We start from the raw sequence: 69,796 nt of genomic DNA on the forward strand, positions 1-69,796 counted from the left end.
TTTCATTACATGTAATAAAATCATTTGATCTTTTAATTCTATTTCATAGAATCACAGAATGGTTTGGATTGGAAGGGACCTTCAAAGCCCACCCAGTCCAACCTCCCTGCAAGGAGCAGGGACATCTCCAACCAGATCAGGTTGCTCAGAGCCCCAGCCAACCTGGCCTTGAATGTTTCCAGGGATGGGGCATCCACCACCTCTCTGCGCAACCTAGGACAGTGTTCCACCACCCTCAGTGTAAAAATTTTTTTCCTAATATCCAATCTAAATCTGCCTCTCTCTATTTTAAAACCATTACCCCTCGTCCTGTCACACCAGGCCCTACTGAACAGCCTCTCCTCATCTTTCTTGTAGGTACTGGAAGACCGCTATAAGGTATCCCTGGAGCCTCCTCTTCCCCAGGCTGAACAGCCCCAACTCTCAACCTGTCTGCATAGGAGAGGTGCTCCAGCCTTCTGATCATCTTTGTGGCCTCCTCTGGACTCTCTCCAACTGGTCCATGTCCTTCTGATGTTGGGGTCTCTTCTCCTCAGGGCTGGTCTCGATCCATTCTCCACCCAGCCTGGATTTCTACCTGGGATTGCCCTGACCCATGTGCAGGACCTTGCCCTTGGCCTGGTTGAACTTCATGATGTTCTCACAGGCCCACCTCTCCAGCCGGTCAAGGTCCCTCTGGATGGCATCCCTCCCCTCCAGCGTGTCGATGGCACCACACAGCTTGGTGTCGTCAGCAAACTTGCTGAGGGTGCACTCTCTCCCACTGTCCATGTCGCTGACAAAGATGTTGAACAGGGCCGGGCCCAACACAGACCCCTGAGGAACGCCACTCGTGACCGGTCTCCCCATGGACATTGAGCCGTTAACCACCACTCTCTGAGTGCGGCCATCCAGCCAACTCCTTATCCACCAAGTGGTCCGTCCATCAAACCCATGTCTCTCCAGTTTAGAGAGAAGGATGTTGTGTGGGACAGTGTGAAATGCTTTGCACAAGTCCAGGTAGATGATATCCGTTGCTTGTCCCTTGTCCACCGATGCTGTTACCCCGTCGTAGAAGGCCACCAAATTGGTCAGGCACGATCTGCCCTTGGTGAAGCCATGTTGGCTGTCACCAACCACCTCCTTGCTCTCCATGTGCCTTAGCATGGTTTCCAGGAGAATCTGCTCCATGACCTTGCCAGGCACAGAGGTAAGGCTGAGCGGCCTGTAGTTGCCCAGGTCCTCCTCATTCCCCTTTTTAAAAATGGGGGTTGTGTTCCCTCTCTTCCAGTCATCAGGGACCTCACCACATTGCCACGACTTCTCAAATACAATGGCCAGTGGCTTGGCAACTTCATCTGCCAGTTCCCTCAGGACCCACAGATGGATCTCATCAGGTCCCATGGACTTGCGCACCTTCAGGTTCCTCAGATGTTCCTGAACCTGCTCTTCTAGTATTTATATTTTAAGGTTGCCTTGTATGAGACATGACAAAGAGGATACTATTTTAAGACATCTTACAGGAGAAATAGCCTGTGCTCTCAACTGAGATATATCTATGTCCACAAAAGGGAACTAATATCAAGAGGTTAATCTTCCAGCACTGATTAGAATCAAGATATTTTTTTCTTTAGATAGGAACACTTAGTAAAACACTAAGCTATTCCTCTTTGGGTCTTTAACTTTGAAATAAAATTTTCAGTTGGCATGAACATACATTGCTCCAGGGAAATCAGTGGCACATAATAAAGTTTTGGTCCAGAGTAACTAAGTAAGTTTGTTATCCTATATGTATTTCTGTAGGTGGATGTTTTTTCTTCATAAGCCCACATACAAAAGGAAGGGTTATTATGCCCCTGTGCACTGCATGCTCATATTTTATAAAAACTGGAAGCCATGAGACTTGCACTGTGGAGAGCTGAAGCAACAGCTCCGCATAATTTTGCACAGCAATCATTTTCAATTGCACGTCAGTCCTGCTACACAAGGGGCCGTAGGCTGACTTGCAGATGTCAGCTTCAGCAGCCCAGCACTGGCCATTGAGGAGCTGTGTTTCAGTACTAGTCACTTCTGAAGCAGCTCAAACTCCTTCATACGCTGCCAATATTTCTTTTTCAGGTGAAGTGTAGCGGGCCTCGGATCCTCTATATCCCCAGCTCCAAAACCCGAGGGGTCAACCTCGAGCCTCCCTTGGTGTTCTCTGCCAAAGACTCCAGGTAGGGCCATTCTCCCCAGCTGCAGTGTACAGCCCATTTTTAACATCTTGTCCTGTTTGGACTGGCCCAGGGGCTACTGCACGAACAATCTCCTGTTTCATTTGTTCAAAGGCTTGTCGTTGTTCAGGGCCCCATTTAATATCATTGCTCTTTCAGGTCACTTTATACAGAGCGCTTACAATCATACTAGCATTTAGGAGATGCATCCTCCAGAAACACAGAATGCCCAGGAAAGCTTGTGTCTCCTTTTCGTCAGTTGGTGGGGACGTGTCGGTTATTTCTTCAGCCATATCCATTGGAATCTGCTTACATTCATCTTGCCATTTTACTCCTAAAATCAGGATTTCTTGTGCAGGTCCTTTGACCTTACTTAATTTTACGGCAAACTCAGCTTTCAGGAGGATTTTAATTATTTTCCCCCCTTTTTCAAAGGCTTCTGATACAGTATTGCCCCACAGAATTATACCATTAATATACTGCAAACGCTCTAGAGCTCCACCCTTTTCCAGTGCAGTCTGGATCAGCCCATGGCAGATGGTGGGGCTGTGTTTCCATCCCTGGGGCAGTTGATTCCCAGTGTACTGGACCCACCTCCAAGTGAAAGCAAACTGTGGCCTGCATTCTGCTGCCAGAGGGATTGAGAAGGACACACAAGTGATGTCTATGGTGGCACATCACTTGGAGTCCAAGGCAGCCATTTCATACTGAAATTCTAGCATGCCTGGCACAGCAGCACTCAGTTGTGGTGTAACCTCATTTGGGCCATGACAGTCCACCATTAACCTCCACTTGATTTTCTCACTGGCCATATGGGACTGTTAAAAGGTGAGCGGGACTTGCTGATCGTTCCCTGGGTCTCCAGTTGACGAATCAGCTTATGGATGGGGATCAGGGCATCTCAGTTGGTGGGATATTGTCATTGGTGCACAGTTGTGGTAGCGATCAGCATCTGTTGTTTTTCGACCCTCAGCAACCCCACAATAGAAGGATCCTCCGAGAGACCAGGCAAGGTGGACAACTGTATAATTTCCTCCATCTCCAAAGCACCTACACCAAAAGCCCACCAGTACCCTTTTGGGTCCTTGAAATACCCCCTTCTGAGGTTATCTATACCAAGAATACATGGAGCATCTGGGCCAGTCACTATGGGGTGCTTTTGCCACTCATTCCTTGTCAGGCTCACTTCAGCCTCCGATACAGTCGGCTGTTGGGATCCTCCTGTCACTCCAGAAACACAAATGGGTTCTGCCCCGTTGTAGCTTGATGGTATTAGGGTACACTGTGCACCAGTGTCTACTAGAGCCTTCTACTCTCGTGGGTCTGACGTTCCAGGCCATTGAATCCATACAGTCCAGTAAACTCTGTTATCCCTCTCCTCCACCTGGCTGGAGGCAGGGCCTCTCTAATCCTGGCCACGGTATTCCTTGTTCATTTCTTTTAAATATGCATCAGAAATCGCTTTGAGAGGGTCAGAAGTAAGACTATTCCTTCTACTCTGCCTATTAGAGACTGGAGCAGCAATTTTCTGGGGAGAACCTCCATTTGCAATTGTTTTTCCCCGTAACTCACATACCCATGTCTCCAAGGCTGAGGTAGGTTTCCCATCCCACTTCCTCATGTCCTCTCCTTGGTCACGCAAGGTAAGCCACAGGGTACCTCACTGCATGTACTATCTCTATTGAGTGGGGTAACATTTACTCCTAGTAGCTGAAATGTTGGCCTGTATCGGTGGGGAATAGGACATAACCTCTTTGCATTTCTGGAACTCCCAGGACAGTTTCTCCACAGCCGAGACACAGGCCCGTAGGGAGGAAAACAGACTGTCCTCATACTGCCGGAGTCGGCCAGCCAGTTCATCCACTCTTTGTTCCTCTCCATCTTTCCAGGTTATAACTGCCAATGAGCTGGCATATGATGGTGGTGCACTTCAAATAAACTGCCACATTGGTCATGTGCACCTGACTTCATCTGGATCCTTAGATAACTGCTCATTGGCCACGTCATCATAAATAATCTCCAGCACAGCCAGTTCCCTCAGGTACTGGATGCCCCTCTCCATGGTGGCCCATTTGCCTGGGTGACATATTACATCCTCCTTGAAAGGACATCTCTCCTTCACACCTGACAGGAGTCCCCTCCAGAGGCTGAGGTCTGGTGTCCCTTTTCCAACTGCTTTGTCAATGCCCCCTTTTCTAGAAATGGATCCCAGCTGCCTGGCTTCTCTGCCCTCTAATTCCAGGCTCCTGGCCCCATTATCCCAGCACTTGAGCAGCCAGCTGACAATGTCCTCACCTGGATGACAGCTGAAATCTTTTCACATGTCTCACAGCTCTCTAGGGATAGAGATCAGGTGGTTACTGTCTCATTTAGGAGTTCTTCCTCTGAGGAAGAGGCAGAGCCCACCTGCTGAGTTCTTCCTTGGCACAAAGCAAGTAATTCTTCCTCCTCCTGTCTTCGTGATGGCCCTGCTTCAGAGTAGTCTGCCTCCTTGCTGACAGGGCAATATGCTGCTTCTTCCTGCTCCCTCTTGTTTAGTAAGGGACGAGAAGCTTCTTCGTCCCTTACTAAACAAGCTGACTTGCACTTCCAAGTTTTCTTCTTGCGTACAGGGGCAACTGATACCAGCACAGGTTCATTCTCTGATTCAGCTGCAGTGCCTGTTGCTGGGGTTTGAGTAGCCACAGTGCAGGTCAGTTTGTTTTCCCTTCGGTTCTCTTGAGGGTGCTACATAACATTGAGCAGTGTTTGGTAGATACTGACCAGGGCCCAGCACAGTGCAGTAAGCTGTGCTTCTTCAGAGCAGCCATAACATTTTTTCAAGTGTTCTGTCATGCTATCAGTGTACTTTAGTTGTTCAGGACTAAAATTCCAAACCATGGGAGGTGAAAAGTTTTCTAGATACCTGCCCATGTTCTATCACATACCATGCCATGCATGACTATCTCACCTCAGGGCAGATCTCTGGAGGATATTCCTAAAAAGTGGCTATGTAACCCTGAACAAGACTTGGCACACATTCAAGAGACACAGCAATAACATCACAGTGGCTTGAATATCCCCCAGATATTCAAAGTTCTCAAAAAGTTTTGTAACTGCTCTGGAGGTGAAAGAGTTGAGGAAGTGATCCATACACAGATACCAACTTATCTTTGAGGCCATTGACGTTACCATATCATAAATTGATAGAGTACAACAAAGTGGTAATTCTCATTGTTTTCCCTGAAGTGATCCCAGCACCACATAGTACATACAAGAGTGTAGGTAACACAACAACATGAACAACCACTGTAACATCATGACCAGCGACTAATAACTGATACAGTAAGTTTCTATAACAAATTTTGTTTCAAACCACTCAAGTCAGATCTGTTGTTATCTCAACTCTTCGAGCCCCATGTAGGATGCCAAAATAACTGTTGTAGCTTAGCCCTGATGGGGACCAGACTACACAGTTTCTTTCTCACTCCCCCCACCCTCCAGTGGGACAGAGAGGAGAACTAGGAAAGAAAAGAAGCCAAAACTTGGGAGTTGAGATTAAAAAAAAAAGTTTAAGAGAATAACAGAAGAAAAATAAGATGGAAAACAAACACACAAACCCCAATAACAGAAAATACTGAAGCACATAACTTACAGTACAATAGCTTACAACAGATCCTGATGCCTGACATCCTGTAGAGCAACAGGAGCCTCTTCACTCACACACCAAGCATGGTGCCACAGGGGATGGAATAACCCTTTGGCCAATTTGGGTAAACTATCCCAGCTGTTGGCTAATTAGTAACCTATCCCAGCTGTGTGCCCAGCCACAGGGGCCACCAGCTCCAGTTCCTCTCCCAGCTCAGGTGAAAATTAACTCTCTCCTGGCCAGAACCAGGACACCATGTCATGTTTTTCAGTGAAGGTCTACTTCAGATTTCAAAAGTCAGAGTTCTGCATGCTAGCACTCCTCACTGTTTTAATATTTCAAGGGGAAGGCAGCTGAGCAAATATATTTGGGCTTAAGATAAGGTTAGGGGCTTTAGAAGCATCTAGGTGGCTGAAATGCAGACACCTCATTGACAGGAGCAATAGCAATGAGATTTCATTCAAAAGTATGAGAGCTGAGTATGGAGTGAGGGCAACCACTTTCTCTTCCTCCTTTCAAACTCAGGAGCATTAATGTTCCATGTAAATTCTTGCCGGGCCTCTGCACTTCACACAGACCTGGTCTTACTCAAGAAAAAAATAAGCTTGGAGAAAAGGGAAAAGAAGGGCAACTGGTGAGATGAGGGCAATGGAGAGGCTGCTGTGCAGAAGGATAGAGGGATTGTAACTTATCAAAAGAGGTTCAGGAAATCACTAATTCATGCTCAAGAATAAATTGTGTGGATAAAGATTGTTGAGAGAAAAAGAACTTATTCAGCTCAAGAATATAACTGATGGTCTGCATTGTGCATGCACATTCAAGCTGAAAAGTGGAAAGTTTACAATAATAAGAGGATTGAGTTTCTATCTTCAGTATGAGGGGAGAGAAACCAACTGCGGTGGAGTTTTTTGAACAAAATGGAGCTTGATCAGTCCATGACTGAGATCCCTGCAGCAGCAATCCCTGCCTGGATTATGTTTCTTTGAAGTAAAACAGCTCTGTTGCAAGGATTGGGGGTAACTAACTGGACATTGTGGAAGTCTCTTATAGCAGAATGCCTTCTGCCCTATGCTGAAAACGGAACAGATAGAGGAAAATGGATTGTCCTGTTGGCAATGTTGTGCCAATGTTTCACCCAGTGTGAAAGAACTGACCTTCCCATTGTGAGCCCATTGTGAGCCCACTGTGAGCCCTGATGAATCCTGAATTTGTTGTATCTATTTGGAGAAAAAATAATCTAAACATTTAAATAATATGGGAACGTACATACCCATAACTTTACGACATAGTTATGTCGTTACTATGGTTATACAGTTACTCTATGTATAAAGTTAAACATACAGGCAAGACTATGGGCCTAAGTTATATACATAAATATGTAATAGTGGAGATTTAACAGCAGATATCTAAAATACATAACGGAATGAGGTTTTTTGCTTGTTCGTCACTTGCCACCCCTTTTCTTTCCTTTTGTATCCAGCTCATGCTTTTTATTGAGTCCTTTCTTTAGCTCTTGTGTTCAGGAAAAAAAAAGCCTGTTCATGTGCTCCTATAGTCGCAAAAACATGTTCTGATTTTTTCAGAGACTCGCTCCTGCTTCTCATGTGTCTTCCAGGCTATCTTTGGCATTCTGCTTTTTTTCCCTTTCATTTGGCCTTCCCCAGTTTATTTCTTCTGTTGTGTTTGTTATTTCTGTCCTTTCATGCAGATAGTCTCTTTTCATTCTAGCTGTTGAAAAAGTACAAGACAAGGAACATCCCACCAGAGTAACTTAGACCTAAGTGCTGAAAGGTGACCTTCTTCATCTTGGTGGAATATTCATTTTCTTTCCAAATATTCTCTTCCTTCCCATTCCTATTGTGAAAGTTCTCATTGCTGTTCCTCTGTTATCTTTCCTCTCTGTTAAACTATTTCTTACTTTTCTTTTTTCTCTTTTTGACTATTATTGTACTCCTCCTAACACAGTGTACAGCCTGAACACAATTTTGTTGGTTTGTGTTGCTAAGGTTGGATTCAAACCCCTTATTCATTCAGGGATGTTTCCTTCATACCGGAGACATTCTTCTGTGTGAATATAACAAATGTGTGTTGCCAACTGCAGGATCATAACAAAGAATTTCTGTGAATAATTGTGTCACTTTACTCTTAAAATATGGGGGATCCCATTTCAAATATAATACCATTTTCTATGGTATCACAGGTTTAGTAGATACAAACTCCCAGTTCTTAATTACTTAAAACTTACCAATTTACAGACACTTCATTTACAAACACATTCCGCTATGAAGGCTGACCTTCCCCCAAAAATAAGCTTTTGGGGGAAGATTTAGATGTTTTAGTGTAACTTTGTAGCTAATTATGATATGCATGCCCAGTATCATGGTTAAATTCTGATAACATATTGCAGAAAAGTACTGGGGACTAAGGTACTCTCTTTTCTCCTGGGATTATGATGGGCCAGGGATGATTTTGGTGGGCCTACAGCAACTCAGGCTCACGCGATGTCGGGATGAAGAGGGCTGCTGGTTTGGATGTCTGAACTGCCATAGGCATTGTACTGCTACTGCAAAAGCAATTAATACTTGGAAAGTAGACATGAAGAAAGACTAACCTGGCAGCTGTTTATCATGTTGTTAGACATCAAAGACAGCCCCTCGCAGACATTTATGCTTTGAAGCAATTGTTTTTTCAGAAACCGTTTAAAAATAGCCATTGTTTGGAGGAGGAATGAATGCTTCTGGATTTTAAATTTCCACTGAGTACCGTTACACTTGTTAAAGGTGTTGATAGGCCTGAAGAAGTCGTTCAGGCAGTTACGGGGGGGGGGGCTTGTTTTCTTCAGCCGGACCCAGTCTGTCGGTTTGGTTGTACTGGCAGGAGGGTTTAAACGTTCTTTTCCGTTTTCGGCCTCTCCGGCTGCCACCCTGCTCCAGAGGAAGCGCAGCCAGCCTTGCAGAAAACGGGGCAGTACCGGTCACCGTCAGCCCCACCGCGGGCTGTGACGGGTACAGCCCGCGGGGCGGGGCGGGGCGGGGCGGGGCCCCACTACCAGGCCGGCCGGCAGGTACGCGCTCGCGATCACTGCCGCTCTGCCCGCCTTCCCGCCGCAGCCGAACACGCCAATCAGGGCTGCCGCTGCCGGTGACGTAGCCGAGGATGCCCGGGGAAGTTTCAAATTTCGGCGGGCGGAATGGCCGAACTGGGGCCGCTACCGCCGGGGGGAGCCTGGGACCCGCCGCCGGCCGTCAGCAGCGCTGGCCCACCGCAGCGCGCCGAGGAGGCGAGGCCAGGTAGGGCCTTCCAGGCCCGGGTGGGCGGACGCGACCCAGCTCTGCCGCCGCTGGGAAGGGGAGAGGCGAGCCGCGGGGGGAGCCACTCCAGCGGGCAGAGATGGCACGGCCTCCCGGGCAGCCCCTGTCGCTGCTGGGCCGCCCATCCCGGGGCGATGGCCCGGGTACCCACCCCACGGGGGCTGCGGCTCCGGGCAGCGGCTCGGCACTCCCCGGCTTGCCGGGCTGCAGGGAACGTGGAATGGCTTTGGAAACAATAGATTGTCCAAGCAACTCGTAATTGTTTCATAGGCTGTTTCTGATTTTTGTTTTATTGGTTGAGTTTGGCCCCCAGATGTGTAAGCACTTTAGGAAATTTAAGGTCAAAACTGCTAGTTTTCATAACATATCCTGAAATGCAAGGAATATATTAGAAACTGTGATTTTTTTTTTCTCCTCCTGTTTTTAGGTATATAGTAAAGGTCAGACTGTAGTCTAATGAAAATGCAGAGGCCTATGGACTGTTAAATAATCAAGTTATGGACAATGAGGGTGTCTTGAGCTGTTACATTATCAAAAAGGGGAAAAAAAAACCCAAAACAACCTGAATCATCGTCAGCCTTGGTTTACTGTAGTCATCTCTCTAGTATTTTCTAAACTTACAGATGACCAGGCCTGAGAGATACTGTAAGACCTACAGTGACTGAATTCATAGTGAAAACACAGATGGGGACACTCCTTTGGAGGCTTCTGAAGGGGTGTTGTCATTGCATCGAGCCTTTCAGAGTAAAGATTCAGCCAATGTCTGTCTAAGTGGGCTAAAAATTACATTGCTGTGTCTCTTCTGTCTAAATAAGTTGTCTGGAATTTCCACGGAGGCTTCAGGTCTTCTATGGAGACTTTATTAGTTTATTAAAATACAAAAAGAATGCTTGACTGAAGAAAAGCAGAAGACTGAAGAGAAGGAAAGAGCAACTGTGAAAACACATCTTTAGCTGAGACTAGTATCTGCAGTTTTATCTTGCATCTTACTTACATTTTGTTCTTCGCTCACAGTAATCCTGTGCATTATTTTGGATCAGTTGTGTGTGTGACTACCTGGTTTTATACATGATCCCGAATAATTTGGATTATTGCTTGATACCATGTCTCAGGGATGCAGGCAGTGTACTAATGAGGCATAATATATAAGTGAATGGTAATGTATTATCTAAAGGATTTTAGATCTTACATATGGAACAAAGTAAATGAGCATGTAACTGCAGCTCAGGGCAAGTGGCAACAAATAGTGAGATCTTCTCTTGAGACAGGGTAACTATTCTAAAGAAGAGAGCAAGTAACCAAGTAAGATAGTCTCTTCACCAAGGATAGTTTAAGATGTGTTGCAGGAAGCAGGTTCATGATTGATCTTGGACTGAACAGCAGTTCTTTGGGAATGTGAGTGAGTGATGATGGCATTGAACTGACAGTTTGTGGGGTTTGCTTTGTTCCCACTCATCTCCCCAGATCTGCTCCAGGAAGGAAATGATTCTTGTAGTGATTACAGCAATCGTGACAAACCAGGGACTGCTTTAGGAAAGACTGTGCCAGATGGGAATGTGCTTTTTCCAGATATTTTTCACACCGATCATCTTTTGTTTTATGAGAGATTTAAAGCTTACCAGGATTACATCTTGGGTAAGTAATTTCTTAATAGAAAAATATCGTGTAGTCAGATTTCTTGTGGTGACTGTTTAAATGATGTAGTTTAAATTGAGTTGATTCTGTATTAAACTGTAGATGTTCTTAATAACAGGGACTAGAAAAAAATGTAGTGTACTGCCATCACTTATGCTGTAACCTCAAGCAGCTCTAGCTGGTGGACCAGGAGGCAATGGTTTTAATATAAGTAAATAAAATCTGAATGATTGAAAGGAAAAGATGCTAATACTGGATTCAGTGCCTTGTTTTAACCGATCTTACTGGAACGTAGTAAGACGATTTAAGATAAGGTACAGGTTAGCTGTTGAACTCCACTGGCACTGAAACTTTCCTTACCTGGAAGTTTGAGTACTGAATCTCTTGTTCCAGAGAAGCTTGCAACAGATGATTCTCCAGCTCTCAATACTGCGAGAGACAGTAAAAATACTGATGGTTATCATGAGCAAAACAGAATGAAGTCCAGCTTTAGATGTAGTGGAGGAACATTTCGACTGTGTTGACTGTCATTTCCCAATGATCTGGAGGACTTTTCTTTCCTTGCATAAATGTACTGTCTTCAATTTCTTTTTAGCTGACTGCAAAGCTTCTGAGGTGAAAGAATTCACAGCTGAGTACCTGGAGAAGGTCATTGAACCATCTGGATGGCAGGCAGTCTGGCGCACTAATGTATTTGAGGTTCTTGTTGAGGTAAATGGAATGCAGTTGCTCAGGCATTTGTCTCCAATTAACACCATTTGCCTCTGTAACAGATGGATCATTTATCTATGAAGCTGGTAGAAAATAGTAATGTTTTCATATCTAATTGCCAGTGATAGCTGGAGCAATAGGAATTTTTTCAAAGGGCTCCTTGCTTGAAACTGGAAGGGGGAACACCAAGTCAGTGTGAGTGAGCCATGAGGTAAGACTCTGTGGGCACAGAGGGGATAAGTACTTAGTCCAGAGCTGGCTTTTGTAATGTAGTCCTTTCAAATATAAGACTCGGATAATCTGTCAGTAAAATTCTTCCTTTTAACCCACCTTGGTACTGACAGTAGCTTTCCCACATTACATACTCCTGTCATAGACCCACTGAGGACTGCTTGTTTGGGATGCTCCTTTTTCTAGGTCTCTCAATGTCCAAGTCTTTGCACCTTTGTGCAAACCTAGGATGTTCAAACTTGCAGTTCCATTACAAGTTTGAAGAGGGGAAAAACTTTGTGCCCCCTCAGCTTTTCAGCCCAGTTAGTGACAAAATGGCTTTCACTGGTCCAGACTGTTTGGATTGTTTGTGTCGTGTGGGCACTTTGAAAAATGAGCCCCAAAGGAGTCCTTAAGAAGTGTAAGGTATTGATTGAATGTGGAAAAGACTCTAGATGTGTGGTTCTGAGCAGCTTAATTCTGAGATTCAGCTGAATAGATTGCCTTCACTGTACTATGCAATGTGCATTGGTTTGTGTGGGTCAGCTGGCACTTGCAGTATGGCCTGCTGACTTACATATGTCAGTCATATTAGCCTTCCTCAGCTGTATCTAAGGTTCTGAGAAATCTTAAGAACTATTTGTTCCAACAGGTTGTTGATGTGGAGTACTCAGCTCTGAAAGCAGTTGTGCAACTCAGTGAGCCTTTCCTGTGCGAGTTACGGGATAGCACTTTTACCTTGGAGTGCATGCAGGAGCTCTTGGAGCTGAAGGAGCATCAGATACCACTGCAGGAGCTATGGGTTGTGTATGATGAGTCAGGAGAGTTTGACCAGACAGCGCTAGCTGTAGAGCATGTCAGGTAGGAAAATGCTCAAGGTTTAATTTTTGTCTTGAACAATTACACTCTGGTAGTATCCGATGGGTGGTGCCCTGAGTTCTTGTGGGTGTGCTGGCAGCACCATAAGCCAAGCTTCCCAAAGTAAACCTAATGATTGGTACTATGAGGAGACTGCTCACAAAGAAAAGCTGTGGTGTCTTCTGCAGCTACAGGTAATCACACAGTCACAAAGTGCAGCTTACTGTCTGTCCGCTTTCTGTGTCAAAAGGGGAATGAAAAATTTTGTGTTGCTTTCCCTCCCTTCCCCAGCCCAGATTTCCTTAGGCTATATCACCTTGCTGGTTCTAGTATTCCTTTCTCTTCTGTAATGTTTTGGTGGACTTTTTTCCTTTTTTTTGTCCCATTCTTCTTTTTTTCTGCATTTTATCTCCTCCCCTAAATTTGCTCTTTGTTCTTCAGGTGTTTGTTCACATCTTACTACTTCTATTTTCTTTTCCTTTCTTTATGATCTCTATCTCTTTTCCATCTCCCTTGTTTTCATGTACTACATGCTGTTTGAAAGCTGTCTACAAATAGGCAGTAGAGCTGGATGAAAAAGCTAAAATAGGAGGAATGACCTTCCTGTCTAGAAAATGAGCCATTTCAAAGTGATGGGTGTGGGAGGAAAAGGAGAAAAGACACATTCTGTTGAGAATTACTCACTAGTAATTACTCTAAGCTTGAACGGTGGAGGTGACAAACACATTGTCAAAAAGAAAACTTAGCTGAAGGATGCCTGGCCAAAACCAAACAGCCAAAAAGCCTCAGGATCTTAAGAGTGTAAGGCTTGTTTTCAAATCTAGCTTTTAGCTATTGTCCTGGTTTTGGCTAGGATAGAGGTAACTTTCACCTGAGCTGGGAGGAGAACTGGAGCTGGTGGCCCCTATGGCTGGGGCACCCAGCTGGGATAGTTAACTAATGAGCTAACAGCTGGGGTTAATTTACCCAACTGAGCCCAAGGGCTGTTCCATCCCATCTGACATCATGCTCAGTGTATCAGTGAGGAGGGTGCTGAGGGGAGCCTCCCGCTACGCGGGAAGAAACTGAGTGTGGAGATTTGTTGTAAGCCATTATACTGTATTTGTATTCCATCACTGTTTTGTTTTCTTCTGTTTTTGCTGTTAAATTTATTTTTTGTTTCATCTCAACCCAGGTGTTTTTGCTGCCTTTTGTTTACAAATTCTCCCTTCTGTCCTGCTGGAGGGTGGGGGGGAGTGAAAGAGAGACTGTGTAGTCTGGTCCCCATCAGGGCTAAATGGCAACAGCTGTTCACACTCTTTTGATGAAAGTAGAACTTGGGCTATTATGAATTTTGAACGTCAATACACAAAATAAAACTCTTTATGCACGTGAACAACAGACAAGAAAGATAACTTCTGTGTATACTAAACAGTTTACAGGACAGTAACATGGAATTGTAGAGAGGTGATGCTTTGAGATGAATTCTTGAATTGGTTACACATGCGTTTCCAGTGCTGTTGTCTCTGCTGAGGTAAAGGTGACCTCCTTTGTGTGATTAAATGCTTACCTTGCTTCAAAAGGTTCTTCTACCAGTGCATCTGGAGGACCTGGGATGAGGAGGAGGAAGATGATTTTGATTACTTTGTGCAATGTGTTGAACCTCGACTGAGACTGTAAGTGCAAGACTTTTGATATTATTAGAGTAGAGCCACAGGAAAGGGTGATGTGGGAGCAGTGACCCACAACTAGATTTAAACCTCTCCCCCTGATCACTAGTAGAATCATCGAATCATAGAAAAATTAGGGTTGGAAGGGACCTTAAAAGGCCATCCAGTCCAACCCCCCTGCAAGGAGCAGGGACATCTCCAACCAGAGCAGGTTGCTCAGAGTCCCAACCAGCCTGACCTTGAATGTTTCCAGGGATGGAGCATCCACCATCTCTCTGGGCAACCTGGAACAGTGCTCCACCACCCTCAGCGTAAAAGAATTCTTCCTTATGTCCAATCTGAATCTACCTCCCTTTGTTTTAAAACCATCACCCCTCGTCCTGTCACAACAGGCCCTACTGAAGAGTTTCTCCCAGTCTTTCCTGTAGGCCCCTTTGGGCACTGGGAGGCCGCTCTAACGTCTCCCCGGAGCCTCCTCTTCTCCAGGCTGAACAGCCCCAATTCTCTCAGCCTGGCCTCACAGGAGAGCTGCTCCAGCCCTCTCATCATCTTCATGGCCTCCTCTGGACTCTCCAACTGGTCCATGTCCTTCTTGTGTTGGGGGCTCCAGAACTGGACACAGTTCTCCAGGTGGGGTCTCACCAGGGCAGAGTAGAGGGGCAGAATCCCCTCCCTCGACCTGCTGGCCACGCTCCTCTTGATGCAGCCCAGGATGCGGTTGGCCTTCTGGGCCGCAAGGGCGCATTGCCTGCTCATGCTGAGCTTCTCGTCCACCAGCACTCCCAAGTCCCTCTCCTCAGGGCTGGTCTCGATCCATTCTCCACCCAGCCTGTATTTGTGCCTGGGATTGCCCTGACCCAGGTGCAGGACCTTGCACTTGGCCTGGTTGAACTTCATGAGGTTGGCACAGGCCCACCTCTCCAGCCTGTCAAGGTCCCTCTGGATGGCATCCCTCCCCTCCAGCATGTCGATGGCAGCACACAACTTGGTGTCATCGGCAAAACTTGCTGAGGGTGCACTCTCTCCCACTGTCCATGTCACCAACAAAGATGTTGAACAGGGCCGGGCCAAACACAGACCCCTGAGGGACGCCACTCATGACCGGTCTCCCCATGGACATTGAGCCGTTGACCACCACTCTCTGAGTGCGGCCATCCAGCCAACTCCTTATCCACCGAGTGGTCCATCCATCAAACCCATGTCTCTAGTTTAGAGAGAAGGATGTCGTGTGGGACAGTGTCAAGTGCCTTGCACAAGTCCAGGTAGATGACATCAGTTGCTCGTCCCTTGTCCACCGATGCTGTAACCCCGTCATAGAAGGCCACCAAATTGGTCAGGCACGATCTGCCCTTGGTGAAGCCATGTTGGCTGTCACCAACCACCTCCTTGCTCTCCATATGTAGTAAATCAAAGCAAGTTTGTTCTAACAGCTTCCTCTGTCTGATGGTCAAAATTTTTACAGAAAGAGGATGCAACTGAGGTTGCCACTTCATTGCAGTACCCTCAGTTTTTCCCTGTAATCCTCCACCTTCCATCCGATGGCACTCCAAACCCAGCTATAGCCTCCTGCAAGTTGCAGGCTTATGAATTGTCATGAGTTAAAGCTACCATGGATGCTCTGATATGTCTAGGCATAGGATAAGAACCAGAATCGAACTTTACTTTAAGTAAACAAAAACTTGTAAATTGGTCATGATGAAGGAGGAATGTGTGTACGTCTTTCCCTAGTGGGATTAGTCAGCATTAGGTTTTCTAAAGGTGGGGTTTTAATGCAGTCCTGCCACGTGGAACTAAAGCAGTGCACAAGGACACAATCTGGTTATTTTGAGGGTGCTAAATAACCAAAGCACACCACAAAACATACCTGGAACCAATAATTGAAAAGTGATTTTTACTGTAGGTTTTCCCCGTGATATTTGGTGCACTATTTTTCATGAGAGTTATTTTTCAGTTCCTTTTCTTTGCTTATTATAACTTACCATCATGAGTATCCGGAAGTTTGTGTGTCATTCAGATCCACATTTGATACTGCTTGTAATGCTGGGGAATTACATCAGTGAATATTTATAACCTGCCCTGAAATACTATTTAGAATATGGCATTACATGTGCTAGAACGTAGCATACAACATGTGCTTTACAAAGAAAATTAGTATAATTACCCACACTATAAAGATGGCTGCAGGATACAATGTGACATTTGAGGACTCTGATATGCCTGTGTTTTTCTGAGATCATACAAATTAGGAAGAAGTGTTATATATGGAAATTGTACATGTTTTTGAAGTGTTTATACTTGTGTGCTCCAGCAAATAGCTATTTTGTTGAGTCTTTGGAGCCTTATGGAGACTTTGCATGGAATTAAAGCAGAATGCAATGAATGGGATAAAGTTTTTATTATTTTTTTAACATTGTGCATGGCCTTACAGACATTTTAGCAAGCATCCAAAATGTTTAAACAATGTTTCTTCAAGCGGAAAAGTAAATGTTACCCTTTCTTATTCTCCCATACCGTGCTTGATACAAAGCCTGTCCTCCAAGCTACACTGGTGTTGGTGCTATCCTGTGTTATGATCTAAGCAATGATGTGTCAGCTCAGAAATAACATTAATCTTCAGTGCTTGGAAACATATGATGCTTTAAACTTTTCAGGTCTATGCTGTGCACTGTTTTAATGAGAACAGACCGTGTCTTTACACTGCACATTAGGGTGTACTGTGTTTGATTGATTCCCTATAAAAATATGTGAGATAATGAAATCTGCTTTTATTTGTATCATTATTTGCTGTCCAACTTTTTTGTAGTGATCGTGATTGGTCCTACGTGACTGGCCCTGGAGTTCTTGGCACAGTCTAGCTGGCAGATGTCCTTATCTTTCTGACTTTGACAATGCAACTTTGGGCTGGCATTTTCTGACCTGCAATTTCATTTGTAGAGGATACTCTTGGGATGGTGCAAAATTTATTATGCAGTGCCTTCACATCTTCATCTGGTGCTGATAATGTCTTTCTTACTAATTCGGTGTTTTTGACCAGGTAGTTGTTTAGATTGTTGCTAACAGAGACTTCACATTATAGGATTTTTCTTCCATTTCAGACATGATTTGCTCAGTTTTTCTAATAAATACTTTAAAATAGACTAACTTTTATATCTAATTACTGTCTAAATTCTTATTATATTTTCATAGCTACCACCTTAGCCCCCCCTCACTAAACAAAACCAGAACATTGTGCTTATGCCTTTGCTTTAGAGTGAGTTTCTGAGAATTGTGTATAATCTTTCAAGGTGGATGTGCAACTATTAGGAAGTAATCTTTGTAATGTTTGTGTCTGTTCAGATTTTTGGTTTTGCTGCTTTCAAAAAAAGTTGAGCAGTGTTGATATATCGACTGCAGAGAACCTTGACGAATGTACTGATGCAGAACTCCTCAGATTCTCTCTGGGTTTGTATTTGATCTCTCAGAATTGTAAATGCAAAATATACTGACCCTTTGCTCTGAATTGCAGGCATTATGACATCCTTGAACACCGTGTGCCTTCTGGGCTTGTAGCTGATTACCAGAACTTGTTGTCTCAATGTGAAGAGCTTTACAGGAAGTTTTTAAATGTGAGGAACAGCATAGCAAACAGTGATTCAGACTCAGAAGTAGAAAACGTCTCCATGGTGGAAGGACTAAAATTGTATGAAAAAATAGAGCACTTAAAACAAAAGCTAAAACTAATTGAGAATCCTCTGCTGAGGTACTTGGTGGGCTTGTGCAAGGAGGAGGGCCGTATGGGAAACGATGCATGGATGTTCTTTACTGAAGAAAAAACTGATGGCTTTGTTGCTCTTGTTCTAGGTATGTGTTTGGTTACCAAAAATACAGTGGTCTCCAGGCTAAAGGATTGAGACCAACAGGTACAAAGATCACGCATGTCGTATCCTCAACCATGATGGCAAGTCTGCTGCAGTCACTGATAAGGGACAAACTTTGCCCTGAATCTTGTGGTGAAGAACTGGAAATACAGGTACAGTAACAGGAATTATTTGTCTGCTAATTGTTTTTTCCTACTCAAGAAACAATGTGGAAGAATAAGTTAAAGTATCATGTGCAAGATACTGCATCTGCACAGTGTTATTTTTTGTTAGTTAAAAAAAAAGTGTAATTTAAACAATAAATGCTAAGATTGGATGATACAAATGATTTCTTTTAATTAATTTGTGTCTGCTGAGTACTTATATTTTGTTTTTAAATACCTGTGTCTTTTGATGCTACTGATAATGATCTAGAGTTTGAAGAAAGAAATGTAATTCCTTTGCTTTAGTTCTGTGTAGGAGATACATTTATTTTAAAGCAGTTATGTTTAGTTTTAATGACTTTGACACTGTCCCACACGACATCCTTCTCTCTAAGCTGGAGAGACATGGGTTTGATGGACGGACCACTCGGTGGATAAGGAGTTGGCTGGATGCCGCACTCAGAGAGTGGTGGTCAGTGGCTCAATGTCCATGTGGAGACCGGTCACCAGTGGCATCCCTCAGGGGTCTGTGTTTGGCCCGGCCCTGTTCAACATCTCTGTCGGTGACATGGACAGTGGGAGAGAGTGCACCCTCAGCAAGTTTTGCCGATGACACCAAGTTGTGTGCTGCCATTGACACGCTTGATGGGAGGGATGCCATCCAGAGGGACCTTGACAGGCTGGAGAGGTGGGCCTGTGAGAACATCATGAAGTTCAACCAGGCCAAGTGCAAGGTCCTGCACCTGGGTCAGGGCAATCCCAGGCACAAATACAGGCTGGGTGGGGAATGGATCGAGACCAGCCCTGAGGAGAAGGACTTGGGAGTGCTGGTGGATGAGAAGCTCAACATGAGCCGGCAGCGCGCCCTTGCGGCCCAGAAGGCCAACCGCATCCTGGGCTGCATCAAAAGAAGGGTGGCCAGCAGGTCGAGGGAGGGGATTCTGCTCCTCTACTCTGCCCTGATGAGACCCCACCTGGAGTACTGTGTCCAGTTCTGGAGCCCCCAACATCAGAAGGACAGGGACCAGTTGGAGAGGGTCCAGAGGAGGCCACGAAGATGATAAGAGGGCTGGAGCACCTCTCTTATGAGGCCAGGCTGAGAGAGTTGGGGCTGTTCAGCCTGGAGAAGAGGAGGCTCCAGGGCGACCTTATAGCAGCCTTCCAGTACCTAATGGGGGCTACAGGAAAGACAGAGAGAGAGTCTTCAGCAGGGCCTGGTGTGACAGGACAAGGGGTAACGGTTTCAAAATAGAGAGAGGTAGATTTAGATTTGATATTAGGAAAAAATTTTTATACACTGAAGGTGGTAGAACAGTGGCCCAGGTTGCCCAGAGAGGTGGTGGATGCCCCATCCCTGGAAACATTCCAGGCCAGGTTGGCCGGGGCTCTGAGCAACCTGCTCTGGTTGGAGATGTCCCTGCTCCTTGCAGAGATGACCTCTGAAGGTCCCTTCCAATCCAAACCATTCTATGATTCTATGAATTCAGACGGGACTTACCACTTTAGCAGTTAAGAATGCTCTGGATTCCTTGGGCCAAAATGAAATTCCTTGCTGCGTTCTGATCAAGTTGATGAATTACAGATGGCCAAAATGGAGCCACAGGAAAGGTTCTGGATTAACTTTTGGGCTATAAATCAGATTTTCTGACTTGGTAATTGAAAAATACTCTCACTTTGCTTACCCTGGAATTTGTTGGGAAGCAGTAAATGCAATTTTTCTGTACTATTTGTTATACTTCAGTACAGAATCCCCCAGTAATATTTGTGAAGGATATCAGCCTTCCATTTTTGGGCAAGAAAAAGGACCATGCGGACCCCATATTTACCTCTGTAATATCTGAACTCTATTTTGGGGGTGACTTGCACCAGGAGAGAAGGGTTAAGTCAGTGTTCAGACCAGCTGAAATCTAGTTGCTGAGTTGTTTGTGTTTTTTTATTTTCTTCACCATCTATCATCTATTTCTTCAGTAATTCATGGCGAGTCACTTGAAGCTCAGTTCAAATGTTGGCCTGGAACCAAGGCCACCTTGAGGTTTGCTTTCTGGTGCATATGCTCTTCAATCTGTGTCTCTGCCCCAGTTTTCTCATGGGGGAACGGACATGACAGAAACATCAAAGGAATGTTGTAAGGCTGTTTTTGTCCAGAGTGTGCGATGATTCTTGACTTCAAAGTAGAAATTGTGTATTATTGGTGCCACTAAAAAGGGTTTCTTTTAAGCAAAAGCAGCAACATTTAATTGAAAAGCAAGCTTTAAGGGCATAAATGCATCCATTTTTATAGCATTAATTCAGGAGCTGATTATATTGTTTGTCTTTTACAGTTTCACAATGATCCACTGGCAGCTATAAATGCCTGTTATGAAGGAGACACAGTCATCATCTGTCCTGGTCATTATGTTGTAGATGGCGTGTTCTGCATTGCTGATTCAGTTGAACTAGAAGGTAGAAAGTTTGCTACCACAAAGGTCCTTGAAACAAAGTAAACTGAATGTCTTAAACTAGCTCTTCATAAGGACTTACTCTTTTTGCAGGGTTTGGTGGGAGTATTTGCTTTTTTCTTCAAAGCGTTCCTATTTCTGCTTGTAGAGCCATGCCCAATGCAGGATGGAGTAAGCTGTTTTGTTAGCCATAGTTACTTCTGGTTACTGCATCTTCCTGCTTTGTTGTAACTTTTGGGAGTGAGAACTTTGGCTTTGGCAAATGTGAGCTCAGCTACCCTTTTGTTCAACTGTCTAAAATAACTTTGCATTTATTGTGCATCGTTCAAGTAAAGTAACTTCTGAGTTTGGTTTTGAGTGCCTGTACCTTGGTAAGGTGTAGCCTGGCCGCTGGGTGGAAAATCCTATTGTCCTGGTTTTGGTGTTAACTTTCCTTCAGTAGCTGATGTGTTTTGGATTTCCTATGTGAAGAATGTTGATAAACACCCTGATGATAGGAGTTGTTGCTTAAGAGAACAAGGATGCTGTCCAGCTTTCCAGGTCTCGCTAATGTGCAGGAAGCTGGGAGGGATATAGCTAGAGTAGTTGACCCAAACTGGACAAAGTGTATTCTATGCCATAAACATCACGCTCAGTTTAAGTGGGGGTTGCCTGGCGAGGGGGCACGTCTTTGGCATCCCTTGCTCTCTCTTTCATTTGCTTGCTGCTTTGTTTTGTTTCTGTGATCGCTGCTCGGGACGGGCTGTATCAGTCATTGGGACATCGGGTGGTGAGAAATCATGCATTGTTCATCTTGTATATTTTAGTGTCCCTATATTCTGTTATTATTGTGATTTTTCCTTTGCTATTCTGGTAAACTGTCTTCATCTCAACATATGAGTTTTTCTTTCTTCCCAATTTTCTCCCCCATCCCACTGGGGAGGGGGAGGGAGAGTGAGCAACTGTGTGGTGACCAGGGCTAAACCACTACACCTATTCAAGATGTTAGACTTCAACTTTTAAACCTTCATATTTAATTTAAATGTCTGTCATGTACTGGGCACCTGACTATTACCAGTTATTCATCAAACTTGCATCTTTTACCTCTGCTTTAAGGCTATGGCCTGCCAGATGATATTGTGATAGAAAAACGCGGGAAAGGAGACAACTTTGTTGACTGTACAGGAGCCAATATAAGGATCTCCAGTTTGAAGTTAGTGCAACATGATGCTGTGGAAGGCATTTTAAGTAAGTATAAAAGCATCTTGACCTTTTTACAAATGTTTCATAGTTTACTGTTAGAATTAAAGCTGGGACCCAGTGTTAGAGTTTGGAAGCTTTAACAAAATGTTGTAGAGAGGTGCCCTAGAGGTATACATATGGAGGCTTCCCCCATTATTTATTTATTTTTTTTAAACTTACTTATGATGTGGACATTGGAATAAATTCTGCTCTTTGTACTTTCAAGCTATTGTGGCTCTTGCATTTTATTCTTACACTTGGATAAGATCATTTGACTTGATGATTTTTTCGCTGTTAAGGCAACCTGACTCTGCTGCACAGCCTATGTCAGGCTATCTGGAAAAGAATATAATTCCACTTTCCACAGAACAACCCCCATGGCAATATTAAGCTGTAGTTGAACCCTGACAGTCCTCCATTGAGGAACGGCATGGGCTGTAGAAGTAGCGTAGGACTTTGCTGTCAGCACATTCAAACTCAGGCTCAAGTAATCCTAAGTTGTATCCAGTGAGTTTATTGGCCATGGCCTTCTGTTTTTGCAGAAGATGCTAATTAATACTTTGCCTCAAGAGACATTTGGTTTTAAATATCTTAAATGTTTATTAACACCTGTATACGTGTATTTAATATTAATTCAAAAGTCTCTTAGGAGTGTAATTAAAAGAATAGTTGCTCTATCACTCAAAAAAAAAAAATAAAAAAAGAAAAGCCAAAAAAACTCTGAGAATTGACTAGTGCTTCTTTGCAGCAGTGTTCCTGCTTATACTAGAGAAATAGCATGAGCTCAAACCATGCACAAGCCAATCAGTAAAATTATCCTGAGGTGGATAAAATTAAAATAGTAATTTTATCACTCTGCAAAAATGCTCTAAGTCCATCTTGTAGGAAGGGTTTGTCTTTGCATGACTGGTTCATTTAACAGTATTTGTTTTCTGTGCATGTAGATGTCCATCGTGGGAAAACCACCCTGGAGAATTGTGTATTACAATGTGAAACTACAGGCATAACAATACGAACATCAGCTGAGCTAATAATGAAAAACTCAGATCTGTATGGTGCCAAGGTACAAACAAATTCTTAACTCTGGCTTATTTCCTAAATGAAAAGAGAAGTTTCTGCTTGGAAATAATACAGTCGGTAACGAGGTGACTTCTATCGCTCTTGAGAGAACCTTTACAAATTCATTTTGGACAGCTACATGTTATTGAGTTTGAGATTGGTCCCAGGGGTCTTGTGGCCTCCAATAGTATCCAGTGAAGTGTCTCATGCCGATTTGTGTGTGATGATATGAAAATGATGTAGTAACAGGGAACATCTATGAAATAACTGTTGCTGCATTGCTGGACTGATTAAATACTTTAAAAGTGGTGATGAGGCTTTGAGTGTTGGGGTGGATGACTAAAGAACAAGAAAGTAATGCAAGGCTGTGCAGTTACTCTTTACCAGAGCCTTTATGGACTGGTGGGCATATTATCCATGGGGCCTCAACCTTGGCTATTGCTGCTTAAGTTGGTTAACAAAGCCGTGAATCTGGAGTGGTCATACAATTTTGCATTGTGCAAACTGGTAGACGAACACAAAGATCCACAATGGAGTTGTCAAGTTACATTGGAAAATGTGAACTGCCATCGATTTTATCTTGTAGGGTGCTGGTGTGGAAGTATATCCAGGTAGTACATGCACCCTGTTAGATAACGGCATACACCACTGCAAGGAGGGAATCCTCATAAAGGTCAGTTCAAGGCAGAATGTGCTTTGTTTCCTAAAGCTTATAGCTGCTGGAGTTAATGCAAATCATTTGCATTTATGTTGGCTTATAACCTTGCTGCGTTATGGTTATAGAACTCTTACATGTCACATATGATGATGATGATGATGATGATGGTACTTGTTTGCCCAAAGCAGTATACTGGTTTCATTTCTTATCTGCCAGAAAGAAAATGCCTTTTCCAATGTCACTTGCATAGGCAAATAATAAAATTCTAGCCAATATATAGAACTGGTTCTACCTAAAACTGGAATTCTTTGTATCCCTTTAGCTGGACATAACATGTTGCATTTCCATTTATTTGCTGTAGAACTTTTTAGATGAAGATTATGACATCCCCAAGGTAACCATGGTCAATAATATGATCCATAATAACGAAGGATATGGTGTGGTCCTGGTTAGACCAGCAATACCGTCTGATATAAAGGATGCTTCAGCAGAGAGAACAAAAGGTATTTTTCTCTTCCTAGAAGAAACTCCTAGAACTAGTAAATCTAGTATACTCAGGCTTTGAATTGCATAATTCATAATCAAGTCTCTCAAATTTTCTAATAATGTCTAGATTGATTTAGCTGAAATAAATCTTTTTTTAACTCTCAGAACACTGCAATTTCCTGAAGGATGAACTTGCTGCAGAGAAATACTGTGAATGTCTGTGCTGCATGGTGTGTGTGCACTTTCATTGTAAACTCCGTATGTACCTGGTCTGTGCTCCCTTCTAAGCAGAACCTGTATGACTAATGTGCTCCTTGGGTCATACAAAAAAAAGTGCAACCGGCAAGAAAGCAGATATGATTTCTCTTACAGCTCTTCTGGTTCATGATAATTCTCTACTCTTTTTTTTCTTTTGTGCATTACAGCTGAGATGTGCTCCAAGCACAGAATACTTTCTCTGCAGTAATTAAAATGTGACAACTGTATTTCTCATATTATGTCTTATTCAATAAGAACTGTCACCAAGTGCAACGTGTAAACCCACTGTAACTTTCTCTAATATCACTTGGCAACTTGAAGCTGTCTCAAGGAGAAACCTTTACCTTAAGCATTTTACACTGTATTTGGAATATGTGGCTGTCACAAACAGTGAGTGGGATGAGGTTAAAATGTTAAGCCTGAAGAAAATTTAGTTCCAGGAGTTTTAAATGATTTGTCTGTTTTGTGTGGGTTTTGATGACATCCTTACTGTTTCCTGACTTAGGGAATACACAGCCTACTCAGTCAGGTGATGGGACAGCCTGTATGGAGGGTTTCAGGCAAGAAGAACTACCTGAATGTGTGACTGATGAGTTGGAGCTTTATGAGCAAGCTGCGATTTCTGAGCAAACTGAAGGCAATTATGAAATTGCAAATCAACTTGGGGCTGCTTCGGCAAAGAAGAGCCAGATGCACAAGAAAAGACTGAGTGAGCTGGGAATCACAGAAGCTGATGACAATTTAATGTCACAGGAAATGTTTGTTTCTATTGTGGGCAATCAGTTCAAATGGAATGGGAAAGGAAGTTTTGGTACCTTTCTTTTCTGACTGTCCTGGCTCCTAATGGCATTGCAGTAAGAGATTTGCACAAGCGATTATTTTCACTGCTGCTTTCCAAGGAGTTAACCTGTTCCATTAGCCTTCCATAATGATACTAAAATGTGTCAAGTACTTATTAATAGTATATATATTGGATGTGGAAACTTTGCTTCCTTGCTGCAAGTATGGATAACGTGGTAGAAAACAACTTCAGCGTGGAGACTGCGTGCATTCTGGTAATCTACGTGCTGCTGCTTTGCTAGCTCTCTGATGAATTTTTTTAGTGTGTTTATTTAACTTCTCATTATGAAAAGAAATCTTCAAAGAAAAAATATAGATAGGGTTCATCATGAAAGAGTGGACAACAAATGTGAAGCAATTAGTGGTACCTCTTCCTCCATATTTGTTTTAGGTGACATTAGTCTGCAGCTGACTCCTATAAGAGATCGACATACTTCTTGATTTTTCACATTGAACAGAAGGCAGTGAAATGGTCTTCCTTAGGAATGTAGTGGTTGGCTGCCATGTTTTGTACTTGAAGGATTTGCTAGAAAACTTAGCATTTGGAAGGGTAACGTCATTCAGTCTTCTGTGTCTTTCTGTGCCCAGCTACCAGTGCCTGTGCACCTTTTACTTGGGGAGGACAGCATCTAATGAAACTACATTAATCTGAGTAAAAAGAAATCAAAATAGATGTGTCTGTCTATAAGTAGTATTCATACTGTACCTTTCAGCGCATTATTCTTAAATATGCCACTTGTAGCAGCTGAGGTTTTGGAAATGAATGGAAAATTTTAAAAATTACTTTCCACAGCTGTGGAACATTCAGTAAAACAAAGGCACCCGAGTGGCTCACTGCACATTATTAATTTTTGCTTGAGGGAAAAATTGGAAGGACTGCCTGATTGAGGACTCTTTCTTCTCAGTGCCTCTGAAATTTTTAATTGCAAATCCAGGTGCCTTCTTCAAACTTCTGTACTCTCTTCAAAAGTTGTGGGTCAATCTTTGAACTGGTGTGTGAAATGTATATAGGAAAATAGTAACTGCTAAGTGTTCAGGACGTCCTATGAAACAGAACCAAGTATGGTTCCAAGAAGGGAAAAGCACGTTGCCAGCAAATTGCCTTTGGAATAATTTCGGAAAGTCGCTTAGCAGGTATATGCCTTTAGTAGAAATTAACACTTTGCCTAGAAGTGGATGTGAATAGTCTGCTCCAGATTTTTCCCTCTAGCCATTCTTAGATTGAGACGGCAATCACCTTCAGTAGGTGATTTGTTGTAGTGTGAGCAGCTGATAGAAAGGTGTACTTTACAAGCATTTTTTTCCCATTGTGTGAAACAGAGAATTAATTGCAGCTTTCCTAGCCCACTACTTCTGTTTTGTTCTGCTCAGGACACTCGACTTCAGGACTAACCTTTGTGTTTTGATGAACATAAATGCCATTTCAGTATCTCAACATGCACAAACCATGAATGATTGCCACTTAGTGACTATAAAAAAATACTTGAGTCTAGTGAAAGCCTAATGCTAAGGCTGCCAGTAGTTTAGTATCTTAAGCTATTCACCAGGTCACATGGCATGTTTTGTGCTTTGATGTTATGCTCTCATTTCTGAAGTGTAATCCTTATTAAAAGACTGGAGCTAAAAACTAATTTTGTTGTTCTTTCCTTTCATCTTTTCAAAACTGTAATTGAGTGAGCTGCCTTCATGGTGTACAGGTAGCATTTCTTTCTCTTGGACTTCATTTTAAAGCTGGCTTATCTCTGGACAGACTCTTATTTAAAATAAGACTCTTATTTAAAATAACTTTTTTAAAATTCAGCTTTACATTTATGAAGATACCAATAAAAATGTAACTCTTTTGCACTAAATACCAGCATGTTTTTGCCTATTCCTGTGCCACATGCCAACAGTGATTCTATTGTACAGATTGTCAGTAGATCAAGGAGCAAAACGTGAAAAGATGAGGCTGCTAGTATAACTTCCAGCCATTTCCTTTGCGCAGGAATTGTATTAGAAAATTGTGGTTAAATTCCTGATGACACTTGAGCCTTAAGGGACTAAGCTTTAAATAGAGCCTTCTCATCTCAGAGTTTTGTGCTTCCTTATGTCACTCATAAATGTATGTTTCTTTATTTTCCAGCTTTAATTCTCCTTTGAAGTGCAAAAGGAGAAATGTTTAAATATAAAGGGAAAGAACTGTTGACTAACACAAGGTTTGTACACTCAGCTCAGAGCTATACATTTTGTTAGCAGATTATATATTTTAAATTAAATATTCAGTTTTTCCTCTGTAAATAGCTTCTTAAATTTTAATTTTTTCTTACATTTTGAAATTTTATTAAATGTCTTAATTTTTTGTTTAAGTTAATTGAAGATACAGCAATGACTTATGATCTACTCTCCTCTTGTGGTTTAGCCCAGCAGTTTAGAGTCCTTCTGTAATATCACAATCCTATCCACTGTACTCTGCGGTTGGAACCAATGATTTTTTTGCCCATTCTCATCCCTGAAGAGATGGGCGCGTGTGATAATTTTCGAAAAGGTCATCCAATTTATCTAAATCCCCATTCAGTACTTTCGTGGGCATCTCATCATGGACAGTTAAAGATTTGCAGGCACTCATCTCACCAAAGAGGGGTTATTTTGTCCTGAGGGGGCCACACCTTAAATTTTCTACCACAATTCCCCCCCCACACACTCTCAGGAGGCCACACCTTTCAAATTTCTCACCAAAGAGGGGTTATTTTGTCCTGAGAGGGCCTTACCTTAAATTTTCTACCACGATTCCCCCCACACACTCTCAGGAGGACACACCTTTCAAATTTCACCAAAGAGACTCATCTTTTGCCCAATTCTATCGCTTCATCCTTCTCCGGCTGTTTTCCCTGCGGACAAACAGAACTGCGGATCCAGACTCTGCACTCGCTCACACTCACACACACAAGTCTCTAATAAAGCAACTGGACACTTTCTGTTTCTCCGAGAATCCTGCTGACTACGCCAATTAAATAATGTCACGCTCCAATTTCGGATGAGAGGAAGGCCCCATTGCGTTCTAGCTGACCTCAGACGAGTCTGGGAGGGTAGGGGCGGCTGGACCAACCTCTCACACACTGGAGTGAGGTTTTGCTTGTATTCTCGGGAACAGAATTAAGACTCAAAGCAGTAAAGTGCCAGGTAATTTTATTTACCCAACAACAAGTTTGCAAATGCAAGAGAAAGAGAGGAAGAAAGGAAAGAGGGGAAAAGAGTTTCAGTTGCAATAGCTGCCACCAAGGAGCTGCGGCATCCCGACAGTCCAGTTCACTCAGTGGGAGAACGATCTGTCTGATGTTGATTCCGATGTTGGTTCCCTTCCATACAATAATATGTATAAGGGCCCTTTGTTATGGTGAAATTCACAATTTCTCTTCCCAACCTAATTCCAGAAATAGCTGATGTGGAAAGTATTCTCAGAATCCACCTTGTATTATGCTTCATGTGATGTCTGGATTCTTCTTAGAATTAGTCCATTATAGGTTGGATAGCCAGCGTAATTTAAACTGTATCCTTTAACAAAGAAATGTACTTTCTTACTTTTGCAAATGTAGTAATGCTATTTCTACAGAACTTCATATAAAATTGCTAATTCTATTTTTCTCTATGTGTTTGCTATTGGTCATTATCAGAAACAGCAGTCTGGCTTTACTTTATCATTTTCCTTTTTAATAATGTGATTGCTTTATAGTTAAGTGCCTGAACTATTTAGGCGCACAGGTTTCAGATAAAGCCAGTAAAGTATTTCAGAAGTCACATCTGCAGTATAGAATGAAAGATTATTTTATGTTTATAGCAACTTTACAAATAGCTTAACAGGGAAAAAACCTCATTCAGTGACATAAAGAAAAAGATAAAAACCTCAGATTTTAAATTAGAAATTAGCAAAGAGGCAGAAGGGAACAAATTTAAAAACTGAAATGTCACTGCAGCCAAGGCTGCCCTTGAGTTCCACATCCCCCACCAGTCTCTCCCTGTTGTGAGCACAAGGTCGAGCATGGCACCCCTCCTTGTCGGCTCCTCTAGCGCCTGCAGGAGGAAGTTGTCGTCCACACATTCCAGGAACCTCCTGGACTGCCTGTGCCCTGCCGTGTTGCCTCTCCAACAGATGTCAGGGTGGTTGAAGTCCCCCATGAGGACAAGGGCTTGTGACTGCGAGGCTGCTCCTGCCTGCCTGTACAGGGCCTCGTCCGCTCGGTCTTCCTGGCCAGGTAGCAGACCCCCACGATAATCATAGAATCATAGAATGGTTAGGGTGGGAAGGGACCTTCAAAGGTCACCTAGTCCAACCCCCCTGCAAGGAGCAGGGACATCCCTGACTAGGTCAGGTTGCTCAGAGCTTCATCCAGCCTGGCCTTGAATGTTTCCAGAGATGGGGCATCCACCACCTTTCTGGGCAACCTGTTCCAGTGTTCTATAACTCGCATCGTAAAAAATTTTTTCCTAATTTCTAATCTAAATCTACCCCCCTCTATTTTAAAACCATTACCTCTCGTCCTATCGCAACAGGCCCTACTAAACAGCCTTTCCCCATCTTTCTTGTAGGCCCCCTTGAGATACTGGAAGACCGCTATCAGGTCTCCCCAGAGCCTCCTCTTCTGCAGGCTGAACAGCCCCAACTCTCTCAGCCTGGCCTCATAAGAGAGGTGCTCCAGCCCTTTTATCATCTTTGTGGCCCTCCTCTGGACTCTCTCCAACTGGTCCATGTCCTTCTTGTGCTGGGGGCTCCAGAACTGGACACAGTACTCCAGGTGGGGTCTCACCAGGGCAGAGTAGAGGGGGAGAATCACCTCCCTCGACCTGCTGGCCATGCTCCTCTTGATGCAGCCCAGGATGCGGTTGGCCTTCTGGGCCGCAAGGGCGCATTGCCTGCTCATGTTAAGCTTCTCATCCACCAGCACTCCAAGTCCTTCTCCTCAGGGCTGCTCTCAATCCATTCCCCGCCCAGCCTGTATTTGTGCCTGGGATTGCCCTGACCCAGGTGCAGGACCTTGCACTTGGCCTGGTTGAACTTCATGAGGTTGGCACGGGCCCACCTCTCCAGCCTGTCAAGGTCCCTCTGGATGGCATTCCTCCCTTCCAGTGTGTCGATGGCACCACACAGCTTGGTGTCATCGGCGAACTTGCTGAGGGTGCACTCTGTCCCACTGTCCATGTCACCGACAAAGATGTTGAACAGGGCCGGGCCCAGCACGGACCCCTGAGGGACGCTACTCGTGACCAGTCTCCACATGGACATCGAGCCGTTGACCACCACTCTCTGAGTGCGGCCATCCAGCCAACTCCTTATCCACCGAGTGGTCCGTCCATCAAACCCATGTCTCTAGTTTAGAGACAAGGATGTCGTGCGGGACAGTGTGAATTCAGTGCTGTCTGATGTGCTTGACTGACAGCCCTAAAGACAGAATGCTCTGTTTCATGTCCCAGAACAGATGCGTCAGAGTAATTATGTGCCATAACTGGTAAATCCATAGTGAAAATTCAAGCTCTTGCTTTATTCATCTTAGAGTAATGTATCGCATCTGTTCTGCTAATGCAGCCAGTAAAGCACACACCTTTCCTGTGATAGTGACTTCTTTTTAACAAGGCAGAGATCGGTCTGCATATAAAATATTATTATGTAAACAATTAATATAGCCCATGCCTGAAATGTCTGCAAAGCACTTCCTGCAGCTGGGTACTATAGCAACGAGCAATGAGCTGGTTGAAATTTGTTAGTTCACTATGAGAGAGGCTTTCTGTTTTGTTGCATTTTGCTTCAGATGGGAAACATGCTGGTGTAACATCTTTACACAAACAATTTAAACCTCTCGTGAACCAGCCCGCTGGGAGGTACAGCGTAATTCATTGCGATGACTTATCTGCACACAATGCAATGCAAAGTTATGTAATGAAAAGCTACATTTACTGCATGTAAAGCTCTCTGTCAGCTTCTCCTCCATCCCCAGGCGGAGCTCCACACACTCCAGCTGGTTGCTGACATAGAGAGCGACACCCCCTCCTCGTCTCCCCCGTACCCCTCCATGTTGTACTCCAGTTGTATGTGTCATCCCACCATGCCTCCGTGATGCCGACAAGGTGGTAGCCCTGCTCGTGTGCACGCATCTCCAGCTCTTCCTGTTTATTCCCCACGCTGCGTGCGTTGGTATAGAGACACCTCAGCTGGGCCCCCGACAAAGCTGACTTGCTGGCTGGAGCGACAGAGGTTCTGTTGGACCGCAGTTTAGGTTCATTTGCACGTACCTGTGATCCTTCCTCAGCTTCCGGACCCTCGGTGCTGGCACTGCTGACAGCAGTGGGCTGGACTGTGCTCCTCCTCCCCCAGCAACACCAGTTTAAGGGCTGGAGTAAAAAGAAATGGTGTGGCAGCTCAAAGGGTTCTAGATGATTTGTCTCCAAAGTGGGGTGCACAGCAAGATCGATGGAGGGAGGCCACAGCCTCTTCCCGCCCTACTCAGCCCTGGGGAGCCCCTGTGTGACATCAGAGCCGTCACTGTGAGGTCAGAGCTGGCTGCCCACACAGCCCTGCGGCACACAGGGAGGGAGTCCACAGTTGCCAGGTGGCTGTTGCGCTGGGCAGGTGCGCTGCTGCTGGGAGGTGGCGTGGGCTTTGCCAGCAAGCTGGTTTTGCCTGGGCAGGCCACAGCGCTGGGACTGAGAGGGAAGAGCTGAGCGGGGAGCCTTCCTCAGCCCAGAGATGGCAAGGAGAAAGGCACCCAAGAGCCAACGCCAAGAAGCCTCAGATGGCTCCGGGGAGAACAAGGCCAACCAACAGCTGGCAGAGGATGCAGCGGGGACAAGCCGCTGCCAGAGCAGGTACGAAGTGGGCTGCTCCTGCCTGTGGCGTCAGGATGCGGTGCTAACTGGGCCACAGGCTCACAAGGCCAGTGGAGCACGGAGCAGGGTGGGGAAGCTGCCAGAGGCTTCTGAGGAAGGGCCTTGTGGCTTGCAAAGGCCCCCTTTTCCGGGGACGGGTGTCAGCTGCAAGTCTGGCTCCCTGTCCAGCCAAAAGCCAGCGTACGTGCAGCAGGGGCTTTTGGGGAGGTGGTAGGCTCGTGCTGCAAGGTTGGAGCCCAGCCCTGCTGCACAGGGACGTAGCACTGCACAGGGATGCCAAGCCCCTGGGACCTGAGAACAGCCCCTTCCGGATGCTGAGGAGCTGTTCTGGCTGGCCGAGGGGCGCACGGAGAGGTGCCTGCCGAGGGGCAGGTTGGTGCCGGGGCCAGGGAGCAGGGAGGGACAGGAGGAGAATCAGGCTGTGCTGGCGGGGGACTGCTGCCGCCAGCTTGCTTCCTCTTCTGCCAGCGCAGGCCTGCAAAGCAAAGGGTGGGGAAAGGAGAGGTGGGAGCCCCGGCAGCAGCCCAGCTGTGCTGTCCTCTGGCTGCAGCTGCCACATTCCCCGGGAGGCTTCTTAAGGCTGACCTCTGGCCTGGGCCTGGGCTCACACAGCGTGGGGACGCTGGGCAACCGGCATCTCTCTTGTTCCTCCCACAGGACCCTCTTGGCAAAGGTGCAGCTGGAGATGCAGCTTTTGCCATCAACTGCCAGCTCAGCCACTCAAGGGCCTGCAAAGGCCACAGGAACTGCCGGTAAGCTCAGCACTGCTGCTTGCTCTGGAGTCCTCGTCGCTGAACTCAGAGAGCTGCGCTGTGCCACTGCTGTGGCCAAACGTCACCAGTGGCAGGAGAAGTGCAGGCTGCCCTGCTCTTTTCCCCGGAAAGGGAGTGCATAGCAGAAAGGGAGTGCCCACGTCCCTGCAGGGAGCCGAAACACATGTGTCTGGGCATTCTAGAGAAGAGACCCCAAGGGACAAGGCTATCTTTTCTCTGTTTTCTTTGCCCAGGGATGGTCTTCAGCCTTGCTGGCCAGCTGACAGGTGCCCTTGTCTCCCTCTGGAAATCCCTGCTGAGCACGTGCATCTTCGCCATGTACGTCCCACCTGTTTCTGCTGTGGCTGTGGGGTGAAAGGGAATGTCTGAGGGCCAGTGCAGGAAAAGGGGAGAGAGCAAGAGATGCTCCCCAGCCAGCTGCCCAGCGCTCCCACTCGAGCGCCGAAGCTTGGGCCCTGCTCGTGCTGTGGCCATTCCCAGGGAGAACCAAGAGCAAAGCCCCTCAGCAGTCTCACTCCCACGCATCTGCCTGAGGCCCAAAATCTGGTCATGGTAGGACAATCAGCTTCGTAGCCAGGCGCTCGGGTGCAGAGCCAAGTTCTTCCCCGGCTCTGGCAAGAGACCGCACAGGTCTGGGACGTACATCCCTGGGAGGAAAGCCAGACAGGGCTCCTGCACTTCCCAGTCATGTGGAAAAACACTGCGGGGAGAGATCTAAGTGATCACATGTGAGGAGATGCCTGCTTCTCCAGGCAAAGAGAGAGCAAGGTCCACACTAGAAAGACTGCTGAAAAGCAGTCTTCGTTTTCTTGAGTGCTTTACATCCTGGGATTGTTTTCATTCCCTTTCGCAAGCTGCTCCTGGAGCCCTTCCTTTGGGGAAGAGCTGCCAGCAGTGTTGAACCACAGGTGTGAACAGAAACCCTCTTCCTCCTGAGCACTGCTCTGTCAGCTCTCTCTCAGCAGCAGGCTTTCAAAAGAGTGGCCTTTGGCCCTGAAAACGGAATCCACATGTGAAGGGTTTTGCTCAAGACACGGCTTCTTGACAGCCAGAGGACTCCCTCTTTTCCAGATACAAGATGCCCCTGCAGAAGAAGATGATCTTGAAAGGCCTCTTCTTGTGGCTCCCAGTGGCTCTTGGTGAGTTTGCAGGAACAAACACCTGAGCGTGACAGCCTGGCTGTGCTGGATGCCAGCTTTCAGCTGGCCAGCTTTCCTTTTTGGCTGGTATGTGTGGGAACTGCCGTGGCGCAAGTGCTTCCTGAGCATGTGCTTGACTGGGACTGGCTTTTGGAGGGCCAGTAAGACTGGTAGCCTGCCAGCCATGCTGCTACTCTGGCCACTGCACCAAACAGCTTGCTTAGCGTGCAAGTCTGCAAGAGGACGTATACATTTCCGAGCCCGAACTGGGTATTGCCAGAGGGGCCGTGCAGGGGGAGCGATGGAGAGGTACCTCGCCCAGCCCACGCAGCCTGCTCCTAGTGCTCGCAGAAGCAGTGAGGGGAAGCAGGGAATAGCTCTGTGGCACCGAGCGCACCTCAAGATCACAGCTGCGCTGGCCCCTCAATCATGGAGTGATGGCTCCGCACCGGAGACGTGTCCTCTCTCTGCACCCCACCTTCTCCACCTCCTCAGCTCACCTGCTGCACCACCCCGCTGCCAAGGCACCAGGGAGGAGACAAGGCGACTGCAGGGGTGCCTAGCAACCCTAGTCAAATAACTCTCTCTTGGTGATGTGAATTGCAGCTACTCTTTACTGCGGGATCTCGCTGTCAGCATGGACAACAGGGGCAAAGGGACCAATAGAGGTGGGTCACTCTTGTGGGCCAGCCACCTCCTGCAAGGGAGCCTTGCTGACAGTGGGTGGAGAAATCATGGGCTCTTCTGCTTCCACGCAGGACGACCCATAGAAGCAGCAGCTTTTGACATGTCTTCTCAGGAAAGCTTCTCCTGGGAAGCCCTGGCAGCTCTGCTGGTGGATTCTCTAATGGAGCGTTTTTCCCTTTCAGGACCTGACATCTGAGTTTGAAAGAGTCAGGCAAGCACAAGCTTTATGGAGGGAGCAAGCTGAAAAGATGCAGGTTCTGCTGGAGAACGTGGCTCAGTGGATGGAGGCGATCAGCAGTGCGATAAAGGTGACCCTGCATTTTGGTGCAGGAGACTTGTTTGGGTGGAACCCCTGAGAAAGCACTCCTTGGGACTAGTGGTGGGCTCAGAGCACTGAGTGCAGCAAGGCAGCCTTTGCCAGGGGCTTGCTGGGTGAGCCTCTGTGCTGCATGGGCCCACTTTCACCGGGCCTCTATGGCAGTGACGGATTCCCCACAATCTCCCCTTGGCACACCGGCTCCTCTGTCCGCTCCAGTCGGGGCCCTGATGCAGTGGTGAGACCCAGGCACACTGACTGGGCCAGCCATCACTGGCAGGGCCTGAGCTTATCTCCTGGCTGACCTGAAAAGCATGGAGGGTGGGGACCAGCATGTGAAGATGCTCATCAACCCACCTTGGGTCCGTGGTCGTGGCCGTGGCCGTGGCCACAGATACTGTTCTTCCACCTTTGTGGCTCATGGCAGCAGTGGAGGGTCTGTCAGCTTTGTGGACAAGGCTTGCCTTGCACTTCTGACCCTGGCCCTGTGCTTCTCCGGGGGCTAGCAGCCATGGTGAACTGCCTGCTAATGCGGTTCTTTCCTGTGTTTGTTCATGCTTTCCCAGGAATGGCCTGAGACGGCTCCAGAAGTCTACGCCAAGATGTCTGACTGGGCCCTGAAAAGCTCCGGTATGAACTCCAGCAGCTCTGTCTCCTTGCCCACCGCTTGTCTGGAGCACTCCTCAAGGTGGGGCTGTGCTCCAGGCGCTGCTCTCCAAAGGAGCCGTGGGCAAGTACTTCATGGGGGCCAAGAGCGAAGGCTGTGGCAGGCTGGCTCTCTCAGACTCCCTCCCAGCCCTGCCCTCGGCCTCTGCAGCGGGTGCCTCTGGCGCTGCCGCCGCGCACGTTCCTGTGCTGCTGGAGGGGCTCCCTTCCTCTCCACTGCATTTGAAAAGGGAATGGCTGGGTCATCCTTTGCTGCCCATGCAGCAGGCCCGCAGCTTCGGTCTGCTGTCATTCACGTGCGTGCCTGCTGTCTCCCAGCACCCTCAGACCTACCTTCTCCTTGTGCCGCTGCGAGAGAAGCAGTCACCAGGCACATGGATGCCATCGCTGCCCTGCGCAGCTGGGATGCCCCACCAGCGTGGTGACCAGGACGGGACTGACAGACATAGAGCTGGCCGGTCACGTCAGAAATAGAGTCTGACCACCAGGACCGCCTAGGCTGCAGCCTCTTGCAGTCACCCGCTCTCCCTTCCTTACAGGTGCCATCATTGACCTGCAGAGAACTTCCAAGACCAACGACTGCAAAGAGCTTTGGTTCTGCAGGGCCTTACGGTTTTTTCGGCAATTCAACCCTCCCGATAATATTTTGCAGGTATGGTAGCAGAACTCCTGAGTGCAGGTTTCCTGCCTTCCTGTGAACTTGGGAACCCACCGCCGGGGCTCTCCTCTGAGCCCAGTGGTGCTGCCCAAGCCCACAGTGTTGATCAGGTTCCTGCAAGCAAAGCTGGAACACAGGGTTGGGCTTGCTAGCAAGCACTGGTTGCCCTCAGGAGGGGAAGAGAGTGGAACTGCTGCATCTTGCCCACAGTCCTCTGTCACAGCTGGGTGAAAGACTTTCTTCCTGGTGACTCCGTTTCCACACTCATCTCTACTACCAGGGCCTTTTTGGGGGTGGGCAGCGGGAGCTGGGGGGCGTCCTGCCGAGCCACTGTCCAGAAAAGTCTCTCTGTAAGGCCCTGACTAAGACGGTTTCCTAACTGGTATTCTCCTTCTTTCCATAATACTGAGAACCCCCTTTCTCAGGCAAGGAAGGCGGCCTCCTGCTCCTGCCCGTTTCCTCACACGCGCCTCCTCATGTTTGAGCTGAAGTAGACCTCACAGACACACGGGGGCCTATGCTTCAAGCTCCATGAGCAGCTGCGCTGGCCCCCAATACTCTCTCACACTTCATGGCTCTCGTCTTCTGGTTGCAGCTGGATGTTTTCCCAGGAAACTGCTGGCCTTTAGAAGGGCATCAGGGCCAGGTGGTCATCAGGTTGCCAGCACGCGTCCATCTGACGGGCATCACTGTGCAGCACATCTACAGAGAAGTCTCTCCACCTGGGACCGTCATCAGCGCCCCCAAAGACATGGCTGTCTTTGTAAGTCTCTGCTGGGCATCTGGCCCTGGGGGAAAGCCACAGCAGGGACGTGCGTGCTCTTGTGCATCCTCTGAGGCTTCTGTCCTGCTCTCTGCGGAGCACTGCAGCGCCCTAGCCAGATACTGCAAGGACTCTAGAGGTTTCATCCCTCTCAAGACTTATTCCGGGCAAAGCAGCTCAGGGTTCTTGGCCAAAACGCAGGGCGGAGGCTGAGCTCCACCCTAACCAGTGCTAGACGACTGCTAGAGCTCCAGGAGAGGCTGGGTAGATAACGGGGCTGAAGCAGCACCTACGTGCCCTCTTTGTCTGAGCTGCTCTCCTTGTGCTTTGTTCCTGAGGGAGTGGATGCAGATGGAGAAGAGGAAACTCTCCTTGGGACATTCATGTACGATGTGGAGAGAGAGGCCCGTCAGACCTTCCCCCTGAAGGTACGGTCCACACACATGGGGCAAGACGCCAGGGAGCAAAAGAGCTTGGCCTGCAAGTCCATGGCAGGAAGAGCGTGAATGTTTTCTCCCTGGGCGCAGGGGCCTGGACCAGTGCCGAGACAGACCTGGTGGGCTTGGGAGGGCTGAGCAGCATGCCGTGGTGGGTAAAAGGTGGTAGCAAGGACAGGGTGACGCCTGCAGGAGCATGAGTCCTGAGAGATCCCTGGCTGCAGCCACTGCCTTCAGCAGAGCCAGCTGCAGCAGCGGCCGACTCTACCCAAGGACCATCTTTGTGCCGCAGAGAAACAGGGAGGTGTGATGGCGAAAGCCGTCGGGTAGCACCATTGCTCTATCCTGTGGCCTGCCGGCAGGCTGGACAGTGTCCTCTCCTGCCAGCACAGCACGCCCCTTCTCTCCCAATGCTCTCACGCCTGCCAGGAGGAAGGCAGGCAGAGCGGGCAGCGGGAGCTTGGTGGGGTTGCACACTGGCTGCCCCGTGCACAGGAGCACCTCCCTGACCTCTCTGTTAGCACAGAGCAAGCAGCAGAGGGAAAGGGGCAGAGGGAAGGGAGAGGCAGCCCCAGCCGGGCTGGCGTGCAGAGGATGCCCGGTGCCTTCCCCTGTTCCCGTGTCCCCGGCCTCCCCAGGCAGTACCGCTCCTAGCACTGAGCCGAGATGCCCACAGCAGCTCCCACTCGCTTTTGGCAGCTTCTTCCTGAGCAGGAGCAGGGCTAGCGGGGGCGGTACGTTGATTGCACTGTCGCTCTTCACACCTCCCTTTCCTTTTCCCTCTTTTCTTCACAGAACACGCCACTTCCCGGAGCCTTTTCCTCCATCAAACTTCTTGTGAAGAGCAACTGGGGAAACCCAGCCTACATCTGCATTTATCGAGTGCAGGTGCACGGGAAGATGGCTAAACCAGAAAGCCTTCACTGACAGCAGAGAAGAAAAAGGAGGACAAAAATTAAAAGGAAGAAAAGGGCTGGAATAAAAAGAAAGGTTCTGGAGAACGTGGCTCAGCGGATTGTTGACGCGGAAGTAATGGACACTGCTGACGACCAATATGATCAAGCAAATGCCAATTTATTGTTGATACATCCCGGTTAATATAGACATTCTAATTCCGTATCATGTGCAAGCTCTCTACTAATTGGTTAACTGTATCATGCACGCGCTCCTAGCTAAAATATGATTCGTTAAGTCTCTATGTTCACGCGCACGGCTCTCTCCACCTGCACCCTGTATCACGTTCAGCCCCCAGTCACGTATGCCAGCTGTTTTCCTTCTTCTCAAGGTTGCTTCGTTTACTTTCTCACAGAGAGCTTCATTACTTTCTCACAGGCGGCCTCATTATTTTCTCACAGGTGGCTTCAGTATTTTTCTTACAGGCAGCTTCAGTACTTTCTCACAAGCGGCCTTATCGATGTCCTTGAGGCCTGCTACTCAAAAACAAAACAATTCCATTCGGTCTGGATTGTTCACTAAGTGCCCCTGGCTCTCCAGGTATCCAACAAATCCCCTTTTTTGTTTTTGAACAATCCAGACCCCAGTCATAATACGTTCCATAACTTTCACAAAACATTTTAAAATACACCCCAATATCATTAGTGCCAACAGCAAAGCCACTAATATTACCAGCCCATGTACTATCAAATCTTTTAGCCAACCTGTGACCCCCAATGATTTCAGCCAGTCTGAAACTCCATTTTCCACTTGTATTGCATGCATGTTCTGGCGTAACTCTGCCACCTGATAGTGTATTGATTTAGAGTGATAGAAATATTCATGCAACACATACCTTCAAAATCTTCACATCCATGTCCATGCGCTAATAACAAAAAATCAACGGCTGCCCGATTCTGCAAAATAGCATGACGCATACTATCCATGTCTTCTAACAATCCCGATAACATGCTAGAGGTTAAATTCATTTGCTTTTGTGCCCAACAAGCTAATCTATTTAAGCTAGCTAAAGCTTTTGCAGATGCCGCCCAAGGAACAAATATAGATAATGCTCAGCTGTACCCAATAGGGTTAAATTGCCGTCACAGTTGGGAGCTAATACTTTTAGTGATCTGCTTGCTCGAGTACGATTTCGCAATACTTTCATAGGCTATGAAAGATCGTAGAAGGCACGATTGTTGCCGCACGAGAAGTGCCTGCTCCGGAGGCTTCTTGCGAGCAGCGCTAAAAGCACACGAACATCGCATCTCTGTGCTTTCCTGAACAGCTTGCGCTGGGACAGTTACAGCCGTGTTTTCCAAGCTGTCCGGGGTGCTGAGGCACTAAAAGTGCGGATGTGTGGCGACTGTCCAACACGAGAACCAGCTGCTCTGAAAGCCCTTCCTGCTCTTCACGTACGCTTTCTAGCAGCTCTACGGACACACACACGTCGAGCCTCTTCACTATCCTACACAGCTAGCACGCTGGCAGTTACCGTCAACTTGGAACCAGCCGCGCAGAAGGAAGTCGCCCTCCAACCGATGAACAGCGGATCATCACCGCCACACGCGAGCTGGCCGCACTCGGAGCTTTCGCGGCTCTTCTCTCGCTCTTTCCCGCAGAGCTCCGGGGGATGCACAACTCGAACCGCGAAAGCCGCAATGAGCTTTGTGCAAGCTGCGCAGAAGAAACAAGGCACTAAACCGGCAAATGTCCAGCTAATCTCCCACGTGAAAAGGGTCAGCAAGGAAAGCTCTTGCTGCTCTTCACTCGCTCTTGGTAACGGCCCAGAAGCATTGCGACTCTTCGCTTCTCTGGATGATTTGCCCACCAACACTTCACATCAGCTAAAGCCGGCTGCCCGGAGGAAAAGAGGCTAGGAAAGATCGTAGAAGGCACGGTTGTTGCCGCACGAGAAGTGCCTGCTCCGGAGGCTTCTTGCGAGCAGCGCTAAAGGCACACGAACATCGCGTCTCTGTGCTTTCCTGAACAGCTTGCGCTGGGACAGTTACAGCCGTGTTTTCCAAGCTGTCCGGGGTGCTGAGGCACTAAAAGTGCGGATGTGTGGCGACTGTCCAAGACGAGAACCGGCTGCTCTGAAAGCCCTTACTGCTCTTCACGTGCGCTTTCTAGCAGCTCTACGGACACACACACGTCGAGCCTCTTCACTGTCCTACACAGCTAGCACGCTGGCAGTTACCGTCAACTTGGAACCAGCCGCGCAGAAGGAAGTCAGACAATTACTCCAACACCGGAAGTGCCTGCTCTAAAAGTTCTTGCTGCTCCTCACCGACTCTTCCCACCACATCTACAGGCTCAGAAACATTGAGTCTGTGGGCTTTCCTCCACCAGCAGGACTCTGACACTTACCATCACCTAGAGCTGCTGCACAGTGAGAAATAAATCTTAAAAATCACGAACGTCAGACGATTGCTCCAACACCAAAAGTGCCACCTCTGAAAGTTTACTGGTGTACATGGTGGCAAAAGTCAGAGTCCTGATTGTCTAGGAAAGAACGGAGCCCCAGTGTTGCTGGGCTTGTAGATGCGGTGGCAAGAGCCACTGAGGGGTTTTCAGAGCTGGCACTTCTGGTGTGGGATCTATCGTCCAACGTTCATGATATATAAGAGTGTTTTCACTGGGCGGCCATAAGTGCACGGTGGTAAATGTTGGAGTGCTGGTGTTCTAGGAAATCTCACAGTCCCAATATTTGTGAGCCTGTAGATGCGGTGGCAAGAGCCGGGCAGGAGTAGCAAGAGCTTTCAGAAATGTCACTTCTGGTGTGGGAGCAGTCTTCTGACGTTTGTGATTTTTAAGATTTTTTTCAAAAGGGACTGCTGAGTTGAGGTGATGGTAGACGTCGGAGTCCTGGTGTCCCAGGAAATGCCGGATCCCCAATGTTTGTGAGCCTGTAGATGTGGTGCCTAGAGCTGGTGAGAAGCAGCAAGAACTTCCAGAGCTGACACTTCTGGTGTGGGAGCAGCTGTCCGACATTCATCATTTTTAAGCTGTGGTTTAACACTAGGCGGACAGCTCGAGCTGGTGTTAAACGTCGGAGTCCTGGTGGTCTAGGAAATCCCGGAGCCCCAATGTTTCCTGGCCTATAGATTTTTTTTACACCTGTAGATCTTTACCACCCTGTCCTGGTGGTCTAGGAAAGCCCGGAGCCCCAGAGTTTGGAGCCTGTATGTGTGGTAGCAAGAGCCGGTGAGGAGCAGCAAGGGTATTCAGAGCTGGTCACCATGTAACAAAAGGTTCAGGATTTTTAAGATTTTTTCCCACTGAGCAGTAGGGACTGTTTCTCACTCCTTACAAATGAGTCCTTCGTCAGGAAAAGAAAAAAAAAACAGACTTCCTCTTCCATTAATTGTTTCTCTAAGCTATATGGGTACGTGACTATGTTTTATAACTGTATTCTTGTCCTGGTTCTGGCTAGGATAGAGTTAATATTTACCTGAGCTGGGTGGAGTACTGAAGCTGGTAGCCCCTATGGCTGGGATAGTTAACTAATTAGCTAACTGCTGGGGCTCAGTGTATAAGTGAGGAGGGTGGTGAAGGGAGCCTCCTGCTACTTCGAAGAACCTAGGTGTGGAGATTTGTTGTAAGCCATTATACTATATTTGTATTGCATCACTGTTTTGTTTTCTTCTGTCATTACTGTTAAATTTACTTTTTGTTCAATCTCAACCCACGGGTTTGGTTTTTTTCCTGGTTTTCTTTTGTTTACCAAATCTCCCCCTGTTCTCTTGGAGGGTGGGGGGAGGAGTGAGAGAGAGACTGCACAGTCTGGTCCCGATCGGGGCTGAACTACAACAATTCTTTAAGTGCATACATATATAGTTCTGATTAACTTATTGTCCCCTATATCAATCCCCCCTTTTTATCACACTAAGTAAATTCTTTTACTTAAACAGTTTCCCTGAATGATATGAAGCATCATACATGGTTTTGTTTAGTGACGGGGGGGGGGCCTAAGGTGGTAGCTTCTGTGGGAAACTGCTAGAAGTCGCTCCCCTTTGTCCAGTGGACTCGGCCGGGCCTAGAGCGGACCCGCTGCTGGCCAAGGCCGAGCCAATTGGTAGCAGAATGTCCTGTGATAACGCCTCTGTGATAACGTATTTAAATAGGGGAAAACAGAAAAAAAAAAAAGGGAGAGATGTGAAGCAGCTGAGCGGGGGGCAGAGGCACAGAGGGGGAGGCGCAGGCCTTATGGGCCTTGCAGGCCTCACCCTCTGGCCTCTCGCCAAGCGGCTGACTGGGCCCGAATTGGTCCGGCCCGGCTGCAGGAAGTGGAGAGGAGAGGAGAAGTGAATAAGATGTAAAAAGGATCCTGAGAGACATCTGCCAGCCTGTTGTGAGGAACGGCTGCAGACGCCAAGGTCAGTGAAGAAGGAGGGGGAGGAGTAATGTGGCTCCTGGCCAAGATTCCCCTGCAGCCTGTGGTGACGACCATGGTGGAGCAGGTTGTCCCCCTGCAGCCCATGGAGGTCCACGGAGGAGCAGAGATACACTTGGAGCCCATGAAGGATCCCGTACTGGGGGAGGTGGATGCCTGAAGGCAGCTGTGGCCCATGGAGGGCCCGCTGGGACAGCCGTTCTGGAGAGACTGCACCCCGTGGAAGAGATGACCCATGCCGGAGCAGTTTCAGGAAGGACTGTGGCGTACGGGTGGGACCCCACAACAGAGCAGGGGAGGAATGTGAGGAGTTCTTCCCCCAACCATGAAGCAGCGGTGTAAAACAACGCGTGATGAACTGACCGCAATCCCCATTCCCTCTTCCCCCTCCTGTGCCACTCGGGGGGGGGAAGGTAGTAGAGATAATGTTAAGCTTGGGAAGAGGGAGGGGTGGAGGGAGGTTATCTTGTTCTCTTTCTCATTATCTTGCTGTTTGTAGTAATAAATGAATAGTTTTCCCCAAGAGGAGTCTGTTTTGCCCGTGACGGTAACTTTAAGGATTTCTCCCTGTCCTTATCTCAAACCTCGAGCCGTTTTTCCTTACGTTATCTCCCCCTGTTCTCTCAGAGGGTGGGAGGAGTGGGAGAGAGACTGCGTAGTCTGGTCCTGATCGGGGCTGAACTACGACAGTGTTACTTTCTTAAACATTCTCCAAACCCATAGGTACAGCACAATAGTTAATATTAATAAAATTCCTAAGCTAATCAATAAGATCACAACGGGGTGCACCATAGTATTAAGGATCCCTGTTGCCTCTGTCCCAGCCCCACTCATGCCCTGAGTACATTTCCATTTTGTGCATAACCACAGTGGCCAAGTTTAAGCCCGACCGTTTAAAAGGTGGTCCCATGCTTCCTGTAAACCCAAGGGAGGCGTGAGACCACGGCCATTTGGTGTCCTTTTGATTACAAGTTAGTGGTAAGATGCAGGAAAATATTGTAAGCCCAATCACAATTCCAATTAAACAATTGGTCATTTTAGGATTTAGTTGGTCTAGTGGATTAGTACAGCTACTTCTGTAGATAATGTACTGCCTTCGGTGACCTGCTAAAATGGGTTTTATATTTCCTACAATAAAATGACAAATAAGATATAAACTGCACCGATGACAGATTTGGGCAAGATTAGTTACTGGCCGGTCCCGGTTTCTTTGTCCGGTATCGTTTGCTGTGGTGTCCCTCCGGTTCACTACTGCAGTGTTCCTGCCCTTATCCGTTCGAACGAGTTTAAGTCTCAAGTCTTCGTTGTTGTCTGGAGTTACTTTCCACAAGGTTGCAGAGGCTCTCTTGATCCGAGTATGGTGTATCCAGGAGTTCTGTCCCTTTACCTTAATTGCCGTGTAGGTGGTGAGGAGGACTTGAAAAGGTCCGGCCCACTGTGGTTCCAGAGTTTTTTCTGTAAGAGACTTAACATATACATAGTCCCCTGGTTGTATATCGTGAACAGGCCCATCCAGACCCCTACGACGTGTTCCCATTGCATGTTTTTCAATTCTTTTTAATTGTTTGTTTAGTGCCACCATATAGGAGGTCATTATTTCTTCACCAATTTGTGAAGACATTCCCTTTTGTACCCCATAGGGTCGTCCATATAGAATTTCGAATGGACTAAGCCCTTCTCTTGCTCTTGGTCTGGTTCGTATTCGTATAAGAGCTAATGGTAAAGTTAGATTAGTTTCCTGACCCAACTTGACAATCTGTTGTTTGATTAGGTGATTCATTTTCTCCACCTGGCCACTTGATTGTGGTCGGTAAGAGGTATGTAATTGCCAATCTATCCCTAGATGGCGGCTAATTTCTTGTACTATTCTGGACACAAAATGTGGTCCTCTATCCGAGGACATTACTGCTGCGACTCCAAACCTAGGTACTATTTCCTGGAGCAGTATTTTGGTTACTTTCCAGGCTTTAGCAGTTCTGCACGGGAAAGCTTCTGGCCAGCCTGAAAAGGTATCCGTAAGTACTAATAAGTATCGATACCCCCCTTTTCTAGGGAGTTCTGAGAAATCAATCTGCCAACGTTGTCCCGGACCATTCCCCTTTCCGATTTTTTCAAGTTTCGGCCCTTTTACAACTTTAGGATTAGTCTGGAGACAAAGATCACATTGTTGAGTTACTTGTCTAACGGTAGTGTCTAAGTTTTGCGCTATTATGTTCCTGATGAGATCTTTATATAGGGCTTCTGCCCCCCCCTCCCCCCAGTGTCTTTTTCTATGTTCTTCTCGGACTACTGACCATATCATGTAGGAGGGAATTACTACCCTCCTGTGTGAGGGGTAGTAATTGGCCCACCCTTCCTCATTATATGACCCCTTTAGATCATTAATAAGTTTGCCGACTTCCTTTGTGTATTCTGGTTTACCTTCTAGAAATACCTGTCCATCAGGTATTAGCGCACCCTCTACCTTGATTGTTTCTCTAGCTGCTTGTTTTGCTTCCCTATCTGCCAGCTCATTTCCTCTTTCCAATTCTGTGCTCACTTTCTGGTGTGCTTTAATATGCATAATTGCCACCTTTTTGGGAAGCTGGACTGCATTCAGGATTTTCAAAATCCCTTCTGCGTGTTTGATGGTTTTTCCATGAGAATTTAACAGTCCTCTTTCCTTCCATGTTGCTCCATGGGCATGTACCACCCCAAAGGCATATTTAGGGTCAGTCCAAATGTTTACAGTCCTTCCCTGGGCTCTCTCCAGGGCTCAGGTAAGGGCTATGATCTCGGCCTTTTGGGCTGAGACGTCGGCTGATAGTGGCCTGGACTCTATCACCTTTTCAAAAGTGGTAACAGCATATCCGGAATGTCGCCTTCCAGCTGCTTCCATCGGTGAACCAATGTTTGGCTCCATCGACAGGGACATCTTTAAGATCCGATTGACTAGAATACATGGTTTCAATTGTTTCCAAGCAGTCATGACTCACCGGCTCCCCGATGTTCCCATCAAGGAATGAGGCCAGATTGATGATGTTTGTGGTCACGATTTTAACATCATCCTGTTCAACCATTACAGCTTGATATTTCAGGAACCTTTGTGGGGAAAGCCAATGCCCTCCTTTTGCTTCAAGGACCGCAGATACAGTCTGGGAAACCAGGACAGTCATTTTCTGGCCTAGAGTGAACTTTCAGGCTTCTTGAATGTTTAGAATGACAGCTGCTACTGCTCTCAGACAGCTGGGCCACTGTCGTAGTTCAGCCCCGATCGGGACCAGACTACACAGTCTCTCTCTCGCTCCCCCCACCCTCCGAGAGAATAGGAGGAGATGATATAAGAAAAACGGCTCGAGGTTTGAGATAAGGACGGGGAGAAATTTTTAAAGTTACCGTTACAGGCAAAACAGACTCGACTTGGGGAAAAACACTCATTTATTTCTAAAACTAGCAGGAGAATGAGACAGGGAACAAGATAACCTCCCCCCACCCCTCCCTCTTCCCGGGCTTAACATTATCTCTACTACCTTCCCCTCCCGAGCGGCATGGAGGGGGGGGTGGGGGGCGGGGGGGGGGGAATGGGGGTCGCAGTCAGTTCATCACGCGTTGTTTTATGCCTCTGTGTCATCGTCGGGGGAAGAACTCCTTGCATTCCTCCTCTGCTCCAGCGTGGGGTCCCTCCCACGGGCCACAGTCCTCCGTGAAACTGCTCCGGCGTGGGTCATCTCTTCCACGGGGTGCAGTCCCTCTAGAACAGCTGTCCCAGCGGGCCCTCCATGGGCCACAGTCTCCTTCAGGCCTCTACCTGTTCCGGCGTGGGGTCCTCCACAGGCTGCAGGTGGATCTCTGCCCCTCCGTGGACCTCCATGGGCTGCAGGGGGACAACCTGCTCCACCATGGTCGTCACCACAGGCTGCAGGGGAATCTTGGCCAGGAGCCGCATTACTCCTCCCCCTCCTCCTTCACTGACCTTGGCGTCTGCAGCCGTTCCTCACAACAGGCTGGCAGACGCCTCTCAGGATCCTTTTTACATCTTATTCACTTCAACTGCTCAACTGCTCTCCACTTCTTGCAGCCAGGCCGGGCCGAGTTGGGCCCAGTCAGCTGCCCGGCGGGAGGCCAGAGGGTGAGGCCTGCAATGCCCACAAGGCTCGCGCTTCCCCCTCTCTGCCCCCCGCTCAGCTGCTTCACATCTCTCCCTTTTTTTTTTTCTGTTTCCCCCTTCTTAAATATGTTATCGCAGAGGCATTATCACAGAACATTCTGCTACCAATTGGCTCGGCCTTGGCCAGCAGTGGGTCCGCCCTAGGCCCAGCCAAGTCCACTGAACAAAGGGGAGCAACTTCTAGCAGTTTCCTACAGAAGCTACCACCTTAGGCCCCCCCCCCCACTAACAAAACCAGAACAGCCACCCTTTCGCAGCGGCATCCAGCTGTTTGGAGAAGTATGCTACCACCCGTCTGTATGGTGCCAAATCTTGTGCCAATATTCCTAGTGCCATTCCTTGTTTTTCGTGGGAAAATAGAAAAAATGGCTTACTCACACCAGGAAGTCCCAATGCTGATGCTGACATCAGGGCTTTCTTCAGCTGATGGAAGGCTCGATCTGACTCAGCATCCCACTGGAGATCCTTTTGGTTAGCTGCTATCAGGGAATAGAGTGGCTTAACAGGCAGACCATAATCACATATCCAAAGTTGGCACCACCCCGTCATTCCTAAGAATGTCCGTAGTTCCTTTGTAGTTTGTGGTCGGGGGGTTTGCCATATGGCCTCTTTCCGGGCTTGTCCTAGGATCCGTTGTCCGGCACTGATCTCGTACCCCAGGTACGTGACCTGGGGTTGTAACAACGCCTGTGCCTTTTTCTTAGAAACCCGATATCCCTGTAGTCCCAGGAAATTTAACAGACTCACGGTCCAAATGACACAGGATTCTTTGGTTCTGGTTGCAATAAGAAGGTCGTCTACATATTGTAACACCTTCCCTTCTTCTGATGGTGGTTCCCATGATTCCAAGTCCTTTGCTAGCTGATTCCCCAAAATTGTGGGGCTATTTTTAAAACCCTGCGGCAACACCGTCCATGTGAGCCCGGTCTTTCGACCACTTTTGGGATTTTCCCATTCAAAAGCAAAAATTTTCTGGCTGGCTTCATGGAGGGGGAGGCATAAGAAAGCATCTTTTAAATCTAGGACCGTAAACCAAGCTAAATCAGGTTTTAGCATGGTTAATAGGGTATAGGGGTTAGCTACCACAGGTCCTCTGTTATTTTGTTGATGGCTCTTAAGTCTTGAACTATCCTATAGGACCCATCAGGTTTCCTAACTGGAAGTATAGGTGTATTGAATTCTGACTCACATTCTTTTAGTAGTCTTAGTTCTATGAACAGCTCTATGATAGGACAAATTCCTTCCCTATCTTCCCTTTTCAGTGGGTATTGTTTGATCCTTACGGCACTCTGTCCCTCCTTTAGTTTAACTATTATTGGTGGTGCGTTCTTTGCTCATCCCGGTGTATCGGTTGCCCAGACTCCGGGATATACTTGGTCAACAATTCTTGCACCAATTTCTCCTGTTGCAGGGGTACTGACCAAGGATAGACTCATAATTTGAACGTATTGGTGATCATTTACTGCCAGAGTAACTTCCCCTTGCTTAAATTTGATTGTTGCTTCTAGTTGTTCTAATAAATCCCTACCAAGAAGGGCCTTTGGAGAATTGGGCATATACAGAAATGTATGGATCCCCCACTTGCTTCCCCAATTTGTATTTTAAGGGTCTGCAAAGGTAAGCCTCTTCAGTCTGGCCTGTCGCACCTTTCACTGTAATATAATCCTTTTCCAGAGGCATCAAAGCTTGATTCAGAACAGAATAAGTCGCTCCCGTGTCGACTAAAAATTTGATTTCTTTTTGTTCTTCCCCTAACTTTATTTTTCTAAGACGGCGGCTAGTCAATTTTCTTCATCCACGTGAGCTACCGTTTTCCCTTGATTGCTGCGCCATCTAGCGTTCCTTTGGCGCTCAGGGCACTTGTTCTTCCAGTCTCTGGTCTTTTTCTATAGCGCACATTGATTCCTACCCAGAGGCGTCAGCCCACGCATTGGTTTAACTTTAAATTTCCGATTTTCATTTTTCTCTTCCCACAGCTAGTATTTTCTTCTGGTCTCGCCTGTAACTTTCCTCTCGATTGCTAAATATTCTTCGTGCTTCTTCTAATAACCTTTCTAAGGCTCTGTTTTCAGGAGGTCTTAGTTTTTGCAATTTGCCCCTAATATCCCCTTGTGATTGTCCCAAAAAGAAGGATATCAGTTGCTGTGCGCCTGCCTCTGAATTCGGATCTAGAGATGTGTGCCGGCGCATCGCATCTCTTAGTTGGGCTAGGAACTCGACCGGCGTTTCAGAAGGACCCTGTCTGACTGCATATAACATTGCCCAACTTATTATTCTGGGAATTGCTTTTTCCATCCCTCTGAATATCCATTCCTGTAACCTTTCCATACTGTTCCTTTGCAAGCTCTCCTGCTGTTTTTATAATTAGTTGTTTCTCAGTTTCAGTCAGGCAATCCAATAACAATTGTATGTCACACCAGTTGGGATTGTGTTGTTTCACCGCAATGATCTTTGTCCAAGCTGCGCAGAAGAAACAAGGCACTAAACCGGCAAATGTCTAGCTAATCTCCCACATGAAAAGGGTCAGCAAGGAAAGCTCTTGCTGCTCTTCACGTACGCTTTCTAGCAGATCTACGGACACACACACGTCAGCCTCTTCACTGTCCTACACAGCTAGCACACTGGCAGTTACCGTCAACTTGGAAGCAGCCGTGCAGAAGGAAGTCACCCTCCAACCGATGAACAGCGCATCATCGCGGCCACACGCGAGCTGGCCGCACTCAGAGCTTTCGCGGCTCTTCTCTCGCTCTTTCCCGCAGAGCTCCGGGGATGCACAACTCGAACCGCGAAAGCCGCAATGAGCTTTGTGCAAGCTGCGCAGAAGAAACAAGGCACTAAACCGGCAAATGTCCAGCTAATCTCCCACGTGAAAAGGGTCAGCAAGGAAAGCTCTTGCTGCTCTTCACTCGCTCTTGGTAACGGCCCAGAAGCATTGCGACTCTTCGCTTCTCTGGATGATTTGCCCACCAACACTTCACATCAGCTCAAGCCGGCTGCCCGGAGGAAAAGAGGCTAGGAAAGATCGTAAAAAAACATGGTAGTTGCCGCACGAGAAGTGCCTGCTCCGGAGGCTTCTTGCGAGCAGCGCTAAAGGCACACGAACATCGCGTCTCTGTGCTTTCCTGAACAGCTTGCACTGGGACAGCTACAGCCGTGTTTTCCAAGCTGTCCGGGGTTCTGAGGCACTAAAAGTGCGGATGTGTGGCGACCGTCCAAGACGAGAACCGGCTGCTCTGAAAGCCCTTACTGCTCTTCACATATGCTTTCTAGCAGCTCTACGGACACACGGATTTTGGTGCGAAATGCGGGAATTTGGGGCAAAAATGTGGGATTTGGGGCAAAATGTTGGAATTTGGGGAAAAAATGTGGGATTTGGTAGGCAAAATGTGGGATTTTGGTGCGAAATGCGGGAATTTGGGGGAAATCGTGGGATTTTGGAGGCAAAATGTGGGATTTTGGTGTAAAATGTGGGAATTTGGGGCAAAAATGTGGGATTTGGGGGGCCAAAATGGGGGAATTTGGGGGGAAATCGTGGGATTTTGGGGGGAAAATGTGGGATTTTGGTGCAAAATGCAGGAATTTGGGGCAAAAATGCCGGATTTTGGGGGGAAATTGCAGGATTTTGCGGGCAAAATGTGGGGTTTTAGGGTAAAAATGGGGGATTTGGGGGGCGAAACCGGGGAATTTGGGGGGAAATAGCGGGATTTTGGGGAAATCGCGGGATTTTGAGCAAAATGCAGGATTTTGGGGGGAAATCGCAGGATTTTGGGGCAAAATGAGGGATTTTGGTGCGAAATGCGGGAATTTGGAGCAAAAATGGGGGATTTGGGGGGGAAATCACGGGATTTTGGGGGCAAAATGTGGTGTTTTAGGGCAAAAAGGTAGGATTTGGGGGGCGAAATGCGGGAATTTGGGGGGAAATAGCGGGATTTTGGGGGCAAAATGTGGGATTTTGTTGCAAAATGCGGGAATTTGGGGGAATAATGTGGGATTTGGGGGGCAAGTTGGGGGAATTCGGGGGGAAATCGCAGGATTTTGGGGCAACAATGTGGGATTTTGGTGTAAAATGTGGGAATTTGGGGTAAAAATGCGGGATTTGGGGGGCAAAATGGGTGTATTTGGGGAAATCACAGCATTTTGGGAGCAAAATGTCAGATTTTGTTGCGAAATGTGGGAATTTGGGGCAAAAATGCGGGATTTTGGGGGGAAATTGCAGGATTTTGCGGGCAAAATGTGGGGTTTTAGGGGAAAAATGGGGGATTTTGGGGGAAATTGCGGGATTTTGGGGGCAAAATGTGGGATTTTGGTTTAAAATCTGGGAATTTTGGGCAAAAATGTGGGATTTTGGGGGGAAATCGCGGGATTTTGGGGGCAAAATGTGGGGTTTTAGGGCAAAAATGTGGGATTTCGGTAGGCGAAACGGGGGAATTTGGGGGGAAATAGCGGGATTTTGGGGGCAAAACGTGGGATTTTGGTGCGAAATGCGGGAATTTGGGGGAATAATGTGGGGTTTTGGGGGAAAAAATGCGGGATTTTGGGGGGAAATCGCGGGATTTTGGGGCAAAATGTGGGATTTTGGTGTGAAATGGGGGAATCTGGGGCAAAAATGTGGGATTTGGTGGGCAAAATGGGGGAATTTGGGGGAAATCGTGGGATTTTGGGGGGAAAATGTGGGATTTTGGTGCAAAATGCAGGAATTTGGGGCAAAATTGGGGGATTTTGGGGGAAATTGCGGGATTTGGGGGGGCAAAATGTGGGATATTGGTGTGAAATGTGGGAATTTGGGTCAAAAATGCGGGATTTTGGGGGGAAATCGTGGGATTTTGGGGGCAAAATGTGGTGTTTTAGGGCAAAAATGTGGGATTTGGGGGGCGAAACGGGGGAATTTGGGGGGAAATAGCGGGATTTTGGGGGCAAAATGTGGGATTTTGGTGCGAAATGTGGGAATTTGGGGGAATAATGTGGGATTTGGGGGGCGAGATGGGGGAATTCGGGGGGAAATCGTGGGATTTTGGGGAAAAATGTGGGATTTTGGTGTGAAATGGGGGAATTTGGTGTAAAAATGCGGGATTTGGGGGGCAAAATGGGAAAATTTGGGGGGAAATCGTGGGATTTGGGGGGCAAAATGTGGGATTTTGGTGCAAAATGCAGGAATTTGGGGCAAAATTGGGGGATTTTTGGGGGAATCGCGGGATTTTTGGGGCAAAATGTTGGATTTTGGTGCGAAATGCGGGGATTTGGGTCAAAAATGTGGGTTTTGGGGGCAAAATGTTGGAATTTGGGGAAAAAATGTGGGATTTGGTACTCAAAATGTGGGATTTTGCTGTGAAGTTCGGTAATTTGGGGCAAAAATGCCGTATTTTGGGGGGAAATTGCTGGATTTTGTGGGCAAAATGTGGGATTTTGGTGTAAAATGTGGGAATTTGGGTCAAAAATGCGGGATTTGTGGGGAAAAATGGGGGAATTTGGGGGGAAATCGTGGGATTTTGGGGGCAAAATGTGGTGTTTTAGGGCAACAATGTGGGATTTGCGGGGCGAAACGGGGGAATTTGGGGGGAAATCGTGGGATTTTGGGGTGAAAATGTGGGATTTTGGTACAAAATGAAGGAATTTGGAGCAAAATTGGGGGATTTTGGGGGCAAAATGTTGGAATTTGGGTAAAAAATGTGGGATTTGGTGGGCAAAATGTGGGATTTTGGTTTGAAATGTGGGAGTTTTGGGCAAAAATGCTGGATTTGGGGGGGAAATTGCAGGATTTTGGGGGCAAAATGTGGGGTTTTAGGGTAAAAATGTGGGATTTTGGGGGAAATTGCGGGATTTTGGGGGCAAAATGTGGGAATTTGGTTTGAAATGTGGGAATTTGGGTCAAAAATGCGGGATTTGGGGGCAAAATGGGGGATTTTGGTGTAAAATGCGGGGATTTGGGTCAAAAATGTGGGATTTGGTGGGCAAAACGGGGGAATTTGGGGGGAAATCGCGGGATTTTAGGGCAACAATGTGGGATTATGGTGCGAGATGGGGGAAATTGGGGCAAAAATGCGGGATTTTGGTGCAAAAATGTGGGAATTTGGGGTAAAAATGTGGGGTTTGGGGGGCAAAATGGGGGAATTTGGGGAAATCACAGCATTTTGGGAGCAAAATGTCAGATTTTGTTGCGAAATGTGGGAATTTGGGGCAAAAATGTGGGATTTGGGGGGGAAATTGCAGGATTTTGCGGGCAAAATATGGGGTTTTAGGGGTAAAATGGGGGATTTTGCGGGAAATCACAGGATTCTGGGGGCAAAATGTGGGATTTTGGTTTAAAATCTGGGAATTTTGGGCAAAAATGTGGGATTTTGGGGGGAAATCGCGGGATTTTGGGGGCAAAATGTGGGGTTTTAGGGCAAAAATGTGGGATTTCGGTAGGCGAAACGGGGGAATTTGGGGGGAAATAGCGGGATTTTGGGGGCAAAATGTGGGATTTTGGTGCGAAATGCGGGAATTTGGGGGAATAATGTGGGGTTTTGGGGGAAAAAATGCGGGATTTTGGGGGGAAATCGCGGGATTTTGGGGCAAAATGTGGGATTTTGGTGTGAAATGGGGGAATCTGGGGCAAAAATGTGGGATTTGGTGGGCAAAATGGGGGAATTTGGGGGAAATCGTGGGATTTTGGGGGGAAAATGTGGGATTTTGGTGCAAAATGCAGGAATTTGGGGCAAAAATGGGGGATTTTTGGGGGAAATTGCGGGATTTGGGGGGGCAAAATGTGGGATATTGGTGTGAAATGTGGGAATTTGGGTCAAAAATGCGGGATTTTGGGGGGAAATCGTGGGATTTTGGGGGCAAAATGTGGTGTTTTAGGGCAAAAATGTGGGATTTGGGCGAAACGGGGGAATTTGGGGGGAAATAGCGGGATTTTGGGGACAAAATGTGGGATTTTGGTGCGAAATGCGGGAATTTGGGGGAATAATGTGGGATTTGGGGGGCGAGATGGGGGAATTCGGGGGGAAATCGCGGGATTTTGGGGAAAAATATGGGATTTTGGTGTGAAATGGGGGAATTTGGGGCAAAAATATTGGATTTGGGGGGCAAAATGGGAAAATTTGGGGGGAAATCGTGGGATTTTGGGGGGAAAATGTGGGATTTTGGTGCAAAATGCAGGAATTTGGGGCAAAATTGGGGGATTTTGGGGGAAATAGCGGGATTTTGGGGTCAAAATATTGGATTTTGGTGCGAAATGCGGGGATTTGGGGCAAAAATGCGGGAATTTGGGGGTTTTATGTGGGATTTTGGGGGAAATAGCAGGATTTTGGGGGCAAAATGTGGGATTTTGGGGGCAAAATGTGGGATTTTGGTGTAAAATGCGGGGATTTGGGTCAAAAATGTGGGATTTGGGGGCAAAATGTGGGAATTTCGGGAAGAAATGTGGGATTTTGGGGGCAAAATGTGGGATTTTGGTGTGAAATGCGGGAATTTGGGGCAAAAATGCTGGAATTTGGGGGGAAATTGCAGGATTTTGCGGGCAAAATGTGGGGTTTTAGGGTAAAAATGGTGGATTTGGGGGGAAAATGCGGGATTTTGGAGGCAAAATGTGGGAATTTGGTTTGAAATGTGGGAATTTGGGTCAAAAATGCGGGATTTGGGGGCAAAATGGGGGATTTTGGTGTAAAATGCGGGGATTTGGGTCAAAAATGTGGGATTTGGTGGGCAAAACGGGGGAATTTGGTGGGAAATCGCGGGATTTTAGGGCAACAATGTGGGATTTTGGTGCGAGATGGGGGAAATTGGTGTTGGATACCTGGAGTACCAGGGGCACTTAGTGAACAATCCAGACCGAATGGAATTGTTATGTTTGTGAGCAGCAGGCCTCAAGGACATCACTGAAGCCGCTTGTGAGAAAGTACTGAAGCCACCTGTGAGAAAATAATGAGGCCGCCTGTGAGAAAGTAATGAAGCTTCCTGTGAGAAAGTAAACGAAGCAACCTTGAGAAGAAGGAAAACAGCTGGCATACGTGACTGGGGGCTGAACGTTAAGCAGGGTGCAGGTGGAGAGAGCCGTGCGCGTGAACATAGAGACTTAACGAATCATATTTTAGCTAGGAGCGCGTGCATGATATAGTTAACCAATTAGTAGAGAGCTTGCGCATGATACGGAATTAGAAGGGCTATATTAACCGGGATGTATCAACAATAGATTGGCATTTGCTTGATCATATTGGTCGTCAGCAGTGTCCGTTTCTTCCGCGTCAACAAATTGGGGCAAAAATGCGGGATTTTGGTGCAAAAATGTGGGAATTTGGGGCAAAAATGTGGGATTTGGGGGGCAAAATGGGGGAATTTGGGGAAATCACAGCATTTTGGGAGCAAAATGTCAGATTTTGTTGCGAAATGTGGGAATTTGGGGCAAAAATGCGGGATTTTGGGGGGAAATTGCAGGATTTTGCGGGCAAAATGTGGGGTTTTAGGGTAAAAATGGGGGATTTTGGGGGAAATCGCGGGATTTTGGGGGCAAAATATTGGATTTTGGTGCAAAATGCGGGGATTTGGGGCAAAAATGCGGGAATTTGGGGCAAAATTGGGGGATTTTGGGGGAAATAGCAGGATTTTGGGGGCAAAATGTGGGATTTTGGTGTAAAATGCGGGGATTTGGGTCAAAAATGTGGGATTTGGGGGCAAAATGTGGGAATTTCGGGAAAAAAATGTGGGATTTTGGGGGCAAAATGTGGGATTTTGGTGTGAAATGCGGGGATTTGGGTCAAAAATGTGGGATTTGGGGGCAAAATGTGGGAATTTCGGGAAAAAATGTGGGATTTTGGGGGCAAAATGTGGGATTTTGGTGTGAAATGCGGGAATTTGGGGCAAAAATCCGGGATTTTGGGGGGAAATTGCAGGATTTTGCGGGCAAAATATGGGGTTTTAGGGTAAAAATGGGGGATTTGGGGGGAAATTTCGGGATTTTGGAGGCAAAATGTGGGAATTTGGTTTGAAATGTGGGAATTTGGGTCAAAAATGCGGGATTTGGGGGCAAAATGGGGGATTTTGGTGTAAAATGCGGGGATTTGGGTCAAAAATGTGGGATTTGGGGGGCAAAACAGGGGAATTTGGTGGGAAATCGCGGGATTTTAGGGCAACAATGTGGGATTTTGGTGCGAGATGGGGGAAATTGGGGCAAAAATGCGGGATTTTGGTGCAAAAATGTGGGAATTTGGGGTAAAAATGTGGGATTTGGGGGGCAAAATGGGGGAATTTGGGGAAATCACAGCATTTTGGGAGCAAAATGTCAGATTTTGTTGCGAAATGTGGGAATTTGGGGCAAAAATGTGGGATTTGGGGGGGAAATTGCAGGATTTTGCGGGCAAAATGTGGGGTTTTAGGGGAAAAATGGGGGATTTTGGGGGGAAATCGCGGGATTTTGGGGGCAAAATGTGGGATTTTGGTTTAAAATCTGGGAATTTTGGGCAAAAATGTGGGATTTTGGGGGGAAATCGCGGGATTTTGGGGGCAAAATATTGGATTTTGGTGCGAAATGCGGGGATTTGGGACAAAAATGCGGGAATTTGGGGGTTTTATGTGGGATTTTGGGGGAAATAGCGGGATCTTGGGGGCAAAATGTGGGATTTTGGTGTTAAATGTAGGGAGCGTAGAGTGGCAGAAATTACCATGGGCCCCCATTCGCAATCCCCCCTGGTCCTCTCTGGGTCTGGATGGATAGAAGAACAAGGAATGGAGCAATTTGAGCCTGGGAAAAAGGGGAGTGGAGGTTGGGGAATGGTCTTTAATATTTTGTCAGAGTTTCTCACCATCTAAATCTATTTTAATTGGCAATAAATTAAATTGATCTTCCCCAAGTCACCTCTTCTTTGCCCAAAAAGAGAAGCTGCACATGCTGCGTGTTTGATAAATCTTGAGAGCCAGAGGTCTGAGTACGGACCCAGGACTGTATGTGGGATCTCAATCAATGGAGATTTTTAAAATTTGTTGAAACAGGGCCATGAATACTTCATCTAGCTGGAGTTGTCTGAGAATGGGCTTGGCTGACAGCCCAGCTGTGCCAAAAGCAGTGGGACGTGGTGCGTGATGAGTGTCCGTGTGAAACTCGTTTCCTTTTTGTGAATAACAGCATGGAGTTGGGCATCACTGAGCCCCAGAGGAGGCCAGAGGTGGCCATGCAGCAAAGGCCGCTCCTCAGGACTGGAATGTACGGCCAGAGATAGAAATGGCTGGTGTGCGGGACCAGTCTGGGACAGTTGTTTTGGGAGAGCATCCCCTGGGTGTCCAGGTGTCGTTAATTTCCCCTGGGAACTAGAGAGTTGTTCCTTTGCTCTTCTCCAGGGATGTGCGTGCCTCTAGAGAGTCTTTCCCCAAGGGCCTGTGTCTGTCCTGGCCTGATCAGGTGCTTCTGCCCTCTTCCCGTGGTCCCTGTGGGGACCCAAGGTGGTGGTGCTGCTCTGCAGAGCGAGCAGGCTGTGGTGCGTGGGAGCCACAGGGAGAGAGTCCCTGGCAGATCCCTGCTCATCACTCACCATCTCTGGGTCCACTGGGCACCCACAAGTGAAAGCTCAGCCCAAGTTTCCTTCCCTAGTTCATTGCCCCATGCCCTTCTCCCCTCGGCCCATGGAGAACCCCAGCACAGCAGCACGGCTTTGTGGCGGCAATTTCTACAGCCTTTTCCTGACCACAGCTTTGGAGAAAAACCAGAACCTTCAGACACCGGCACTGAGAAAATCCCTTTTTGTTACTGAGATGTGACCTGGGAGGCCATCTATACCGCTGTGCCAGACACATGTGCAAAGACCTCTGGGTCACATAGAGTGGGTTCATGTCTCTGGAGAAGTGGAGTGGATGCAGAAATTCCTGCAGAAACAGAAGTGTCACAGATAAAGTGCCCAACACAGAGGAGGTTCCCCAGATACATTGGAAATAACTTGTAAGAAGATGTGGGCAGCTTATACCTGCTGAAAAATTACTGATTGAATGAGCTTCTTCAGGGCATCCTTGAGCTCCTGGTTCCTCATGCTGTAGATGAGGGGGTTCACTGCTGGAGGCACCACCGAATAAAAAAGAGCCACCACCAGATCCAAGGATGGGGAGGAAATGGAGGGAGGCTTCAGATAAGCAAACATGGCAGTGCTGATGAACAGGGAGACCACAATCAGGTGAGGGAGGCACGTGGAAAAGGCTTTGTGCCGTCCCTGCTCAGAGGGGATCCTCAGCACGGCCCTGAAGATCCGCACATAGGACACAACAATGAACACAAAACACCCAACAGCTACAGAAAAACTAACACCAAGAAGCCCAGCTTCCCTGAGGTAGTAGTGTGAGCAGGAGAGCTTGAGGATCTGGGGAACTTCACAGAAGAACTGGTCCACAGCATTGCCCTGGCAGAGTGGTATGCCAAATGTACTGGCCGTGTGCAGGACAGCAGTAAGAAACACACCACCCCAGGCAGCTGCTGCCATGTGGACACAAGCTCTGCTGCCCAGGAGGGTCCCGTAGTGCAGGGGTTTGCAGATGGCAACATAGCGGTCGTAGGCCATGACGGTGAGAAGATAGTACTCTGCTACAATGAAAAAGAGAAACCAAAAGACTTGAGCAGCACATCCAGAGAAAGAGATGGCTCTGGTGTCCCAGAGGGAATTGGCCATGACTTTGGGTAGAGTGGTTGAGATGCAACCAAAGTCAATGATGGAGAGGTTGAGGAGGAAGAAGTACATGGGGGTGTGGAGGCGGTGGTCGCAGGCTATGGCAGTGACGATGAGGCCGTTTCCCAGGAGGGCAGCCAGGTAGATGCCCAGGAAGAGCCAGAAGTGCAAGAGCTGCAGCTCCCGTGTGTCTGCGAATGCCAGGAGGAGGAACTTGGTCAGGCCGCTGGTGTTGGACAGTTGTTGCCTCCGTGCACGGCGTCCTGTCATGAGAGGAAGAATCAATAAAGAGTTAGGGGAGACTTCTCTGACAAAAGTCAGTCTTTCTCCTTGACCCTCACCCTGCTACACACAACCCCCCATGCCCTTGCACCCGTTCCTTTTCCAGCCGACCTTCCTTCACCACTGTGCCTGGAGCTCTGGTTGGTGCTCCTGAGTGTGCCCTGAGGAGAAGGCCTCTGCACACTGGCTGCTGAGGAGTCAGCCCTGCTCTGCAGCAGTGGGTTCATGGAAATGGTGGGGGACAAAGTCCGGTCCTGGTGTTCAGAACAAACTGCTCCTAGCTCAGAAGAGCTTTTCACCATCTGCACTCCCAGAGTTAAAGAAATTGAGATGGCAGAAGGCAGTTTGAGAGGTCTGGGGTTCTTAAAGCTCCCCCATCTCACCTGGAGAGTATCCGTGGATGTCAGACAGCATTTCTGCTGCCCTCAGGGAGAACAGAGCCAGTCCTGTGAGGCCAGAGGATTGCCTGTGGCTTAGTGCAGAGGGAGGGGAGCTGGTCTGTGCCTCCAACTTGTTCCTAGCTGCCCTGGGCTTGTTCTTCATGAGGTGGAGGGTGATCACACTCATGCGTTACCCTGAAAAACAACCAGACACTGCTGAGAGCAGAAGGATGCTGTGCTGACCACTGAACGTCTCACCCCTTCTCAAGGTCTCAGCACCCCACTTCCAGCCAAGGACACACAGGGCTCATTTCACCAACCCCACAGCGCTTCTCCATGGGGCTTCCAGATAACAAATTGTGCAAGGGGACAGCTTCACATTCTGGAGGGCGTGTCATAGCTTGGGAGGACACCTCAAGGACATGGCCAAATGTCTGAAGTATATCATCTGATTCAGGGGAAACCAGCTGCCTCTCCAGCCCCACACACTGCACTGCCCAGAGCCCCACAGCTAAGAGGAAAGCTGGGACACTTGTTCCCATGGACACGGCTGCATGGAAGGACCCACAAGATCCGGGTGGGACCCTGCAGCTGAAACTGCACCTCCCCAGCGAGCCTGGCAGCAAGAACAAAATAACAGCAGCAATAACAGAGACAAGTGGAGAGAGAAGCAAACACAGAGCGAGGGTCTGGCTGCCAGCAGGCAGGGCAGAGGCAGGCGGGCACTCAGGACAGCGTCCCCCTCCCCCAGCTGTGCGTGCCCCCTCCCCGACACCACCATCGCCGGGCAGCTGCTCTCAGCCCCTGTGCTCTGCAGAGGGACATGGACACTGGAGAGCTTCACCACGGCTCTGCTGGAGCTCTGGCCTCACAGGAGGGGGTTCATGTCTGGGATCCCCCAGCCCTGGGGGCAGAGGCTCTGGTGGGTGGGAGAGGAGGCCAGGGGGCTTGCTCGAGGAAGGGGACTGCATTGCAGGGGATCATATACAGAGTTTTCTGGATTCTCCCTACCACATTTCTAATTTTAGTTTCCTCTAATTCTCTGATAATATCCCTCTCACCTGGAGATTCTTGTCCTGAGAGATGTTTCAGTGTCCCGTGACTTTTCCCAGTCAGCACTCACAAACTCCATCCCAACCTCTGCACATTGAACTTTACCCTGTAGCAACCTGCCACGGGGTGTAGCCTGGCACATCTGCCTGTTTGCAGTTAGAAAAAAAGCAGAGGTCAGACTAAGTGTGATGGTTCCAGCAGAGATGATGCTGGTACTGTCCACAGGCAGAGGAGAGGCTGGAAGTGCATTAGGAGATCCTCGAAGACGTCCTGATCACTCAGCTGGAGTTCAGGGGTCTGAGTGACTTGTCAACATTTATGGCTGTTATTATTAATCCCCTCCCATTTCCAAAGAGTAGGCAATGGAAAACACAGGCTCTGGTAAGTTTCTTATCTTTGTAGCAATACTTATCTTTGTCTTCTCCTTCAAACCTCCTATTGCAAATATTCTTAGAGTGAGCTGAAGCTCTGAGCAGCCTTGACCCTCACAGCACCCTCTCATAAGCAGAAGGACCCTACCATCCTGGGGGTCGCTCCTTCCCCCCGCAGCTTCTCCCCACAGCAGCGCTGGGAGCTCCCCGGGCAGGCTGAGTGCTGAGCCTGGCAGGCGGCAGAGTCCCTGCCCCAGCACACAGCCCCTGGGCTGCAGGGACCCTGCTCTGAAGGACAGCCCTGGGCACCCCTGCCTGCACACCCGCCTGCACAGCCCTGCAGCCGTTCTTGAGCAAAGACAACTGTCATGCTCTGTCCTTCTGAGAGTGCAGCAGACAAGCCCTGCTCTGGAGCCTGTCCTCCTCTACAAAATGGAAACCGTGAGAGTCCTTCAGAAAGATCCTACTGGCTGTGGGATGCACGAGCTTTCAGAGTTCGCTCCAGGATCCTCAACTTCACTGCCCTGCACTCAGAGACTTACCTTGTCCAGAGCTGTGAAGATTCCTCCCCAGTGAGCTCTCAGCACCGTCCCAGCCCAGGCTGCCTTTCCCCTCTCTCTGCACCAGCCCTCTCCCCTCGCTGCCTGCAGGCAGAGCCCTCAGCCCTGCTGCGCTTGGCAGAGGAGCTGCTCCTGGGCAGAGCTGTCTCTCTGCAGCGGTGCCCGCTTGCCATCAGCTCCCTCCATCCCAGGAGCGCAGCCCAGCTCAGCAGCAGAGGCCCAGCCCAAGGCGGCACTTTCTCTGTCCCCTCGGGGCTCCCTCCAGGTGTCCCTGGGGCTGCAGGGGAACCTGCTGCCAAACAGCCTGCAGCCACCACAGGCGTTTTGCTCCTCAGCTGGGAGAGAAGAGTCACGTCTTTTCAAGCACTGCCATTTTCCTGCTCACAGACAGAGTCAGCTCTAAATATCACCTGTTCTTGTCCCGTCAGCAGGCAGAATACCCAAAGTGAGGGATGTCCTCTACCCCTGCTGAGGGAAGGGATTCAGCGCAGTCAGTGCAGGCATCTCACCCTGGGTCTGTAGTGCTGGTGCTAGAAGAGGACTCAGCTCCCTTCCATGCACACCACAAACCCACAGGAGCTGGGATTCCTCTTGCCCCTGTTCAGCTGAGCACAAAAGGGCATTTGCCTGTGAGCTCTTTCTCTCAGCTCCCCTCCTCCTTACTGGAGATGGAGGGCAGCAGGGAGTTCTTTAGATGCAAAGCCCTGGTGACAGCTGAGGTGCCCGAGGTGGCCCAAGCTTTGTGCAGGAGGCTGCAGGCTCAGGTGGAGCAGTTAGGGACAGAGCAGTGTCTGGGGCTTCACCTTGGAGGCTGTTGGGAAATTCCTTTGGCAAACAGAAATGACAGCAGGTGCCCACGTTTAGGATAACGAAACCTCTTCCTACTCAGGACATGCAAGGAAACCTGTAGAGGTGTCCATCTGCCCCGCTGGAGTTATTTTGCACACAGAGAGCTGGGATTCTCTCTTTCCCTTCTCAACCACCTTTATTTGTCAGATCCCCACTGACCATAATGCCTCACGGCCTCCTGCCAGCGCTGTGCAGCCCAGGCCTTCTTCCCTCTGGATCTGGTGAGAGCAGGGTTTGCTCTCTCTGTGGGCACCTACACTGTTGAGGAGTGGGGGTGTCACGGCCCACTGGGGACTCGTGATGGTTCTTTTAATGCGATCTCGAAGTGCAAAATTACGGTGAACACGCCAAAGGGGTTGGTTTCAATCAAACAGCACAAACTTTATTATTTTGCCCGTAAAGCGGCGTGCAATAGGTGAAAGGGAGTGAAAAGGAAAAGTAAAGATAGGGAAGGAAAAAAAGAAGATAATAGCTACCGCCACGGGTCCAAGGCATCCCTACGGTCCCAGGTCCAGGCAGAGTCCTGCCGGTCCTCACGATCGATGTCGATCCTTGGTGGGGAGAGCTCTTCGGAGGTCTCGTTGTTAGGGGTCGACCTTTTATGCCAAGTGGCAAACCTTGCTCCTCCTTACTGTGGGGATCTCCGCCTGCTCTCGGCCCTTAGGATAGAAGTGTGGTTTTTGTACATTATAATTAGCAAAGTTCCGTTAAAGGGCACTTTCTCACCGTTGTTTTTGAGACAGCAGTTGTGATTCATCCTCCTCGATAGCAGCTGCACAGTTATCTCTGCCAGTTTTGACAACAGGGATGAGCCGTGGCACCTCTGCGCCCCTCTGTCCGCCGTTTCAAGGATGTTGTATATTTTGTTCTTAGGCCAGAGTCGGCCTTGTCCATAACAGTTCCGTTCTGTTCCCGGGAGGAAAAAAAAAACACAACTGCATCTCAGGCAGGCTGCTCACAGCAACTCATGTCAAGTTGTGAGCCTAACTTTTAGGCCAGATCAAGTCCATAGTCCACCTGGAAGTCCTCGATGACAAGGTTGAGACAATACTGATTTTCTGACCGACCCTTACACCACCCCGTGGCTCAACATTGTCGTCAGGACCGCATGGTGGTAGCATAACCCTCAAAGGGAGACAGGAAAGAAGAGAGAAAGAGAAAGAGAAAAGTAACAGCAGCATAATTACCATACAATTTGCAAAAAGTTAAGCTGTTTCTCTAACATACACTAAAAATCTTCTAATTCTATATCATGTTTTTCTCTAGGCAATCTGCCTTGCACTAGCAGATTTTGGAATATCTATGTAGGTTGGAACATTTAGCAGACTGTGTGCATTAAGTACAGAAGTCAAATGTGTCAACTGATTCATCATTTTCCAAATTCTAACATACAGTATTGCTGATAAAACAAAACTTATTAGGACCAGTATTAAGAGAACAATAATGGGGTGACACAATTTGTTCAACATGCCTGTCACAGTAGGTGATCACCCAAAAACTGTGTCCCACCATCTATGTTCTGAATCTTTTTCTATCCTTTCCAAAACACGGTGGATTTCATCCACATCATGAACTGTTACTAAGGCTTTTTGTCCGTTTTCCCTGATCTTTCCCAGGATCTTGATCAAATCGTGGTGGTGTAATAATTTTTTTACCAAAGTGAGATTCATTCCAATTGGTGCAGGTAGCAGTTCATGAATCAGTGTGTAATTAGATTGCAAGAGTTTGTGAGAGGTCACCGGTGCTAAGTAAGAAAAGTCACATCCAGTGATTTTAGTAAAATTACAAACACAAAAATTTGAGTGGTTCCTAGTATCTACAACTACATCACTTACAGCTATGGAATCGCAAACAGTCCGTAAGCATGCACAACCTTTGCCAATATATACAAGTATTGTCTCAGGGTTTTCGTCAGGACGAATCTCGAAATGGCAAATGTTTTGTTCAGTGCCAAGACAAATGTCTTGGGCTCTGATGGTATTGCTTTCACAAATGAATCCTTGTTGTTCCCGCACAATACATGCATCAACATCAATACTTTGCCATTTATCTCCTTTTTTCCAGGCCCATACTCTATGCTCTAGAGGATAGAGTACAGTTCTGTTGTGGTTCAGTCCTAGCGCAATGATTGGGTACATTGTATCTACCGAAGCATTGTGTATGGTTAACACAAAAGCTGTGGCCACGTTGTCGATGGGGTTATAGGTAAAATTAACCACATACCACCAGGACTGGAATTTCCTTTCAAAGTCAGTGGCACCGTCCCAAACTATTTTCCGAATTTCAGTGGGGAAAGTGCCTTCTTCACCTTCTCTTATAATTGATGCGGCTACTGATTGCATCCACAGTTGAGCTTGGATACAACTGAGAGCCAGGGAGAGGTTGTTTTGGACCACACCGAGTGCATCTATAACCAATTCATGGTCTTTTTCATTCACCTTCTCCCATTTTGGTAATATATTTTATAACATCCATTGATTAGTTCCCAAAGCCAATAGGGAAGATCGTAAAGGACGTTGCAATTTAGTCAGGTCACTAGTTGTGGTAGCCAATTTGTTCATCAATACCTCTGAATCAATACTATTTAGAACTCCCAATCCTGTTCCCAGAACACCAGTTAGGTCTCTCTTTATTCGTTTCTCGGAAGGGGTCCGTTTTTGCAGCCAGGTTGTCCATCCCTCGTAAGAGGTTTTTAGGAAAGGTGAGCAAGCTGGCTGAATTTCTGAAGCATTATTTTGCATTGACAATTCAACTTGTTTCAGGGACCATGATGGATTGAATAACATCTGTTGCTGGCCCATATTTCTAGTTACATATGGTCCAATCTCAAAAATTTTCGGGTTCAGTACAATAACTGGTTCAGTGGTAAGAGGTGCTGTGTATCTTGTCATGTTGGGGCTGGGAGTAGTAGTTGTTGGCTCAATAATGGCCATTTTAAATTTGAATGTCAGTGCCACGTCACCTTTCTGGTTATTCCAGAGACAGATTACAAAGACAGGTTGGGTTAGTGTAAAATTACTCCAGCATTCCAATTTTTCCTTTTCAAGGACACAAAGACTCTTTGTGAATACAGATTCATTAGTTCTTCTTACAATAATTTGGGTTGCTTTTTCATGGATAGATCCATTGACCATTCGGCAACCTATTTGAATTTTTTCTCCAATTGTTCCCATCAAGAGGGGAGCCCTGCTGTCTCTGTCCCAGCCCCACTCATGCTCTGAGTACATTTCCATTTCATGCTTAACCACAGTGGCCAAGTTTAAGTCCAACCGTTTAAAAGGTGGTCCCATGCTTCCTGTAAACCTAAGGTAGGTGTGAGACCATGGCCATTCGGTGTTCTTTTGATTACAGGTTAGTGGTAAGATGCAGAAAAATATTGTAAGCCTAATCCCAGGTCCAATTAAAAAATTGGTCATTTTTAGAATTTATGCTTCCAAATTATCATCCATGTGCAGCTTTTCCCACTCACTGTTGTCCCTCAGAGTTCTTCTGCAAGATAAAATAACAGAGCTTGCCTCCTTGAGGCACAGTTAAAATGACGGAACTATCCAAGGGGTATTTATCCGATGTCCCTTTCCCAGGGCATCAGAGGCTACCCACGCATACGCATTTAGAGGGGTTTTTAGGACCAATGGTACTGTTCCCGCAGTGGGAAGCTCCACTAAAACAGGTTGTCCTGGGAGGTGAGCTGGATTTTTAGAGTCATTCGGTCCTTTTAAAGAAGGGATTAAAGTAGGGACTTTTGGACAGAAGGCAGTGATTTTAGGGCATCCATTTACCCCCCATCTGTCATTTACACCTTTTGACAGCTTCCCACAGGCGAGCATCCCAATTGCCTTCCTGTGGTTTCAAAAGTCGTTTCAGCAAACGATTGGTTCTTTCTACAATACCATTAGCTTGTGGATAATAAGGAGTGTGAAAAATCCATTTAATCCCTTCACATCGTGCCCAATCCTGTACTATTCTGGCAGTGAAGTGGGAACCGTTATCAGACTGTATTTCTTGTGGTTTGGGAAAAGTTCCAAACCATTGTCGCAATGATCTCACAGTGCTTTCTCCCGTAGCCCTGTTAAAGGCTTCTGCTTGGACTGGTCCTGATATTATTTCCACTCCCACCAACACAAAATGTTTCCCTCCTGATTTCTTAAAGGGTCCAATATAATCCACCTGCCACGCATCCCACAAACCTTTACCCTCTCTTAGATGCAGGGGATCATCTTCTAAAGGGTGTCTTTCCAGTCGCCTACGACATTGCTCACAGGCAGATATGCAAGTTTCGCATGTTGCTCTGGTGACAGGCCAGCCTCGAGCAAGGGCTTCACGATACAGGTCCTTAGCTCCTGTGTGTTTACGCTTTACATGCAACCATTCTAGCAGGCGTTCCCAATCTTCTGTGACTTGGTCCTTTTGTACAGGGGCTAGCCTTGCTAACTCATCCGCTCTGTTATTCCATTTACCCGCTGAGCCCCCATCTGCCTGATGAGAAGCTACCCATCCCACGGCAAAGTTCCCCTGTTTAGCAATGTTTAAGATATCTTGCCATTTTTTCCTTTTGCCACACTGGGATTCTGTTAACCTCCCATTCATTTTGCTCCCAAAAAGGCAGCCATTCAGTACAACCCTTAAACACAGCGTAGGAATCAGTATAGATGTGGATGGGAGAAGTGGCTTGAGCTTCACTCTGGAAAACACTCCACACTGCAATTAACTCTCCTACTTGAGCGCTGCCCACTCCCTCTGTAATAATTTGTTCATCAGAGGAGGTATGGAGTGCTACTGCTCGATATTTCCAGACTTTCCCTTCTCTTTTTGCGGAAGCATCGGTAAACCAGGCACTCACTGCTTGGTCGGGAGAGAAAAGAGGAGCCGCTTGGATGACAGAGGCAGGTTTATCTTGGCTGCCATCCGAGCTTTCTGTTTCTTCTATAGCCAGGTGTTTTGGAAGCAGCCGCGCAGAAGGCAGTCGCCCTCCAACCGGCGAACAGCGCATCATCGCGGCTACACGCGAGCTGGCCGCACTCGGAGCTTTCGCGGCTCTTCTCTCGCTCTTTCTCGCAGAGCTCCGGCGATGCACAACTCGAACCGCGAAAGCCGCAATGAGCTTTGTGCAAGCTGCGCAGAAGAAACGAGGCACTAAACCGGCAAATGTCCAGCTAATCTCCAACGTGAAAAGGGTCAGCAAGGAAAGCTCTTGCTAACAGCCCAGAAGCATTGCGACTCTTCTCTGGATGATTTGCCCACCAACACTTCACATCAGCTCAAGCCGGCTGCCCGGAGGAAAAGAGGCTAGGAAAGATCGTAGCAGGCACGCTTGTTGCCGCACGAGAAGTGCCTGCTCCGGAGGCTTCTTGCGAGCAGCGCTAAAACCACGCGAACATCGCATTTCTGTGCTTTCCTGAACAGCTTGCGCTGGGACAGTTACAGCCGTGTTTTGCAAGCTGTCCGGGGTTCTGAGGCACTAAAAGTGCGGATGTGTGGCGACTGTCCAAGACGAGAACCGGCTGCTCTGAAAGCCCTTCCTGCTCTTCACGTACGCTTTCTAGCAGCTCTACGGACACACACGCGTCAGCCTCTTCACTGTCCTACACAGCTAGCAGGCTGGCACTTACCGTCAACTTGGAAGCAGCCGCGCAGAAGGCAGTCGCCCTCCAACCGGCGAACAGCGCATCATCGCGGCTACACGCGAGCTGGCCGCACTCGGAGCTTTCGCGGCTCTTCTCTCGCTCTTTCCCGCAGAGCTCCGGCGATGCACAACTCGAACCGCGAAAGCCGCAATGAGCTTTGTGCAAGCTGCGCAGAAGAAACGAGGCACTAAACCGGCAAATGTCCAGCTAATCTCCAACGTGAAAAGGGTCAGCAAGGAAAGCTCTTGCTAACAGCCCAGAAGCATTGCGACTCTTCTCTGGATGATTTGCCCACCAACACTTCACATCAGCTCAAGCCGGCTGCCCGGAGGAAAAGAGGCTAGGAAAGATCGTAGCAGGCACGGTTGTTGCCGCACGAGAAGTGCCTGCTCCGGAGGCTTCTTGCGAGCAGCGCTAAAAGCACGCGAACATCGCATTTCTGTGCTTTCCTGAACAGCTTGCGCTGGGACAGTTACAGCCGTGTTTTGCAAGCTGTCCGGGGTTCTGAGGCACTAAAAGTGCGGATGTGTGGCGACTGTCCAAGACGAGAACCGGCTGCTCTGAAAGCCCTTCCTGCTCTTCACGTACGCTTTCTAGCAGCTCTACGGACACACACACGTCAGCCTCTTCACTGTCCTACACAGCTAGCACGCTGGCACTTACCGTCAACTTGGAAGCAGCCGCGCAGAAGGCAGTCGCCCTGCAACCGGCGAACAGCGCATCATCGCGGCTACACGCGAGCTGGCCGCACTCGGAGCTTTCGCGGCTCTTCTCTCGCTCTTTCTCGCAGAGCTCCGGCGATGCACAACTCGAACCGCGAAAGCCGCAATGAGCTTTGTGCAAGCTGCGCAGAAGAAACAAGGCACTAAACCGGCAAATGTCCAGCTAATCTCCCACATGAAAAGGGTCAGCAAGGAAAGCTCTTGCTGCTCTTCACTCGCTCTTGCTAACAGCCCAGAAGCATTGCGACTCTTCTCTGGATGATTTGCCCACCAACACTTCACATCAGCTCAAGCCGGCTGCCCGGAGGAAAAGAGGCTAGGAAAGATCGTAGAAGGCACGCTTGTTGCCGCACGAGAAGTGCCTGCTCCGGAGGCTTCTTGCGAGCAGCGCCAAAAGCACGCGAACATCGCATTTCTGTGCTTTCCTGAACAGCTTGCGCTGGGACAGTTACAGCCGTGTTTTGCAAGCTGTCCGGGGTTCTGAGGCACTAAAAGTGCGGATGTGTGGCGACTGTCCAAGACGAGAGCCGGCTGCTCTGAAAGCCCTTCCTGCTCTTCACGTACGCTTTCTAGCAGCTCTACGGACACACACACGTCAGCCTCTTCACTGTCCTACACAGCTAGCACGCTGGCAGTTACCGTCAACTTGGAAGCAGCCGCGCAGAAGGCACTCGCCCTCCAACCGGCGAACAGCGCATCATCGCGGCTACACGCGAGCTGGCCGCACTCGGAGCTTTCGCGGCTCTTCTCTCGCTCTCTCCCGCAGCGCTCCGGCGATGCACAACTCGAACCGCGAAAGCCGCAATGAGCTTTGTGCAAGCTGCGCAGAAGAAACAAGGCACTAAACCGGCAAATGTCCAGCTAATCTCCAACGTGAAAAGGCTCAGCAAGGAAAGCTCTTGCTGCTCTTCACTCGCTCTTGCTAACAGCCCAGAAGCATTGCGACTCTTCTCTGGATGATTTGCCCACCAACACTTCACATCAGCTAAAGCCGGCTGCCCGGAGGAAAAGAGGCTAGGAAAGATCGTAGAAGGCACGCTTGTTGCCGCACGAGAAGTGCCTGCTCCGGAGGCTTCTTGCGAGCAGCGCTAAAAGCATGCGAACATCGCATTTCTGTGCTTTCCTGAACAGCTTGCGCTGGGACAGTTACAGCCGTGTTTTGCAAGCTGTCCGGGGTTCTGAGGCACTAAAAGTGCGGATGTGTGGCAACTGTCCAAGACGAGAACCGGCTGCTCTGAAAGCCCTTCCTGCTCTTCACGTACGCTTTCTAGCAGCTCTACGGACACACACGCGTCAGCCTCTTCACTGTCCTACACAGCTGGCACTTACCGTCAACTTGGAAGCAGCCGCGCAGAAGGCAGTCGCCCTCCAACCGGCGAACAGCGCATCATCGCGGCTACACGCGAGCTG

General features: G+C 47.8%; 3 protein-coding genes and 1 pseudogene across 3 annotated transcripts; 2 read left to right on the forward strand and 2 right to left on the reverse strand.

The window, feature by feature from the left end:
- Window positions 1-8,967: 8,967 nt before the first annotated feature.
- On the forward strand, window positions 8,968-26,766 carry SHCBP1 (SHC binding and spindle associated 1). The gene is made up of 13 exons (XM_086758101.1): window positions 8,968-9,110; window positions 10,596-10,766; window positions 11,362-11,477; window positions 12,340-12,548; window positions 14,108-14,200; window positions 17,700-17,933; window positions 18,035-18,203; window positions 20,516-20,636; window positions 21,728-21,859; window positions 22,798-22,916; window positions 23,499-23,585; window positions 23,932-24,073; window positions 24,820-26,766. The coding sequence occupies exons 1-13, from the start codon at window positions 9,011-9,013 to the stop codon at window positions 25,140-25,142; spliced, it is 2,016 nt and encodes a 671-aa protein (XP_086614227.1). The 5' UTR covers window positions 8,968-9,010; the 3' UTR covers window positions 25,143-26,766.
- Window positions 26,767-35,526: 8,760 nt separating this feature from the next.
- On the forward strand, window positions 35,527-38,375 carry LOC147599161 (sperm-associated antigen 4 protein-like). Its single transcript, XM_086758465.1, has 5 exons — window positions 35,527-35,554; window positions 36,130-36,242; window positions 36,844-37,011; window positions 37,350-37,439; window positions 38,244-38,375. Exons 1-5 carry the CDS (start codon window positions 35,527-35,529, stop codon window positions 38,373-38,375), a joined length of 531 nt encoding a protein of 176 aa, XP_086614591.1.
- Window positions 38,376-57,849: 19,474 nt separating this feature from the next.
- On the reverse strand, window positions 57,850-59,394 carry LOC147599162 (olfactory receptor 14C36-like). Its single transcript, XM_086758467.1, has 2 exons — window positions 59,211-59,394; window positions 57,850-58,808 (listed from the first exon to the last, which is right to left on the reverse strand). The coding sequence occupies exons 1-2, from the start codon at window positions 59,392-59,394 to the stop codon at window positions 57,850-57,852; spliced, it is 1,143 nt and encodes a 380-aa protein (XP_086614593.1).
- Window positions 59,395-62,051: 2,657 nt separating this feature from the next.
- LOC147599163 (uncharacterized) lies at window positions 62,052-64,973 on the reverse strand (annotated as a pseudogene).
- Window positions 64,974-69,796: the final 4,823 nt, after the last annotated feature.

This window comes from Chlamydotis macqueenii, chromosome 13 (assembly GCF_036417535.1).
Source record: "Chlamydotis macqueenii isolate bChlMac1 chromosome 13, bChlMac1.mat, whole genome shotgun sequence".
Lineage (NCBI taxonomy): Eukaryota > Metazoa > Chordata > Aves > Otidiformes > Otididae > Chlamydotis > Chlamydotis macqueenii.

What these genes read in the sequence shown, in the direction of transcription:
- SHCBP1 (XM_086758101.1), top strand. Translation starts at nt 9,011, where the DNA reads ATGGCCGAACTGGGGCCGCTACCGCCGGGGGGAGCCTGGGACCCGCCG. An exon ending in CGCCGAGGAGGCGAGGCCAG is followed by an intron (nt 9,111 to 10,595) that starts GTAGGGCCTTCC and finishes TCATCTCCCCAG; the next exon opens with ATCTGCTCCAGGAAGGAAAT. An exon ending in TTCAGCAGAGAGAACAAAAG is followed by an intron (nt 24,074 to 24,819) that starts GTATTTTTCTCT and finishes TTCCTGACTTAG; the next exon opens with GGAATACACAGCCTACTCAG.
- LOC147599161 (XM_086758465.1), top strand. Translation starts at nt 35,527, where the DNA reads ATGTCTGACTGGGCCCTGAAAAGCTCCG. An exon ending in CTCCCGATAATATTTTGCAG is followed by an intron (nt 36,243 to 36,843) that starts GTATGGTAGCAG and finishes TTCTGGTTGCAG; the next exon opens with CTGGATGTTTTCCCAGGAAA. An exon ending in CCAAAGACATGGCTGTCTTT is followed by an intron (nt 37,012 to 37,349) that starts GTAAGTCTCTGC and finishes TTTGTTCCTGAG; the next exon opens with GGAGTGGATGCAGATGGAGA.
- LOC147599162 (XM_086758467.1), bottom strand. Translation starts at nt 59,394, where the DNA reads ATGAGTGTGATCACCCTCCACCTCATGAAGAACAAGCCCAGGGCAGCT. An exon ending in CATCCACGGATACTCTCCAG is followed by an intron (nt 58,809 to 59,210) that starts GTGAGATGGGGG and finishes CTCTCATGACAG; the next exon opens with GACGCCGTGCACGGAGGCAA.